This window comes from Dendrobates tinctorius, unplaced genomic scaffold (genome assembly GCF_039654945.1).
Source record: "Dendrobates tinctorius isolate UK_male_01 unplaced genomic scaffold, ASM3965494v1 ptg000013l, whole genome shotgun sequence".
NCBI lineage: Eukaryota > Metazoa > Chordata > Amphibia > Anura > Dendrobatidae > Dendrobates > Dendrobates tinctorius.
In genome coordinates, this window is record NW_027361681.1 from 414,469 (window position 1) to 486,557 (window position 72,089).

General features: G+C 44.2%; 1 protein-coding gene across 1 annotated transcript; it reads right to left on the reverse strand.

Moving 5' to 3' along the window:
- Positions 1-7,019: 7,019 nt before the first annotated feature.
- On the reverse strand, positions 7,020-30,920 carry LOC141067723 (CCN family member 1-like). Its single transcript, XM_073558148.1, has 5 exons — positions 30,687-30,920; positions 13,647-13,860; positions 11,675-12,046; positions 11,201-11,394; positions 7,020-10,022 (listed from the first exon to the last, which is right to left on the reverse strand). Exons 1-5 carry the CDS (start codon positions 30,747-30,749, stop codon positions 9,720-9,722), a joined length of 1,146 nt encoding a protein of 381 aa, XP_073414249.1. The 5' UTR covers positions 30,750-30,920; the 3' UTR covers positions 7,020-9,719.
- Between the last annotated feature and the right edge of the window lie 41,169 nt (positions 30,921-72,089).

The following is a 72,089-nucleotide window of genomic DNA, read 5'->3' on the forward strand; positions in this document are numbered from 1 at the left end:
AAAGTATTACTGTGCAGTGTATATATATACAGTACAGGAGTAGTGGTTCGTTGCAGCCTATATATACAGGACAGGAGGAGTGGTACTGTGCAGCGTATATATACAGGACAGGAGGAATGGTACTGTGCATTGTATATACAGGACAGGAGAAGTAGAACTGTGCAGTGTATATACACAGGACAGGAGGAATGGTACTGTGCAGTGTATATATACAGGACAGAAGGAGTGGTACTGTGCAGTGTATATACACATATACACAGGACAGGAGGAGTGGTACTGTGCAGTGTATATACACATATACACAGGACAGGAGGAGTGGTACTGTGCAGCGTGTATATACAGGACAGGAGGGGTGGTACTGTGCAGCGTGTATATACAGGACAGGAGGGGTGGTACTGTGCAGCGTATATATACAGGAAAGAAGGAGTGGTACTGTGCAGCATATATAATGTACAGTACAGGAGGAGTGGTACTGTGCAGTGTGTATATACAGGACAGGAGGAGTGGTACTGTGCAGTGTATATATACAGGACTGGAGGATTGGCACTGTGCAGTGTATATATACAGGACAGGAGAAGTGGTACTGTACAGTGAATATACAGGACAGAGGAGTGTTACTGTACAGTATATATATATACAGGACAGGAGGAGTGGTACTGTGCAGTGTATATATACAGGACAGGAGAAGTGGTACTTTGCAGTGTATATATACAGGACAGGAGAAGTGGTACTGTGCAGTGTATATATACAGGACAGGATGGGTGGCACTGTGCAGCGTATATATACAGGAGGAGCGGTACTGTGCAATGTATATATACAGGACAGGAGAAGTGGTACTGTGCAGTGTATATATACAGGACAGGAGGAGTGGTACTGTGCAGTGTATATATACAGGACAGGAGAAGTGGTACTGTGCAGTGTATATATACAGAGAAAACCAAAAGCAAAACACAAAACAAATATCCTGGAATAAAAAAGTAAAAAAATATATTGCAAAAATTGCATGAAGGTAGTAATAATAGTAATAATAAGGGTATTTAGTTAACATAATTTTGATCAAAATAATGTAGAAGCCATCCCGCCACGTCACGGCAACCCTTGTGGGACAGTCCTAACTCTTGTATTTAAAACCTTTCCACTTGTCAAGTGACGTAAATGTGAACAAGGACAGAGGGACTGAACCACCAGTAATAGTATAGGCCAGACAGGATGGATTTTCCAACTCAGAAACAGGGCGGTCACACCCTTATATGCACAATGAAACAAATGAGAAACTGAGTCTGAGCAGAAAAAGTAAATTAATGTGCATGTAAAATGTAATTGCATATGAACACATGACCTTTACACAGAGAAAACCAAAAGCAAAACACAAAACAAATATCCTGGAATAAAAAAGTAAAAAAATATATTGCAAAAATTGCATGAAGGTAGTAATAACAGTAATAATAAGGGTATTTAGTTAACATAATTTTGATCAAAATAATGTAGAAGCCATCCCGCCACGTCACGGCAACCCTTGTGGGACAGTCCTAACTCTTGTATTTAAAACCTTTCCACTTGTCAAGTGACGTAAATGTGAACAAGGACAGAGGGACTGAACCACCAGTAATAGTATAGGCCAGACAGGATGGATTTTCCAACTCAGAAACAGGGCGGTCACACCCTTATATGCACAATGAAACAAATGAGAAACTGGGTCTGAGCAGAAAAAGTAAATTAATGTGCATGTAAAATGTAATTGCATATGAACACATGACCTTTACACAGAGAAAACCAAAAGCAAAACACAAAACAAATATCCTGGAATAAAAAAGTGACGTAAATGTGAACAAGGACAGAGGGACTGAACCACCAGTAATAGTATAGGCCAGACAGGATGGTACTGTGCAGTGTATATATACAGGACAGGAGGAGTGGTACTGTGCAGTGCATATATACAGGACAGGAGGAGTGGTACTGTACAGTGTATATATACAGGAGGAGCGGTACTGTGCAATGTATATATACAGGACAGGAGAAGTGGTACTGTGCAGTGTATATATACAGGACAGGAGGAGTGGTACTGTGCAGTGTATATATACAGGACAGGAGGAGTGGTACTGTGCAGTTTATATATACAGGACAGGATGGGTGGCACTGTGCAGCGTATATATACAGGAGGAGCGGTACTGTGCAATGTATATATACAGGACAGGAGAAGTGGTACTGTGCAGTGTATATATACAGGACAGGAGGAGTGGTACTGTGCAGTGTATATATACAGGACAGGAGAAGTGGTACTGTGCAGTGTATATATACAGAACAGGAGAAGTGGTACTGTACAGTGTATATATACAGGAGGAGTGGTACTGTGCAGTGTATATATACAGGACCAATAAAGAATAATTATTTTTGGTGATCCCTGTGTACATGGCATGTTTCTTTTTCTTCACTTTCCTGGTCCCTGTAAGCAAAACGACTACAAGATGCACATTATTTTGCAATGCCCAGTTGTTGGTGCCAACGTTCCCAAGAGTACAGATGCCCCTTTGTCTACCCACAGACATGAGCACAACTACCCTGGCACCAGATGCCTCATATATACCACAGCAGATGTACTCATGTTAACTACATATGCCCCCAATATGCCAGACCTTTGTGTCCCTCATATCCTCTAGAGAGAATAAAATGCACACATCACAGATCCTCTAGAGTTTGCTATCCACAGATGCCCTTAACACTGCCATGCATAGGTATCCTCTATACATCGCATTTGCCCCAGTGCCACCTACAGATGTCCCAATTTTATTCACATGCCAGACCTCTGAATATCACAGAAATCTTCAATATCACGCATCACAGATGCCCCTACAGTGCCAACCACAGATCTCCTAGTCTGTCTACCACGTTGGATGTATTTTATAGTGCTCATCACATATGCCCCTATAATGCCCACCATAGATCTCCCAAAGTGCTAGCCTCAAACAGCACTATATGCCAGATCTTCAAACTGCACGTCTTCTATAGTATCCATCAAAGATACCTCTACAGTGCCAACCACAGATCTCCTAGACTGCCTACCACATTTCCTACATTTGCCAACCACAAAGTGGTTCAAGAGTGCCATACACAGTCATCTATTGTCACATGTGCCACATTTTTAACCACAAAGGCCATAATTTCAACAACAGATGTCCTTATATATTAGATCTTTGAATCATATCATAGTGCCAGTTATAACCGTTGCTCCCAAGCATGCATAGCAAATACATCCCAACTATAAGCACATTAACCTCCTTTTGCCAGCCACAGATGCTCTCAGTAGTGCCATGCAGAGACATCCGCTATGTTATCACATCTGACCCAACTCCAACCATAGATGATCTCCATAGTATATAGCAGCCATGTTTCAACACCCATTTTCTGGACATGGGTATACTGTGGGGTCTGTGGTTGGCACTATAGGGGAAATCTACCAGTAGTAAATCTTAAAGCTTGTGTGCCCTAATGCAAAATCTCTAGTAGGCCCCTGAACTATAAAGGGTCTCTAATTGTATTGGTCTCACAGCCCCGCACCCACTACAGCTACACCCATGGTGTCTACAATAGATGCCCTTACATACCAGAACTTTAAATCTCAGTTGATCTCTCTAAGAAACATGGGACACTCAGTAATGGCAGTCATATTGTTTGTCATCCAGCTTCCGCTCACTTGGATGACAACTCATGGACTTCCAAGTACTAGAGATGATCCATGAATGGCACAGAAGTGTAGGACATATTTGAATATTTTTCTGGAGATCTCCCTTTAATGACAGACTTTTCCCACATATACCTGGTTCCCAGCCCTGGCAGATGTGATTTTTTTGTGAAGTGCGGGGGAAGCTGGTATTCACCTTGACACAGCTGAGATTCAGTGTGAGAAGCAGCAAATTTGATCTGGCATTGGAATTCCCAGAATTTCAGAGAAAGGTGAGATATTTGCAATGGACACCCACTCCTGATGGTAGCAGCTGATGCTCTGACTCTGAACCAGCAGTACATGCCTACAACCCATACATGTGAGTGATATCAGCCACTCCTTTGGTCACTGCTAGAATCGTAAGCTTTTACTGAGACAGACTAAAAGTTAATTTTTACATTTTCTGTGCACTTCCGTAAAAAGCAAAAATAAAAGACCTCCTGATGCGCTGTAACAAGTCCTGCACCTGGAATTAGGATGGTTCCTGACTATGTATGCGAAGAAGTGAAATGAAAAAAAAAAAATATATATATATATATACGGTATATATATACATATATACACAAGCTGAAGAGCCTGGCGCTGCCCGTGCATAGTAACTAACTGTGGTTAGTTATAGCAAATTATAATTATCCTCCATCCCATAGTCCCGTGCCCATATACCCATCATACATATCCACGATCCTATAGGCCCGTGCCCATATATCCTCCATCCCATAGTCGAGTGCCCATATACCCATCACACAGCCTCCATCCCATAGTCCCATGTCCATATACCCATCATACATATTCTCCATCCCATAGTCCCGTGCCCATATACCCATCATACATATCCTCCATCCCATAGTCCAGTGTCCATATACCCATCACACATCCTCTATCCCATAGTCCCGTGCCCATATACCCATCATACATATCCTCCATCCCATAGTCCAGTGCCCATATACCCATCAGACATCCTCCATCCCATAGTCAACCATTATGACATCATAATGAGCGGCGGGGCTTGCAACCTATGATGACATCAGCGTCGCCATGGCAACCATTGTGACATCATAATGAGGGGCAGGGCTTGATACGCACACACTTTTTCCCCAGTATGTAGATAGGGGCAACATTGTTTGGTGAATTGGAAAGCGCAGGGTTAAAATTTCGCCTCACAACATAGCTTAGGACACTCTCGGGGTCCAGAAGTGTGACTGTGCCAAATTTTGTGGCTGTAGCTGCGACGGTGCGGATGCCTATCCCGGACATACACACATACACACACTTGAGCTTTATATATTAGATATATATACACTGCTCAAAAAAATACAGGGAGCACTTAACAACAGAATATAACTCCATGTAAATCAAACTTCTGTGAAATCAAACTGTCCACTTAGGAAGCAACACTGATTGACAATCAATTTCACATGCTGTTGTGCAAATGGAATAGACAACAGATGGAAATTATTGGCAATTATCAAGACACACTCAATAAAGGAGTGGTTCTGCAGATGGGCACCACAGACAACATCTCAATACCAATGCTTTCTGGCTGATGTTTTGGTTACTTTTGAATGTTGGTTGTGCTTTCACACTCGTGGTAGCATGAGACGGACTCTACATCCCACATAAGTGGCTCAAGTAGTGCAGCTCATCCAGGATGGCACAGCTGTGGCAAGGTTTTCTGTGTCTGCAGCGTAGTGTCCAGAGGCTGGAGGCGCTACCAGGAGACAGGCCAGTACACCAGGATCCATGGAGGGGGCCATAGGAGGGCAACAACCCAGCAGCAGGACCGCTACCTCAGCCTTTGTGCAAGGAGGAACAGGAGGAGCACTGCCAGAGCCCTGCAAAATGACCTCCAGCACGCCACAAATTTGCATGTGTCTGCACAAACGGTTAGAAACCGATTCCATGAGGATGGTCTGAGTGCTCAATGTCCACAGATGCCATTCCTTCTGTAGGTCACTTGATGTCATCCTGTGGTTGCTGAGTGACATTCAAATGATGATCATCCAGATCAGTGGAAAGTAGTTTTCGCCCTCTGCCGGTCTGTAGCTTCGTTGTCCCCAATGTCTGCTGCTTGACCTTGTTGTAATGGACTGCCGTCTTAGAACTTAAGGATGGAGGCAACATGACGCTCACTGTATCCCTCTGCTAGTAAAGCCAGAATTGAGCCCTTCTTTTCCTCACTCAAGACTTTTCTTTTCAACTCCTTTGGCATGGTTAAAAGTTATTTTTTCATTCCTGTTACTTTTGGGATATTACTAGCACTTGTTTCGCCATCCAGCTTGTCCTATTGCAAGAGGATTGTGAACACCACAACAGCAGGGTTATTTATACTTTCCTTCGTTAAATAAAATTTGGTTCAGGTGATCACCTAATCAGAAGCACATTAAGTAGAATGAAGTGTACTCTGGTTGGAATTCAACTGACACTGGAATGGAATGGCTGTCAGACATGGAGAGAAGCTGATTTTTATAAAACTGTGCAGTGGTCTCTTAATTTTTGCCAGAGCTGTATATATATATATAAAACAATAGAGTGGCAGAAAATTGCAGAAATTTTTATGCGGAGTATCATATCAACTCAACCTTTATGACCTTTGCTTCTCCCCCATGCATTTGTTTGTTTACATGCAATAAGTCGAGATTGGCCTCTCCCAACTCATGAAATATTATGACTGGTATCACATTGTCAAGTGTAAACATGTATTAAAGAGACACTACACCTAATTGCATTCAACTGCACAGGAAGTGTGTGTGAGTGTGTGTGTGTGGGAGGGGGGCAAATCTATTGTTTTCCGTTATCAGCCATCTCAAGCTGAGGAGAGCTGGAGTAGTGTTCTTCAATGGGAGGAGTATAATGTAATATTTTTCTCTTCTAGTGAAATACATTTTGATGACTAATTGATTCATATTTTCTGTGACTTATTATGTGTAAGCTCCTTAAGAATTGCCCTCACTGCTTATAATGAAAGAAATTTTCTTGAACGGAGAAATAGTTGAAAACCATTTTTTACTGTTTTTTATTAACAGAGTTGAGGAGACTCATTATTGTTGATCTCTAGCTTTGAACCACTAGGCAGAAGTTCTATAGAGAGCTCAAATCTGTTGGAAAGGCATTGGAGCCCTTCAAAACCAAAATGCAAGCCTCACCCAGTCTCAGGGAAGTCTGAAATCATCAAAATCACCCCAAGTTACACCTATATATAAATGCTATGTGTCCATGTACCTTGGGCAGAGACACCCTTTCATGATCCTCTATGGTCTGCTCTACCATTCATAAGTCACCCAAATCATTAACCAAAAAAAAACACTCAACATTTTTATTTCTTTGTATTTATTTCATTTTACATATAAAAGCTGGTAATACTGCCGAACATACAAGAAACGTATATATGAAAGTCAGTCACAAGCAACATAAAAGGGTTCAACACCTATGTACAAACCAAGCTCAATCAGGTGCACCTCACTCCGAGCCACCCCTATAAAGGGAACTGTTATTACACAGAAATAAAAGTTGTGTAAGGAGCGATGGCTTAGTAGTCCTGCTGCTCCCTGCCAAAGGGATACCAGCTCTATTCACACCAACCATACCTGTCCATAAATTGCTATTCAATGGTCGTCGATGGGGTAATACGGGCGGGCTTATGCTAATTAGCGTCCCCTAAATAGTACAAATATGTAAATTATGTTTAACCCTGCAATTGGGAACACAATGAAAACCATCAGTGTATGAATGATAAGTAATGACAGACAAAAAAAAACAACAAATTATATAGATGGGAATGCACTAGAACAAAAAAAAAAAAAAACACAAAAAGAACATACACAAAGTGTACACTGCTACCGGCAAGCAAATATTGCTTAGTGAATGATGCGTCACAAAAAGTTACAATTTATGACATAATGCAGGCAGTGATATCCACCCTCCCCAACCCTTCCTAAAGGCAAAAATCCCCTGCTACCCCACCTTATGCCGTGGTTACAAGTTGCAAAAATATGTGCAGCCCTGTGTGGAGCATTTGGCAGGCATAAATATTGCTTGACCACTCTTGAAAGTTATGACCATCATTCATATCTATGTGCTGCATCTCTATAAAAGCATGCTAATCATTTCTCTCCTCCCTTAAAGGGGGTTTTGAGGATTAATAATATTTTTAGCTAAAGATGTAACCAGGTTCCTTTAACTAATTTAATACACTTACACATAAGTTTGTCATAAAAATGTTACCCCTCAACCTCCTTCCAATGATGAGAACACTTCACCTAGTATGCAATTATTAGAGCCATCAGACACTGCAGTCACATGATGGGTAGGTCATGTGATAACTGGACATGGGGCCGGGGTTCACACTGGAGACTGTTACATCATATGTGTAATTAAAGGGTTTTATTGGTGAGGGCCAGGGGTAAACATTTAGGCAGGAGTACTCATTTAGGAGGGGGTATAGCCGCTCCTGGTAAAGCCCTTGAAGAAATTCTTTCATTCACCTCAGTCTTTAGTAAGGTCACAACCTCTAAATACTTTAATTAGCTGGGATCTCTGAAGTCACTGAATCCTTGAGCATTCATTGGTTCATTGGCTATGTTATATGTGAAGCCATGGTTTCCTATATACATAGGTAACAAAGCCCTATAGGACCGTTGTTACACATTGCAGTTGCAACGTTTTTTGTGGGAATGGGAGAAGGGAGGGATTAAAATGCTTTGGAAGGCCATGCCAACTACATAGTGTATGGGTTTTACACTATTTTTTGTAAAATTTTGTATTTTTTTTGTATTTTTGCTATCAGTAAAGCAAATACTTCTTTGGTTGCTCCTTAGCCAAGGCACGGCCATCAGTTTGTCTCAAAAGCATCACCCTACAGTGAATATCCACTACCTGGTTCAGAGGGGCAAACAAACAAATTACTTTACAAAAGTAACAAGTTGTCAAATTTTATTTTATTTTTTTTTTTAAAGTGCTGTTCTGATAAACTACTGTACAAAATGGTAGTTTAGAATTCCCTTATTTCCCGTTTGGGAAAAGACCGCCAATGAAACCATACAATAACTGGTTCCTCTCCAACAATGACCACAGAAAGGCTCATCTGGAAAGACAGTGGGTGAAATAATCTAGAACATAGATTAAGCCTCAGTAATCTATGAGTTATCCCCAACAGACCCATTCTCAAGTTAATGGTAGTCCATGAAGTTCTCAAGATCTTCATGTTTTCTCGTTTCATGCCCAAAAATTGATTTTGAGTCAAGTCCTGTTACTAGATGGTCTTTGACTATTCTAATGGTATAGAGGTCAGGTCTATGATGCTCACCTTGCCTTAGACCTAAATTCGGTCCGTCTGGGTCTTTTCATGATACATCTTAAGTCATGATCAACAAGGTTTCTGTGTTGATAATGGTCGTCAAGTCAACTAATCCTCTTATCTACACTATATTTATCTAACATTTCCCAGGAAATAATAGGAGACCACATTAACGTGAGATCTCTTCCTGGGCTGAAGTCGGAAGACCGCTTACAATGTTCTAAAGGGTCAGACGGTCAGTACCACCACAGCTCTCGACATCAAATTCTGAGAACCTGGCAAGGTCGTGAGTGTCTTGGTGGATGTCTGCAGTTTATTATGTAATAATACTGCTTTGTTGTAGTCCACACAGTCAAACTGTACAGATACCTTGAATTCCCCCATGACCGGAAGTCCTCTACAATCTATTTGTGCTGCACTTTTACAGCTAACGTATCTTTTCGCCCACAAATGGAGCAAATCTGCCTCTCTACCGTTGCTAAGCCCGCGATAAACGCCACTCTTCTGCTTGATGACATTTTCTCAAGAGAGTCAATGTTAAAGTTGTGCATCACTAGATCGCGTGATGCACCGTCCACTATATCACCACCCAGTTTTGGGTGGTCAGACCCTGTAAGTTGGAAATATTTTGAAGGATGGGGGAACCATTTTTTTTCATGGCCACCACCCTTATAAGTCTGAAAGAAAAAAGCCATTCTGGGCTGCTCAGTCTGTGAATTTGTGGATATCATTGTGTAATCGGTAATGGGGGTAAGATAGCTCGCTGTGATAGGGGCAGTTTTGATGGCACCTGCACTTTTCAATCCACATCATGCTTTTCTGGAAAGAGTCTCCATCGTCACAACGGAAGCGGACCCTCATGGTTCTGGTCTTGGATGGGGTACAGCACCGGCCGTCTGTGCAGGACCCGCAGTAATTTGGCTTGTACCTTCGCACACTGTTGCATCCAGCATAGGTGAAATGCATCGCCTGCTTGGCCTTCTTAGTTCTGGTGCATTTCTTGCCATTCTAAATGGAAAAAGCAACAAGTTACAAAAGAATGTAAACATCACCCAACATACTATTTGTCTAGACTCTAAACTTGTCTCCTAGAATGTCCAGACGACTAAGAACTTTTTGGTATATTGAATGCAGAACTCACATGAACATCAATATAATTGGAAAATTGTGGATATAATCCGCAATGCTGAATAAAATAGGAATCCAGACGTTTTACATATAAATGATGGTGGCTTATTCTCAACGCGTTTCAAAGTTCATATGACTTCTTCCTCAGGAGACAACCACATGTGTACAGAAATAATGAAGGATTACTGTTTAAGTAGGTTTAGGATTCAAATCTGGCACCAAAACGAAACACATGACAGTGTCAGAGTTCATGAAGCCGACACATGGTATGACACATGACATGTTAACAATCTGGTACAAAATCCATATATAAAATGGAAAAAATATATATTGAAATTCATATGGTTATAATAATGTTTTCTCTCTTAAATGGTTTTCTCTACCTAAACGATAATCCTTCATTATTTCTGTACACATGTGGTTGTCTCGTGAGGAAGAAGTTAAATAAACTTTGAAATACGTTGAGAATAAACCACCATCATTTATGTATAAAACGTCTTTATTCCTATTTTATTCAGCAACATGGATTTTATCCACAATTCTCCAATTTTATCATTCCTGGCTTGGTCAGTTGCTGACTCGTGGATCTGCTGCAGCTGATAATCTATCTGTATTTTCAGGCCTTAGTGAAAGAAGTACCAGGTGAGCACCATCTGAAATATATATCTCGAATATCCATTGAATAAGACCCTATTTTGCGCTTATTTCTCCTGCAGTTTTTTTGTTGATGAACATCAAAATAAAATGTTGGTGGTCAAATTCATAGTCATGGGCCCAACAGTCAGATCAATGGGTAACTTAATGACCCTGAAATCGGGTAAGAAGAAAGTTTTCCTACTCCTTTTATAGGCTGACTTTACAGGTCCATAAAGTACTCCTTCAGACATATCATTCGGTTATTGTCTTGGGTTACGAGTCAAAAAAACATTGGCAAATCAAGAAGGCTGTAATCCCAGCTTTGTGCTCTAAGCTCCCAGTTGCCCAAGCTGGTCCTAAAATTTTCCCTGCCTGTAACACAGTACTGTACCACTCCAATGAAGAAAAATGCAATGGTTTACCTTGGGTTTGAATGGTAAAATGTCTTTGCAGGGTCGGATTTGACACAAGCGTGTCTCTTTCATGAGCTTGCATTGAGGGTTATCGTTGGTTATCCTGGCAGAAAGTCCCATGCCACAAGATTTGGAGCACTGTGACCATTCAGTGGTTTGAATGGCACAACTGGAAAGATCTGGCTGAGGATGAGGACCCAGACCTGCAAACAGCAAAGTTAAAAAAAAAAAATAATGAAAGGTCATCCTGATAGAAAGTTCTTTTTACACAGATATTTTATCACTTCTCTAAAATCAAAAAAAATGGTTTCAAAACACATCAACCATGAGAAGTTGTCCAATGGGAGTCTCGAGTCTAAGCATTTTATTGCACCGTATGACCATCTAGGATATGGAAAAATAAACCCACAAAGTCCACAATAATAAATAATAGCTGACGGAATGCTGATTCCATAACTACTAAAGAGACTCCCTACCACATACCAGTCTCCACTTTGAATCCATTTCGGACCAAAGTAATGAGCTCGTTGCTGGATACGGGTTCCACGTCCTCCTGGTCTACATTTTCTTCAGACGACTTCAAAATATCATCTAAGTCTCCCATAGTGGTGTCACCAGAATCTTCTGAGATGTGGTTGCTATCACACATCCACTCCTCGCAGCACTGTCCAGGGACCTTGACAAGTCTTGGATTAATGCAGTCAACGCTAGGCAAGGCCATCTCCTGAGGACACAGAGGCATACATCCCACCACTCCATCCATGCAAGAGCACTGATGCTTGCAGTTGGGTTGAAAGTTCTCCCCGTTCTGATAGATTTGCCCGAAGAATTCACAAGGTCGACCTTCAGACTTTGCTGCAGAAGATAAAAATGTCGATATTACAACAGAAATGACTTCAAATACTTGAATGAAGACTGGATAACTCATAATATTAGTGAACAATTGTGCTTCCTTAGTCAGTATGAGCTCCACTGTGACCAATATGGCTAGACCTAATTTTAAAGATGGATACTTTGGCGCTTCCTTTGATTTCATCCTTCCAAAAAAATTAGGCATCTACTCTTCAAGTGGCTATACATATGAGTGAAAAGCCTCAAGAATTTTAGCAGAACCAGCAGACTAACTTAGGTATATTTGGGGGCCTCCCAACTTTTCTCTAACAGATGAAATCAGGAGAAGATAGATCACTGTTGATTTCTGCAGTCAATTCTCAAGCAAGATGAGCTGCTGTCCAAAGCCTCAGGCAGCGTATTACTCTTCGCTTCCTATTGAGAGCACGTGGGGGGGGGGGGGAGAGGTTAAGTTTGATAGCAGTCTGAACAGGAGTCTAGAGGTACCCCATCAATGGGCGTCAGATTTCTGGCACTTCCATGATTAGCTGACCGAAGCATCATGGCACTCATGCAAGCACCACATCTCCTTCATAGCACTGTACAGCTGATTGGTATGGGTGCCAGAAGTCAAACCTCCACCAGTCAGAAATTGAGGGTCTCCCCTAATGAAGCCCACTTTAAATTAATTTGGTCACTCTGAAGAGTGGCTTGAACCCATTGTTTAATTAGTAGTTCGGGTATGACTTCATCAAAGCAACCCTCCTAATAAAATGTCCATAAAACTGTCTGGGAATTTTTTCAAGGTGGCCATCAAATGGGTATCCCAAGTTAAAAAAACAAACAAAACAAAAACAACTTTTCAATATTTTTGGCATGTCTCTTTAAGACTACCGAAGTACCAGAATTACTTAGAAGTCACCACGGGTCACATGGTTACGATCTGCCAGCCTCGTAATGTGATCTGCAGTAAACTTCTACTCCCACAAGAATATTCGGTCAAATCAATATACACATCTCGGACACACCAAGCTCGTTAGAGGTGACATAAAATGGGTCCGTAGTACCAGCAGATCAGAATTACTCACCAAGTGTTTACAGTTCCCGGGTGGGTTATCTGCAGACAGGCAGATTATAGTTGGCGCGACGTCTTGCCAGGTGCGGTGTTGACTTAAATTATATCTGCTTTTCAAAAAAACATCCCTGCCGCCAGCAGTACAGAGGCCAAATATCAACCCATTGCCTGGCGGACATCGCGCTCATCTTCTGCTAATGAGTTCTGATAGGTAAGGGAGAGAGGTGCAAGTACAAATGCAATTACACCCCAATCTGGGTCACCAGCCAAGCTGAAATAAGGAGCCCTAATTATTCTAGTTCATTACCTCTGTAAACACAGTGTTATTGCCAATCTTTATGGGTAATACACATTGCTGGAAGTTCGCCCAAAGCAAAGGGTTCTGGGCATGACTTCTGACATCACTGTGCCTACAGAAATCAACACAGTTCGGTATGGTGCCAATTCCAGATAAAAATGTGCCCAAAGACCAGTTTAAGGACAGGTCTTTCTTCAAAACACCTAAATAAAGGCAAACTTCTGGCTACAATTGATTAGGTGACTACTTACCACGGCAGATGCCTTTGATAGAAGAGGGGTCAGCACCAAAGTCGCAGTGCAGCCCCTTTATGTGATCACAGGGGTGTCTCAAATCGCAGTCCTGGTTGTACTGACGGGCACACACTTTGCAACAGTCGCAACTGTCCACTACAAGACTAATGCCAGGGGCACACGTAGATGTTTCTTTGGGGCAGATGCAAGTTGATGGGCATGATGGTTCTCCCTAGAGAAAGCAAATAACGTCTTGAGTTACAGAACAGTTTACACTTCAGTCAAAAGTTCTCAGGTTTACTGTTCACTTTCAAAGTGCTCACAATTCCCTATAGCCCCCACTGATTCAGCATCTCTGCACAAGTGCATTATAGAAGATGTGACTGCCATGATCCAGGACGGGGCTTCGCTTTGGCCCGTCCTGATCAGACTGGGGGTTAATTGCTCCACCTCTCTCTGGCAGAGGGTGGCTATTTAATGCTCACTGGACCTAGGTCCGGTGTCAGTTATACTCCTGCCCTCAGCTGAGTTAGTTGACCTTGTGCATACGTGTGCCTTGTGCCTGATATATTGCTTGCTTGTTTGGTTTTGATCCGGTTCTGTCCCTGTTACGAGTTCTGCCTGCCCCTCTTGTACTGCGCTACCTCTCGTGTATGACTCTCTGCTTGTGACCCGACTTCTCTCTGCTCGTCCCTTTGTACCACGTGGCCCTCTTGTGTATGACCTTTGGCTTTGTCTGACCACCCGTCTGTTTGTCCCTCCTGTGCCTCGTTTGCCCGTACTGTTGTGACCTCCGTTTTGCCTGACTCTGAGTTGTTGTATGGTGTCCTGTCATATCTGAAAGCAGGACTCTAAGCCCCGCCCCCTTGCAGTCACATGACGATAGGTCCTGTGCCAGCTTGCTAACTTCTGTGTCCGCAGGTCCTGTGCATCTTTACTTTCCGGTGCTGACTGGACCCTGACACCAATAGTTTGAAGCACGCATTGTCACCTCTGCTGCCCTGCTCCACAGGTATCTTTTAGCAGTGTTTCTGTACTCAGGACACGTGCACTGGCTCTGTGAGCGAGTGTGGTGCGGTGTCTCTGACAGTGACAATACAATAGAGTACTAGAACATTAAATGGATTCATTTTACTGCCATCTATTACCATTAGTGACAGATAATTTGGCAGACATGTTCATTCACACTGTGCTACGGATCCATATAGTGTTTCTAAATCCACAGGAAAAGAGTCTTAATTGATTAAGATAATACATTACAGCAGATTACAATATAATATCAGGTCAGAGTGAAAATTTCTTACAGACAAAGCCAAATAACTCATTGCACACAGCCTCAACACTTAATGTATATCCCTATATGAGAAGTCTGTTTTATAGTAGTTATATTCTTGTACATAGGGAGCAGTATAATAGTAGTTATATTCTTGTACATAGGGAGCAGTATTATAGAAGTTATATTCTTGTACATAGGGAGCAGTATTATAGTAGTTCTATTCTTGTACATAGGAGCAGTATTATAGTAGTTATATTCTTGTACATAGGGGGCAGTATTATAGTAGTTATATTCTTTTACATAGGGGGCAGTATTATAGTAGTTATATTCTTGTACATAGGGGCAGTATTATAGTAGTTATAGTCTTGTATATAGGGGCAGTATTATAGTAGTTATATTCTTGTACATAGGGGGGCAGTATTATAGTAGTTATATTCTTGCACATAGGGTCAGTATTATAGTAGTTATATTCTTGTACATAGGGTGCAGTATTATAGTAGCTATATTCGTGTACATAGGGGCAGTATTATAGTATTTATATTCTTGTACATAGGAGGCAGTATTATAGTAGTTATATTATTGTACATAGGAGGCAGTATTATAGTTGTTATATTCTTCTATATAGGAGCAGTGTTATAGTAGTTATATTCTTGTACATAGGGGCAGTATTATAGTAGTTATATTCTTGTACATAGGGGTAGTATTATGGTTATATTTTTATACATAGGAGCAGTATTATAGTAGTTATATTCTTGTACATAGGAGCAGTATTATAGTAGTTGTATTCTTGTACATAGGAGGCAGTATTATAGTAGTCATATTCTTGTACATAGGGGGCAGTATTTGGAATCTGTGCTGGGACATGATGGAGTGAATTTCAAGATAAAATGAAAGATTTAGAAAGAACATTTCTTTTTCAGTCTTTACTAGTGATGAGCAAACGTACTAGGATAAAGTATTATCTAAGCATGCTCAGGTGCTAACCAAGTGACTTTGGCGTAGTCGAAAACTATGTTAAGAGTCCCCGCGGCTGCATGTCTCACAGCTGTTAGACAACCACAACACGTGCCTAACAAACAAACAATCCCTGCATGTGTTGCGGCTGTCTTAACAGTCGTGGGGTCTCGAACATATTTTTCGAGCATTCCAAAGACAATCGGTTAGAACACGAGCATGCTGGGATAACACCTTATACAAGCATGTTCGCTCATCACTAGTTTTTACAATTGTGGTGACAGGTGTTTCTTGCACGTTTCATATGAATATTAACCATAAACAGAGCTGAACTTAGGATTTTTTTTATTACATTATAACGGCGTCCGGAGAGATAAAACGTTATAAATGATAATCCAGACTGAAAGTTTAAAGGAAGAGAACCGCATTTTCAGAAAGCTCCGCCATAAAGATGGACTCCGCCAAGAATTTTTATTCTCAGTTTGTGGCTCTCCGCTGTAGATGTCACAGATTTAGTTAATGTGAAATCTGTAAATTCTCTCAGGTTAATCCTCAAATTACAGCTAATTCCTGGACGGGCAGGCAAAGACTGGCATAAACAAAGTGGCACGTGACCCACTGACTCACAGCAGCTCCGCCTTGGACCTGGCATCACTCACAGGATTTGGACAGGGCAGGAGCTGTGACTCCGGGATTAACAGAGCGCCACTTTACTACTCCTGTTATGATAACCAGTTTAGGACTGGAAAAAAAAAATGGTCCAAAAGGGGGAAAAGACGAGGAAAATATTTACTTCAACCGCACAGCTCTGCCATTATTAAAAATAGCATACAGCGGTTTCCAGCAATCATCGCTGAGATATATATTTAGCTGTTGTATCCAAGCTTATCATGTGTGATACGGTCTTCTGAGCTGTTGTATCTCATCATATGTGCAATACTCTGGTGAGCTGCGTATCTAAGCCTGCCATGTATGATCATGTCTGGTGAGATGGTGTATCTAAGCCAATCAGGTATCATATTTTTGTAGTTTAAGTTATATAAGCTGCTTTATCTAAGTCCATCAGATACGGCAGTTTATCAGACAGTATGATACCTGATCACACTGTGATACACCATCTCACCAGACATGATCATACATGACTGGATTAGATACAGTAGTTTATCAGACAGTATGATACTGCTTGCTGAGCCATGTATCCAAGCCTTTACTATTTCCCACTAGATATGTACTGCAGCATTATTCTACTATGTAGAGTTACAGTGGTGATGTAAGGGGGTGAAGCACCAAAGGAGCCGAGGGGGAGTTGCCTTCTTAGCTCCATGCCCGGAACCATCGAGCAGGGCGTTAGGTTTCCCAGGGGGATGCTTTAGGGGACTGGACTGAAACCAGGAACAGGTCAGGACTGGGAGCGGGAGAACTGCATGGGCTTTCAGCAGAGCAGCGCAGAAAGCAGAAGTGGGAGGACGCTGACGCAGGAGGGGAGAGGAGACGGGTGCAGCGGCTGGAGACTAAGAGACCGCGGACACAGGCGGTGGGCAGTGAGTACGTGAAGCCTGTCAACGCACTGGCAGGAAGGCTGTTGACTCCCCTCCATGAGGAGACCTTGCCCCACAGACAGACCGCGTACCTCGACAAGACGCTACTTTGCAGAGAGACCGGAACATATGCTGAGACGCTCCCCTGTGACCAAGGGGCGTTTAGTAACGAGACACTGACCTGCAAAGAGAGACTGTGTGAGGCAGAGCCCCTGACCCCGGTGGGAGAATACCCCTGTCGTAGCAGAGGCAAGGACCTTGAGCACAGGGGGATAGTGCCATCCTCATACCCCTTGGGCTCCCGCGTAAACCCCCCATACTACAGCTGGACTATATCAAGGACCCCAGAGACAGAGGACATCAAGCACCGCTGGTGCCTCGGTGCCAATGTGGGACAAGAGTGATCCCTCCAATCAAGATCCCCGAGAACTGATAAGTTTTGCCTCATAAGAGAATAACTTTTCTACTGTTTGAACCCCGTATATACAGTTGTGGCCAAAAGTATTGACACCCCTGCAATTCTGTCAGATAATACTCAGTTTCTTCCTGAAAATGATTGCAAACACAAATTCTTTGGTATTATTATCTTCATTTAATTTTTCTTAAATGAAAAAACACAAAAAGAATTGTCCTAAAGCCAAATTGGATATAATTCCACACCAAACATAAAAAAGAGGGTGGACAAAAGTATTGGCACTGTTCGAAAAATCATGTGATGCTTCTCTAATTTGTGTAATTAACAGCACCTGTAACTTACCTGTGGCACCTAACAGGTGTTGGCAATAACTAAATCACACTTGCAGCCAGTTGACATGGATTAAAGTTGACTCAACCTCTGTCCTGTGTCCTTGTGTGTACCACATTGAGAATGGAGAAAAGAAAGAAGACCAAAGAACTGTCTGAGGACTTGAGAAACCAAATTGTGAGGAAGCATGAGCAATCTCAAGGCACAAGTCCATCTCCAAAGACCTGAATGTTCCTGTGTCTACCGTGCACAGTGTCATCAAGAAGTTTAAAGCCCATGGCACTGTGGCTAACCTCCCTAGATGTAGACGGAAAAGAAAAATTGACAAGAGATTTCATCGCAAGATTGTGCGGATGTTGGATAAAGAACCTCGACTAACATCCAAGCAAGTTCAAGCTGCCCTGCAGTCCGAGGGTACAACAGTGTCAACCCGTACTATCTGTCGGCGTCTGAATGAAAAGGGACTGTATGGTAGGAGACCCAGGAAGACCCCACTTCTTACCCCGAGACATAAAAAAGCCAGGCTGGAGTTTGCCAAAACTTACCTGAAAAAGCCTAAAACGTTTTGGAAAAATGTTCTCTGGTCAGATGAGACAAAAGTAGAGCTTTTTGGGCAAAGGCATCAACATAGAGTTTACAGGAGAAAAAAAGAGGCATTCAAAGAAAAGAACACGGTCCCTACAGTCAACCATGGCGGAGGTTCCCTGATGCTTTAGGGTTGCTTTGCTGCATCTGGCACTGGACTGCTTGACCGTGTGCATGGCATTATGAAGTCAGAAGACTACCAACAAATTTTGCAGCATAATGTAGGGCCCAGTGTGAGAAAGCTGGGTCTCCCTCAAAGGTCATGGGTCTTCCAGCAGGACAATGACCCAAAACACACTTCAAAAAGCACTAGAAAATGGTTTGAGAGAAAGCACTCGAGATTTCTGAGGTGGCCAGCAATGAGTCCAGACCTGAATCCCATAGAACACCTGTAGAGAGATCTAGAAATGGCAGTTTGGAGAAGGCACCCTTCAAATATCAGGGACCTGGAGCAGTTTGCCAAAGAAGAATGGTCTAAAACTCCTGCAGAGCATTGTAAGAAACTCATTGATGGTTACCGGAAGCGGTTGGTCGCAGTTATTTTGGCTGAAGGTTGTGCATCCAAGTATTAGGCTGAGGGTGCCAATACTTTTGTCTGGCCCATTTTTGGAGTTTTGTGTGAAATGATCAATGTTTTGCTTCATTCTCTTTTGTGTTTTCTTATTTAAGACAAATTAAATGAAGATAATACCAAAGAATTTGTTTTTGCAATCATTTTCAGGAAGAAACTGAATATTATCTGACAGAATTGCAGGGGTGTCAATACTTTTGGCCACAACTGTATTTCTCCTGCTGTCGATATAATCCAATCACATTTTCTCTTTTATACTGTATATTTTACCAGTATTATCCCCTGTAAATAAACCTCCCCTTTTACTGTTGGTCTGCCTGTTCCGTGGTGACATATATATCTCCTGCACGTTATTACACTTGGCGTAGTCGGCAGGATGTCATACGAAGGTGCGGACAGAGCGGACCAAGCAGTCAGGGAAGGCCCCAAGACTAGCATCTCCCTGGGAGCCATGTTGAATAATCTTCCGAGGTTTACGGGGAACAATATGATGTTATTGAACTGGACTGAGAGAATTCAGGGGTTACTGCGAATGCACCCCTTGGCTCCAGCAGTAGAGGCAGAAATAGCATTAATGGCCTTGGAGGGGGAGGCCCGGGACTCTGTCATGCATAGGCCACCCCAAGAAAGGAATACGTTGGAAAAGGTGCTACGTATTCTAGAGGAGACATATGGGGACCCCACTGACGTAGGGGAACTACGTATTCGACTGTTCCATCGGGTGCAAAGAGAGGGGGAGACCGTGACCCAGTTTATGAATGCCCTACAAGAGCTTCACGCTGCTATTAAAAGAAAAGATGGGGTAGGTGTAGGGTCAGTAGACGTGGTGCTCAGAGACCAGATGGTGACGGGGTTACGTGACGGAATGATGAAGCAGGCTATGCGAGAGTGCCTGCGGGTGAAGCCAGGCATGACCTTTTCTGAAGTAGGTAGTGAGGTGCGCACGCGCGAGCAAGAGCAGGATGTGACAGGCTCGGTGGGAAAGGTGCGGAGCGGGGAGGCAACTACCACTGAAGACAAAGTCCCCCGATGGGTGGAAGACCTGAGGTTGGAGATCAGTCAGTTCTGAGAAGAAATGACGACTTCCAGGAGAACCCAGGCAGAGGGGCCCGGGCCATGGATGCGGGGAAGAGGAGCTGTAGCCCCAAGGAAAAGCTGCAGATACCCCGAGAAGACGTCCCCTCACATGCTATACTTGTGGACAGCCCGGTCATATCGCCCCGGTGGTGTCCCCAGTGGAGCCAACCATTCCCGTGGCTCCCGTTAAACTAGGGGGCTCCGAGCACGAGGGACACCGCCCGGAGCATGAAGAGGAGAGGAGGAGTGAAGCATTGTTTCTATGTGCCCCTTGGTCTGGGCTGAAATCAACGGGAGAGATGTGCGATGCCTGGTAGACACCGGTTCGCATGTGACCACCATGCCTCGAAAAAATTTTTCATAGACACTTCACAGAGGCGTGGCGGCCTGAGTGGGGCCCAGTCATTAAACTTACAGCGGCTAATCGCCTACCCATCCCAGTCGCAGGGGTGGTGTGGCTGAACATAGAAGTCTGTGGAAAAGATGTGGGGAGAAAAGGAGTAGTATTGGTAGATCGAGAAGCCGCTCGGCATCATACTGTAACCATAGGCATGAACGTGCTTAAAGACCTCGGAAGCCTACAGCTCAATGAGACCCCAGATCAATTCTTTTGACAGTGGAGTGACCAGACTCCACAGAAGAAGGTCTTTCAACTGATTCGGGCAGCACGGGTCCGGGAAATATGCAGCAGAGAGAGGAAAAGAACTAGGCAAAGTCATCATCCCTGCTTCCTTGAACTGAGTGTTACCCCCTGGACAGACCGTGCTTCCCCTGCCGGTGTGAGCAGGAGTCCCACTAGAAGGAGCTGAGGTACAGGTTGAGCCTAGCCCGGCTGATCAATTGCTGTCAGGGATACTAGTCGCACAGACCCTGGCCACTGTGCAAAACGGCACCGTCCTCGTGCGCTGTGTGAACTTGGGAGAGACGTGACCCTGGCTCCCAGAGCAGAATTGGCCCACATTCTAGGTGTACCGGATGAGCTGGTGCCCTCCAAAACAGTGCAGCTGACTGCCAAAGTAGAAGACCCATGGTTGGTGACTGTAAAAGCGGAGGTTGCCCCGGATCCCAGGGTGTTACAAGAAGGCCGACGGATACTTGAGCAAATGCGGGCAGAACTCTCAGAAATGCCCACTCATCAGGTTCCCCAGGTGGAGGCCTTGCTGTGGAAGTACCAGGAGGTGTTCGCAAAGGATGAAGGTGATCTTGGGTGTTCGACGGCCATCACCCATGAGATACCCACTGGGGACGCGGCACCGATACGGGAGAGATATCGCCAGATACCCCCACAAATGTATCAGGAGGTTAAGGGGATGCTGTCACAGATGCTGAAGAAGGGAGTGATCCGTGAGAGCGAGAGCCCGTAGGCTGCCCCCATAGTCTGGGTGCGAAAAAAAGATGCAACTCTACGTTTCTGAGTGGACTATCGCCGGCTCATCGCTTGCACAGTGCGAGATTCATATCCACTGCCACGGATAGAGGAGTCCCTGTCAGCACTGGGAAATGCCTGGCATTTCTCCACACTAGACCTGGCCAGCGGGTACTGGCAAGTACCCATGTCTGAACAAGACCGAGCCAAGACAGCCTTCATTCTTCCGATGGGACTATTTGAGTTCGACCGCATGCCCTTCGGGCTAGCCAACTCCCCGGGAACATTTCAGCAGCTCATGGAGCGGTGTCTGGGAGACCTGAACTTCGAAGCCACCCTGATTTACCTTGACGATATAATCATCTTTGCTCTCACCGTTGAAGAACATCTCCGAAGGCTGGAGCAAGTTCTGAGTCGGCTACAAAAATATGGCTTGAAGGTGAAACCCCAGAAGTGCCACCTCTTCCAAGCACAAATTGACTATCTGGGGCATGTGGTCTCTGCCAAGGGATTGAAGCCCTCGCAGGAGAAGATCGTTGCGGTGCAGGAGTGGCCGACCCCAAAAACCGTGAAGGATGTACGAGCATTCCTGGGACTCACGGGATACTGCTTTGTGAAGGATTTCACCCGCATTACACCCCCTCCTGGAATTGCTGAAAGGAGTACCCTCATGTGCGAACAACAGGAACATAGACTGGGGAGAGCAACAGGAGAAAGCATTCCAGGCCCTAAAGAAGGCTCTGACTGAGGCACCGGTATTGGCCTACGCTGAATTCACGCAGCCGTTCATCTTGCACAATAATGGACGTCTACAAGGACTCGGGGCAGTACTGTCACAGATGCAGAATGGGAAGGAACATGTCATCGCATACGCCAGCCGCTCCTTACATGACTCAGAAAGAAATCCGGAAAATTACAGCTCATTCAAGCTGGAATTGTTGGCGCTGGTGTGGGCAATGACTGAAAAGTTTGCAGAGTATTTGGCCAGCTCGGAAGACCACGTGCGTACGGATAACAATCCGTTGGCTCATCTTGAAACAGCAAAGCTAGGGGCCTTAGAACAACGCTGGGTAGCACGAATGGCAAAATTCCAGTACAGGATCTCATACAGGAGAGGAGTGGAGAATACTCATGCGGACGCCCTTTCCCCAGTAGATTACCGCCCGCCAGCGCCCAGTCGGGATGAAGAATTGGAGGCTATTGAGGTTCCAGAATTTGGAGGGACTGCCAGGATGGTGGCAGCGACGCAGGAAACAGTTCAAGAAAGTACACCCAAGAATTTGTTGGAATAACCCCATGATGAGTGGGTCCGGATACAGTAGGAAGATCGAGAGATAGCTCAGCTGAGGCGGTGGCTCATAGCCGAACAGGTGCCCGGCCAGAGTGAGCGGGCAGCCATGCCCCCTGAGATGTTGCAAATGTTGCGCCAGTGGGAGCGGCTACAGTTACGGGATGGAATCTTGTACAGGAAAGTGTACCTACAATCTGAACTGAGTTTCGTTTGGCAAACGATCATCCCCTCGTCCCTGGTAGAACAGGTGGCTAAGGAATCACATGAGAAGGGAGCACACTTCGGGACGGAAAAAACATTCCAGTGGCTGCAACAGTTGTTCTACCATCCCCACATGAGGACCGTCATAGAGAAAGTATGTCAGCAGTGCCGAAATTGTGAACTAGCTAAGCCGCCGGAACAGCGAGCCCCTACAGAAACGGTGAGGTCCTCTGAACCCATGGAGCTACTGGCCATAGACTACTTGACACCAGGGCTATGAACATTGCCTTGTGATGATCGACCACTATTCCAAATTTGCTGTGGTCACACCTACTCAGGACCAGACTGCCGAATCTGCGGTCTATGCTTTTTGTAAACATTTCATTCAAGTGTACGGGTGTCCCAAGCGAATTCATTTGGATCAAGGAGCCTGCTTCCTGGGAAAGGTGATGGAGGAGTTGCATCAGCTGTACAAAATCGATAAATCTTGGACCACCCCTTACCATCCACAGGGGAATGGAGCTTGTGAGAGATTCAACCGCACCCTGATCCAGATGCTGAGGAGACTTGAAGAAGATCAGAAAGCGCGCTGGACTGAGTGTCCCCGAATTGGTGTGGGATTACAATAACCGTAAACACAGTACCACAGAATTCACGCCCTATTCACTGTTCTTTGGCCGACCCGGGAAGGGACTGACTGAATTGGCGTTCGAGCCCGAGGAGGACTACCCGCGGACGGGGGTGTACTCCTGGGTTTGAGAACATCATCGCCGGCTACGGACCATTCAACGGTTGGTGCAGAACCGGCTCCGTGGGTTGGAACACCCGCAGGTCTTTCCCCAGAAGTGGACAGCCCTATGACCAGGGATCAGGGAGAAGTGCCCTAACAGCAAATTGGAGTGTCAGTGGGAGAAGAGCCCATATAGGGTGAAGCGACGGCTCGGTAGATGGGGAACCGTCTACGAAGTTCAACCTGAAACAGGTGAAGAACTCCCCACTCGTACATTACATCGGAATATGCTGCGTCCCTGTTTGTCTCAAGATCCTCCAGTGGTGCCATCTGCCTCGGCGCCCCCGGTGGCTGAACCCGTGCTTTTGCTGAGGACGAAGAAGAGGGAGACTCTCTACCCCTTCAGGGAAACCCGGAAACAGGGCTGGTGCCTGAAACGACGGAAGTAACCGAGGAGACTCCAACTTCCACTTTTCCGGTGGCTAATTCCACAACCTCCACTGATCTGAGACGTTCTGAACGATCAACGGCAGGTGTGCCCCCCAGACGCTACAACCAGAACAAATTCATCTGGCAGCAAATTGTGCGAGGTCTGGACGATTGTCAACAAGAACTCCAGAAACTCTCGCCTGCGGAATGGCGAGCTCACAGAGAGGAGGAATGTAAGGGGGTGAAGCACCGAAGGAGCCGAGAGGGAGTTGTCTTCTTAGCTCCATGCCCGGAACCATCGAGCAGGGCGTTAGATTCCCCGGGGATTCTTTAGGGGACTGGACTGAAACCAGGAACAGGAAGAGGTCATGACTGGGAGCGGGAGAACTGCACGGGCTTTCAGCAGAGCAGCGCAGAAAGCAGAAGCGGGAGGACGCTGACGCAGGAGGGGAGAGGAGACGGGTGCAGCGGCTAGAGACTGAGGGACCGCGGACACAGGCGGTGGGCAGTGAGTACGTGAAGCCTGTCAATGCACTGGCAGGAAGGCTGTTGACTCCCCTCCTTGAGGAGACCTTGCCCCACAGACAGACCACGTACCTCAACAAGATGCTCCCTTGCAGAGAGACCGGAACATATGCTGAGACGCTCCCCTGTGACCAAGGGGCGTTCAGTAACGAGACACTGACCTGCAAAGAGAGACTGTGTGAGGCAAAGCCCCTGACCCCGGTGGGAGAATACCGCTGTCGTAGCAGAGGCAAGGACCTTGAGCACAGGGGGATAGCGCCATCCTCATACCCCTTGGGCTCCCGCATAAACCCCCCATACTACAGCTGGACTATATCAAGGACCCCAGAGACAGAGGACATCAAGCACCGCTGGTGCCTCGGTGCCAACGTGGGACAAGAGTGATCCCTCCAATCAAGATCCCCGAGAACTGATAAGTTTTTCCTCATAAGAGAATAACTTTTCTACTGTTTGAACCCCGTATATATTTCTCCTGCTGTCGATATAATCCAATCACATTATTTTCTGTTATACTGTATATTGTACCAGTATTATCCCCTGTAAATAAACCTCCCCTTTTACTGTTGGTCTGCCTGTTCCGTGGTGACATATACAGGGATTGGACAAAATAATGGAAACACCTAACGTTTTGGCATCATAATCTTCGAACATGTTATAAACATGCAAACCGTGACATACTGTATGGTAATGTTCTGTAGTTGATTATTTGTGTTATGTGATATGTGTATGTAAATTAACTGTTTGTTTTGCAGAATTGTAAGAACATTGATGAAAACCTGATACCAATGGCAGACCTCTCCGATTTTCAAAGAAGCCAAATTGTTGGTACTCGTATGGCAGGCACTAATGTAACAGAAAGTGCCCGAATGCTTGGCGTGTCAAGAGGTACTGTCTCCAAAGTAATGACTGCGTTTGAAAGAGAAGGAAAAACGTCCGCAGCAAAGCACAGGTCCGGCCGAAAGTGGAAGTTGACTGAGAGAGACCGTCGGACTCTAAAGCGAATTGTGAGAGAGGATCGCAAGACCACGGCTCCAAAAATCACTGCTGAGCTCAACTTACACCTACAGAACACAGTTTCCATGAAAAATGTTCGTCGGGAGCTGCACAAATCTGGATTCCACGGAAGAGCTGCAATTCGAAAACCGCTGCTCTCAATGACAAATGTTTCGAAGCGTTTAGAGTGGTGTAGAAACCTCCAGAATAGGTCCCTCAAGCAGTGGAAACGTGATATTCTCAGACGAATCATCGTTTACCCTATTTCCGACTGACCTCCGGCCGAGTGTACGTTTGGAGACAGCCGAAAGAAGCATTCCATCCAGACTGCCTTCTCCCAACCGTAAAACATGGCAGAGGTTCTGTGATGATCTGGGGTGCTATTTCGTTAAGATCCGCCGGGCCAATGATATCCTTTCATGGAAGAATTAACAGCCGCGATTATTTAGGCATTTTGGGCGACCAAGTGCATCCTATGTTTCAAGCACTGTTCCCGGAAGGGAACGCCATCTTTCAGGATGATAATGCACTAAATCATACAGCTAGAATCGTTAAAGCATGGCACGAGGAACATTGTAATGAAGTTGAGCATCTCATCTGGCCACCACAATCCCCAGACCTCAACATTATTGAGCATTTATGGTCGATTTTAGAGATTCAAGTTAGACGTCGATTTCCGCCGCCATCGTCGCTCATAGAACTGGAGGGCGTTTTACCTGAAGAATGGGCTACAATTCCTTTGGAAACAATTCACACCTTGTATGAATCCATACCTCGGAGAATTGAGGCTGTAATCGCCGCAAAAGGTGGACCTACACCATATTAAACTAACTTTTGTTGATGTTTCCAGGTGTTTCCATTATTTTGTCCAACCCCTGTATATCTCCTGCACGTTATTACACTGACGGCTGCACTCCTGGGATCTTCTTCAAAAAGACACTAATCCTTCCTGATCTTCCTTCTCACATGAACCATGAGCCAGAGATTAGCACATAATGATACAAGATATTAGATCTTGTAAAAGGTCGTATAGCACAAGCTAATCATTTAGTACATTATTAGATTTTCTATCTGATTACATTGGAAAATCCAATGGTCTCAAAGATGTACGTACTGCCGTAATGGGTCTACACAATACTGTAATACCCAATCAGTATAACAGTGCAGGACGCTGGCTGTATATTAATGCAATATCCATAATGTGAACCGTACATGGCCTACACAATAGTGTCCCAACCAATCAGTACCAATGCACAGAGCCTGGCACATCTATACAGTTACAACTATTAATGGCATCTATCGCAGCCAGCTTTCTACAAACCCTAAAATCCTGCATTGTTTCTGTTCTGGAGTCATATGGGCAGGGCCGGCCCGAGAGATTACGGCGCCCTAGGCGAAACTATTTTGTTGCGCCCCTACTATTCTTGGCAGTAGATGAAAACTTGGGATATAAATTTAGGAGCAAAATAAACCACAACAACAATGATTAATTAACTCTCTCCTAACTCTTTAATCTTCTGAGAAGTTGTATAGAACAAATATATACAAAGTAATCAATAACACAAAACAAAAACGACCATAGGTAATTAATATTTTTATTTCCTTGCCTTTTTTTTTAAAAGGATGACACTAAGTCACCGAGATTAATTTGTTTAGCAACTTAAGATTCTATCGAAATTGTTGCCAACCCAACCAACCTCTCTTGCGTCATATTTGCCCTTAAATATGTACACTTTTCTTTCCATCCCTAAAACTTTTTACCTTTTGAAAAGATTTTTTATAATTTTTTCTATTTTTTCTCTGTCACCATATTGATGCTGAGGACAGAAGACCCCTGATCCACATAGCACAGAATGGACCAGAACTGACAAGCTCAAGTAATCCCACAGCCCAAGCTTCCCATAGTAGCTAGGATTACAGGTGTGCACCAGAGCATCAATATGGTGACTCTGAGCCAGCTGCTTGGAGACATTAAGTTGATGGAGGAGGGGGTGTCCAAAGAGGCATAACGCATGAATTTCAGTGCCTTTAGTAGTTGTAGGAGGCCAGAATTATAAAGAGGCCGCATTTAGTAGTTGTAGGAGGCCAGAATTGTAAAGAGGCCACCTTTAGTAGTTGTAGGAGGCCAGAATTGTAAAGAGGCCACCTTTAGTAGTTGTAGGAGGCCAGAATTGTAAAGAGGCCGCCTTTAGTAGTTGTAGGAGGCCAGAATTGTAAAGAGGCCGCCTTTAGTAGTTGTAGGAGGCCAGAATTGTAAAGAGGCCGCCTTTAGTAGTTGTAGGAGGCCAGAATTGTAAAGAGGCCGCCTTTAGTAGTTGTAGGAGGCCAGAATTGTAAAGAGGCCGCCTTTAGTAGTTGTAGGAGGCCAGAATTGTAAAGAGGCCGCCTTTAGTAGTTGTAGGAGGCCAGAATTGTAAAGAGGCCGCCTTTAGTAGTTGTAGGAGGCCAGAATTGTAAAGAGGCCGCCTTTAGTAGTTGTAGGAGGCCAGAATTGTAAAGAGGCCGCCTTTAGTAGTTGTAGGAGGCCAGAATTAACAGGAAAAAAAATCTTAGACTGCTCTCAAGGATTTGTAAAATCTGATAAAACGTGAAGTTATTAACAATTTTGGCTCTGAAGTCCCAGCGTGCGCTTAGTGAGTGATACACGGCATACAGGAAGCCTGGACCATGGCCAGCGGCAGCCGAGTACAGAGGGTCAGTGGGGTCACTCCTGGAGGACCCTAGAAAGGGGTCACTCTGGTGATAATGCAATGGTACTTTGGATTCATGGTCAGTCATACTGGTTGTCACCCAGCTTTCCCAGTACGATGACACCTCCCTTCCCCCACACACACACACACACACACACACACACACTATTGCCATGCAGGGTGCTGGGAAAGTTAGCGCTATAATGGTGTCCATGGTGGTTTTCACTCAGTTTGAAGCAATATGTTCAATGAGCCGATGGGACTGTGCAGTTCTTGTGGAGTCCCCAGCCTGTAGCCCCCCTCAGTCACTCAATGCAGGAATGAGGGGTCTGCGCATGGGATGTTTTCCTTCACAATCCCACATGGAGAAGATCACGCCAAGTCTCTTGAAATGTGATCTTGGCAGGGAGGTTATACATAAACATCCCGGGATGTGGAGGGCACCCACTGTTTACAAACCTGATAGTGGGCATGAATTATAAGGAGAGCCAGGAACCACCCAACTTTAAAGGGGCAGACCCTTGAATTAAGGCTAGATTATTATACCACTTGGGCTACCCAATAACAAGGGGGATGGCGCACCAAAGAAGCCTTAATGGGGTACTGGGTGGTAACCCTGTAGAGTTATACTGACCAATGAATGTGCCATCCTAGCCACCATTCAACACTATCATGCCACCCTTGCCAGCTGGCACAGTGGTAAATGTTAGTGGACATATCCTGACAAAATGCACAAACTATGTAACGGGCTTCCGGGGAACTACAAGTCCCAAAACACATTACCATTCTGTGGCTGACAGAACATGCTGGTACTTGTGGTTTCAAGCCAAATGCTAATCTGAAGGTTAACTCCTCATGCACTACTAGGGAATATACAGAATACCATACCTGCCCCACCAGGGGGCATCACTCAGCTTTCCCAGGTACAGATATTAACTAGAACCCAAACTCGCACTGAAATGACCCAGCCAAGAAGGGGTTAACGGGCACCATTCTTCATAGCCTCCCACCGCCCATATTCCAGCTGTCTGCCAGCCCTGGACCAATCAGCAGCCATAATAAGGAGACTTTGATCTCAGCATCACAACAAAGTCATTGATTATAATAAGGCTGGAGAGGAAATCACTAATGGCTGAGCAGAAAGAAGAGATTGTTCCCCATCATCTCCCAGCAGACACGTGGGAAGGGGAACTACAAAGACTGGATGCCCCCCAATGTCTCCAGACTACGATCCAAGCGCAAGCTCTGCTGCCCAGCACATCTATGGTCACAACACTGCAGCCTGTGCCACTGCTAGAACTACAACTCCCCAGCACAGGAGGAATGGAGGGATGACAGTAGTAATCCCCTGCTGGAAGTAACAAAATCAGCCTCGTCTGCCAAGGAACTAGAACTCCCAGCATGTACATGTGGCTGGTTATGGCTCATTAGAAATGATGACACCTCAGGTCCCATATATCATCATAGCATGCTGTGCTGCTGAGGAACTCCAGCCCTCAGGAGGTTAATGGAGCGGGGTACACTAATTCTGGAAATGGAACTTCTACAGAGGAGCCACAGCGCTTCCCAGGAGTGCAAATGCATGACAATGCTGGGACTTGTGGTTCCACTAGAAAGGATAACATTTCAGATCTAGTATAGCAATGCTGATGAGGAACTGCAAATCCCAGCACGTATGTAGCGGGATACAGAGTCATGCTGGGATTTGCAGTTCTACAGCCGAATGCTTTGGGATATCATATTAAAAACTACGAATCCCAGCTGCATGCATGATAATGAAAAGGGGCTTTCCATGCTGGGACATATAGTCCTACAGCACTACAGCTCTAAAATGTCAGCACAGTGGGAACTACTACTCCCAGCATGTCAATTCAGCTGTGTGTGTATATATATATATATATATATAGTTCTGCTGGGATTTGTAACTCTCTGTAGAGATGAAGAAGCTTCAGATGTAGAATGTCATTAGAATTGGGACTACAACTGCCAGGGTGCCTCTGCAGCGATGAGCAGGTTTGTCATGCACTGCAGCCCCCCAATGTCACTGTGGAGACCGTGTTAGTAGTGGGGGCCTCCCACACACTTACCATCTTCACAGAGCAGGCAGTCCCCAGGAATGCAGCAGCCAGAAGCAGAGATCCAGCAGACATGGTCCAAAGTGAGGGTAGTATGATGTGGAGCACCAGGTGGAGGGGTGACAGCTGTGTGGGGCAGTGCACAGGACCAGGGATCCTCAGTCACACTTTGGGGAGGGGGTTGCTTGCTATTTGTAGGGGTTGAGCTGGTGCCTGGCTGCTCAGAGCCACAGATCACCTGCGAGTCTCAGCTGTTCATTGACAAAACTCTGCCAGGCTTCTAGCTTATATACAGGGCATGCAATAGCCCCGCCCCCGCCGTGACCTCACCGCTCCTGGCACAAACTGAGAGAACATGGCAAAGCAGTCTTAGAGCTGCCACCTGCAGGCCATACGGGGAAGTGCAGCACATTCCCCCACTAAGAATAGCAGCAAGTCAGAACACAGTTGTCAACTCTCCTGGAATGCCTGACTGTCGCTATTTTTTTTCTTTGCCAAATGCACAGTTCTGCTAATGAGTATAGAGGGGTCAACTACCTGAGTGATTTCTAATAAAGTCTGCACATGCCCACTGGCCTGTTCTCCCCTAATTAACTTTTATTAACTGTCAGTGAGAGATAAGCAGGAATTAAGTGCAGTAAAAAGACCAATGGTAAGTGATAAAATATTGACAGCCTGCGGTCACCACTAGGGGGCCCCCACTCACTATGGAGTTCAACAGCTAGTAAGTATGTCGGTGAGCTCCCTGTGGCAGTGGCTGCAGAGAATTGCTATGGGTGCTTGAATCTGTGGAAACTGCTCAGTGCTGGGATCTCTATCAGGGCAGGGCCAGACTGGCCATCTGGCAATTCTGGCAAATACCAGAAGGGCCTGTCTGGTCATGGGCTGCTTTGTCTGCTACGTTGTTAACAGAATCGGTGCTCTCAAGACACTCATACTGTTAAGAGTTGTGACGGAGCACAAAGTCGCTGACTCCGTCACTTACCCCAGGAGGCCACGGGTATCATTAGAAATATTGGTGTTGCCGAAAATCTTCCTTTCCTCCATCAAGGGTTGTCAGAAATAGGGAGTTATATCACCTTTGGCCGCACACGGCTATCACATGTGCAGGGGGGGGCTTATCTTAGTTATCCCACCGCTGCCAACAATGTGATGAAAACAGCAAGCTAGTCGTGCCCTAACAATTTAACGCAGGGGCTTATTTGAGTTATCCCACTGCTGCCACAATGTGTTGCAATTGCTGGGATTTATGTATATCCCACTTTCCAGTTCCACTTTGGAACTTGCAGCTCTCCGGTGCCCCCTTTACGCTCAAGTCAGTCAGGGAACTGCACCTAGGATAATTAGTTGCCGGACGGGCTACTTGTTGTGCACTGGCTATTAGGCCCGCTGCAGCAAGGGAATTATAAAGGCTCTGTCACGATTTTTTGGATCTGTGTCAATTTGGGCTTCTCAGATATAAACTTTTTTCTTTCATGCCATCGGGGGGGTTAATGTCAGTTTTTTCCCCCCGGTGGCCGCTGGTGTTACTACATGTTTAGGAAGTCTGCTGATGGTGACCACTCCCACCATCCTATATAAGGTCACCTGGTGCATCTGCTGACTGTTGGTTCTGACAGGTCCTTTTTGGATACGAACCGTGGTGAACACTGGAGCTACCTGGTGCAGTGGTGGTTCAGCTTATCGGGAGCAGTGGTGGTTCTGCTGAAGAAAGGAGCTTTCTGGAGCAGTGGTGATTCTGCTGAAAGCTGAGTTCAGGAGCCTTACTCTGCTGCACGGTGCATTGGCAGCAGAGAAAGCTAAGTGTTGTTTTGTTTAACCCTGTCTGTTGTATCTCCCCTTGGTGTTTTATTAGTGCAGCGGTGGGACCAGTGTCCGCACTTACCAATTCCATAGTGAGGGATAGGTGCAGGGTAAGTGAGGGACAAGTGTTGTGAGTTCATTTTCCCCTTCATTACTGAGGCCCGAGGAACTCCCTCTTCTGGTAAAGAAAGGTAGTGAGCCTGATTATCAAACACCTGAGGCTGATGATGATGACTGGCTGAATGGAGTTACTGACTGGATATAAGGCTGCCGACGCCCTTCTGCCCTGCGGGTGATTTCTCTGTGGGATCCTTGGAGACCAGTCTGAATTCCTGCTCCTCTAAAGCTAAGTTTGCTGCTCGGCCTTTTGCATTTGTGCTTTGACTTTGTTTTGCTTTGTTTTTCTGGATTTCTGCCATTCCCTGCTGGGGTGTGCTGAATTCCTTTAGCTCTGTCTTCTGAAAATACCTGAGTGCTGATTTAGTTTTTGAAGCCTAGCTGCTTCAGGGCCTTTTTCATATCAGCTTGTTGGCTTATGTCTTTGATAGGGTTTTGGCAGATTGCAGACAGCAGCCTTCCTGTCCTTTCCTATCTAGGTAGTTTTGGGCCCCGTCTTTGCTCAGTCTATCTTTCTTTCTTTCTGTGTTAGTGTTTTCATCTTGCTTCACCGTCATTATATGTTGGGGGCTGCCTATTGCTTTGGGGTCTGCTCTGGGGCAGTTTAGATTTCCCCTTTCTTTCTTTAGGCCTAGTTAATTCTCCGGCTGTGATCGAGGGGTCTAGGGCATCGTAGGAACCCCCCACGGCTACTGCTAGTTGTGTTGATAGGTTCAGGGGTCTGCAATCTGATAGTTGCCAACTTCTCTGGTTTTCTGGACTTAGCTTGTATTTCTGCTTTTGCCTCCTACGGTGACTCATTCATAACAGACAAGGTATCCTGCTCGGCGACAGGTTGAAAGAACCTGTATAGGGATGCTAGTAAGAGCAGGGCACATCCTCAGGAGAGTGCAGGAGGTGTCCATTTCCCCGTACCCTATCACAGGGCTCACCGTTGTAATTGTTTCCCCGGAGTCCCCTTGTTTGTCCAGTTGTTTTGGTGACTGACCGATCATCGGGTCGCGTCACACAGGGCCAGTCACATATCGTGACAGGCTCTGGCCGCAGCCAGACAATCAGCATATAAAACCCCTTCCGTCACTGACAGCTAGCCCACCTAACCCAGAGCACACTTCGCTGCCACCAGCTTCCGATTTCTCTATCAATGTTTAAATTAATAAAGGGGTATGAAGCCAACCCAAATTAGTAGCATAATCAACTTTTAGGCACGTGAATTCGTCATAGATCAAGGAGATACGAGACTAATAAAGTTTATATTTACTCCAAAGAAGGTAGGCAGTGTTTACAAAAGGTATAAAAAGATTTTACAAAATGAAACAATTAAAATATGTAGACAGTAATTACATGTTACTTAGATCATTTCAGAAAAAACCTTGCTGGTGGGAGGAGCCAGACGTCCCAATGCATTGAGGGGTCTCTGAGCAACAGCGTCCAGGCAGCAACTAACGGGGGGGACTTAGTTGCAGACTTATACGTCTGGGCTTGTGGTATCACTTAAGGGGCTGGTTTGTGGCGCTCCTCCCCCTGCTCTCAGAGTTACAATCTGGCTAAGAAAACTCTAATAATCATATCTCGCAGAGGGTACCTGGTATAGAAACGCACATAGTATCATCTTATTCAGCTTGTCACTGGCGTTCATTCAAAACCAAACACGAAGCGTCGAGCTGCCCCGGCTGCGCAGGAATCCACTTCTCAGATTCCATTGAAGTTAGACCTGGGAAAAACACAGGCTAAATAGTCCTGTCGAAGAACGTCCCGGATATGTAGTTTTCATTTTTCTATCACAACCTCACATCGTTTATGACCAAAATGATTAGATTCTCATTATTGTCTAAGGGAAGTCAGAGCACATGGGAAGACAAAGAAGCTCCCTACTGTGAGGAGGGAAATCACTCACTGGTGTCTCAGGTTACACAGAGTGTGTGTGTGTGAAGAAATCTCCCCTGGAGCAGGAGGGGGGTCATAGCTGCAGCGTGTGACAAGGGAGGAGGGAGAAGGGGGGGGGTCGCTTGTTTCTGTGCAGCTATGAATTGTTCTAGGAAAGTGTAATAACAAGGAAAATCATACATGGTAGGTACATTATCGTTACAAGGGTAATATTAGTACTATATCCCATCTGGTTCATGGGGACGGGGACAACATGGACCTGTTTGATTTCAAATGCCAGGGCTTTATTTCAGCCCCAGTCCATACCTGTATCAGGGAGAGGGGGAGACTCACAGGCTCAGCATAAGTGTCTAGCGGCTGTGAAGACTGATGTATTTCTAATGTTACTTATAGACCCTTGAAGTGAAATATGGGGCAACGTACAAAATGCTACAGACAGCACCCGCTATAGGATGGCAAGGACAATGGCATAAAAACATTTCTGCATTCATCTATCTGTTCCTTCCCTTTTACTCATTCATCCTCTGCTTATTCAATTTCAATCTCTACTTTTTCTTCGTTCATCCCCTGTTCATTCAGTGGCAACCTAAAACTTCCTCTCATTCTACCGCGTTCCAAATTATTATTCAAATGCTCTTTTCCTCTGATTTTCCTAAATGGTGGATGCAAATAAGTCAGGGTAATATTCAAATCAACAACCATTAGAGGATAGATCACATTTCATTGGCCAAACCTCCCAACCATAACAGGATTTTGCACTGTTCCAAATTATTCTGTACAAGAAATTTTCCAAATATTTCATAGGTTGTAAAGAACTGAAAATGGCCATTTGCTGAATTATCAGCATTACAAGGCCACATTTATTGAAGTCAAAAGCTTTTTCAATCAAAAACATTTTAACAGGCGAAGTAACATGTTCACATAGGATCCCTATGATATCACCTTCACAATTCTGGCATCCATTCAACTTTTGAGTTTTTGGATAGTTTCTGCTTGTATTACTTTGCAGGATGTCAGAATATCCTCCCATAGCTGCTATTTTGATGTAAGCTACCTCCCACCCTCACAGATCTTTTACTTAAGGATACTCCAAAGGGTCTCAATAGGATTGAGGTCAGGAGAGGATGGTGGCCACCCCAATGACAGCCAATGACTGTATTCTTTGCAGCATGAGATGGTGCATTGTCAGGCATGAAGATAATTTTGCTATGGATGGCAGGGTTCTTCTTCTTGTATCATGTAAGAAAGTGGTCAGTTAAAAACTTGATATGTTTTCCCAAGGTCATTTTCATACCTTCAGTGACCCTAAAGGGGCCTACCTCCTCTCTTCGCATGATTTCGGCCCAAAACATGACCCCGCCACCTCCTTGCTGATGTCGCAGCTTTGTTGGGACATGGTGGCCATCCAACAAACATCTACTTCTCCATCCATCTGGACCTTCCATGGTTGCACGGCATTCATCAGTAAACAAGACTGTTTAAAATTTGTCTTCATTTCAAGCTTTTCGGCAGCAGATAGATCCTTTTTTTCCCCATATTGTTTGAAACCTGCTTAATAACGTGGAAAGTCCTTCTTATGTAGTTTTCCTTTAATTGGGCTCACCTAGCAAACTAATTATTACCGGTGCTTGAGATTGATTTCAAATATCCAAAGACCCTGAGACTCAAACCAAGCATGAGATTATGGGAAAAATAATCTTTATGACAAATAAATCCAATGTACTAGAGATAAGCGACTTTGCCTTTTTTCTGGTCGAGTCGGGTTTCATGAAACCCGACTTTCGCAAAAGTCGGGTCGAACGAAATCGGCCGATTATCGTGAAAAGTCGAAGGCCGACTGAAACACGAAACCCAATGCAAGTCAATGGGGAAGCAAAGTCGTCAGGGAGTGGAGGACAGGAAACACACCTACAGTGCCCTTTTGAATGCCAAAAACATCAATTCTGATTACTGAAGCTTTTCAACCTTAATTTACTTCATAATACTAGTTACGCACTGAAAAATGGGGGTTATTTGGCTACATTTGTGGCGGGGTAGGGCTGGCTCCAGGTTTTCATGTGCCCTGGGCCAAAGAGCGCCCCTTTAACACATACCACAACTCATGATGCTCTGATACCGCTGAGAAATAGCGGCATAGTACAATGAAAAATACTTCACTTTTTACATCTTATGACTGATATCCATTTTTAATAGCTCAAAAAACGGACAGTATATTACTCCATACAGTATTATGGCCACCGCATAGTGCACTATACAGAGTAATGAGGCCCATATATTTCTCCATACAGAATCATTGGCCCCATATAATGTTTGAAACAGTATATGATGAGCTCCACATAATGCTACAGTATATGTTGGTCCCCATGGATGAAACTCCACTGTTTTATGGGCCCAAATAATGCTCCATACATAATGGGCCCCATTTCTAATGCTCTAGTGTATAATGTGCCCTGTAAATGCTGCTCCAGTGTCTGATGTCCACCTTTGGAATGCTCCAGTGTATGGTGGGCCCCATATATCATTCTCCAGAGTATAGTGCTCCCCAAAAATTGCTGTCCCAACATTGAAAACAATTAAATAAGTCTCCTCGCTATATAATCCCTGTACTAGTCTGGACTCCACGTCGTCCCCATCGTCCATCTCACTGCACTTGGCTGTTTAGGCAGAGGGCGTACAGACGTGATGTCATTGTGCTCTCTGATCAGGCTATCACTGTCAGGAAACGTGGAAGACGTCATGGCGGTGGAGCAGGGAGAGGTAAGTATTTCAACTTTGCAAGTGCTGTGATCCTGAGCAAGCAGGGGGGCCAACTCGTTGGCGACGGCAGTGGCACAAGGCCCCTCTAATAGTACGGCGGTGTCTCCCACCGGCAGAGACACTTTTGCATACTATGAGGGGCCCTGTGCCAGTGCCGTCGCCCATGAGTATGCCCCCCCCACCAGCTCAAGGAACCTGCACTTTCATCTGCACCTTCCTCTTTGTCACCGTGTAAGGTGGTATAGTATGTGGGAAGGGGAACCTGAGTTTCCTCTGGGTCAGATTCTGGCTGTGTAGAGTGTGAGGGCAATGTAGTGGTCTGGGTCAATGTACCAGCAGAATCATCTAGCAGTGGCTGGGCATCAGTGCACTTGTGGCGTCCCCAGGAGTACGGTCGCCACAGTGGCATTACCTTCCTCCTAGGGAGTGTGATGCCATTCTTGGGAGCAACGAAGGATCTCTCTAGCAGTTAAACCAACACACAACACATTTCCCACTCCACGCCAGCAGGGAGACCTCTGAACATGACTGCTGAGGAGCTGCTCTCTGTGGTCGGGAGGAGGTAAGTTAGGCCATTCTGTGCAGGGAAGGGGAAGTGTGTGGACGTGAGAAGGGGAGCTGAAGGATGAGCAGAGTTAAGGCTCACTCCTAGCTGGAGCGCATGGTCCGGATTCCGGTCTCCGAGTTTGTAGGGACACTGACGCTCCTGCAGCAGAATCCAGACGAAGTAGCAGCTGTAAATGCTCTGTACCCAACTGAGGTTCGGAGGCCCCAGCATCGACATGTGTGAGCCAGAAGGAAAAGGCTACGGCTGCCAGCCATACGAGAAAGTTCCAAAAGTGAGTCAACAGGAGGAACTTCATTGAACTCAGTACTGCGATTACCTCAGATAAGCGCTAGAACGTAGGCCACACTACCTATCTGCAGAGAGAGAAATCCAAATTGGCTTCCAGGCTGACCAACTCCTTCTCCATCTGTACTCTGGGTCCTGGACAGCACCTACCAAGTACAGGTAAAGGAACTGCACGACTGTGTCTGTCATCTTTCTCCTGCGCCTGGCGCACGGCTCAGCTACATCCTGCACTACACACCATCTCCCAACTCTTTCATCTGCCCTGCGACTACAGCCCTACCTGTGCAGGTCTTCTACATCTTAGCTGCACCACAACATCTGTCCCACAGAAGCGACACTGCAGCGCTGGTCAATCTAATCAGAAACCAGAGGTGGCGTCACGTATCATTCACCTATAAACGTAATTCACCCCTTTGCATGGACGCCCAGGGCCATGGAGCGGGTCACCACCACCGTGACACATCCCTGTGAGACACCGGCCCGGTACCGATTAACCCCACTGCCCTGGCTGGCCACCCACACTCCATGTCAGATTCATCTTGGACTGGGGAATTCATGATTTGACTTGATAACCCAGGCATGGTATGATAGAAAGAGCTACATGGACTAATGTGAAGTGTGGCCTGCTGCTGCCTCATTCAGTTTGGGTGGGGGTGCAGGACACAAGGAAAGGGGTTCTTCCTGAGCAGGAGCCAGCACTTGACCACTCAGTGCTTGCATTTTTTGAAACTTCTGAAGAGGCGGGCATATTTGATGGAGTCTGTTTCGGCAATGTAAGCCAAAACCAGTTCCTCATGCTCCGCCTTTAAAAGCAGTTAACCTACTCCCAGACAAGGTATCATTCCAGGCGTTCCGGAGCCAGACCATGACACAGGCTCAACACCTCCTGCCTTAGCTGCTATTGTGCTTTTGCCACTACCAGCAGATGCACCACCAACATCATCACCAGCTGGCCCCCCGCGCCCACGTTCGCAGCCTCTTCAACCAAACTTCAAAATTTTGCACAAAATAGACACAAAATAACATCAGATATATGGCACTGTATCAGAAATGTACAGCTCTATTCAGTCAAAGGATAATTGTCAAACTCCATATATATTCCATCAGTCACACAGAGACGCTCACAGGCTCCGTAAGGATTAGACAAGAATATAAAAAGTAGACAAAGTGTACAGTATCATCAAATAGCAGGTATATATAGCATAGTTTAAACATTAACAATGTATGTCTATATATCAGGAGTAGTGTTGAGCCACCACGCTAGTGTTTTGGTTCGTCACACAGGAGGCAAGTTCGCCTAATGTTCGTCGAACCCCATTGAAAACAATGGCAGGCAAACACAAACACATAGGAAATAATTACAAAACACCTTAAAAGGTGTCCCAAAGCAGAGAAAATGCTCAGAAGACAAAAATTACGTATGGAAAAGGGCAACTACTTTAGAAAAGAGGTGGAGGAGTAAAAGGCGGAGGTGGAGGAGACACAGATATAGGCTTGTCATTCCCTTATGAAGTCAAGAAAGGCTGGAATAAAAATGTAAAATACCAACCAAAAAAAAAAATTCTGAGATTGAACACGATCATATACCGTCGGACTTCCCACCAATAAATTATGCTAACTGGCGATCGGGCGGCGTTATTCCCACGAACCTCCAAACAGCGTCCATGAAGGCAAAGTTTTTGGTTTCTGGGGGCAGTATGATTGCAAAGCTGAACCTTAAAGGAATGTCCAAAAGGGCACCACCAGGAGTGGAGCCTGCGGCTTAATTGGACTCCACCCGGGAAACCACAACCATGCCACCTCAAGAAAAGATGCACATATTGAAAGCTTTGTCGATTGTGTGTGTGGTGTGGTATATCCGTTTGTAGTTGTGCTAGCAATTTGTCAGCTTTATTCCATTAGCGAACGAGACTCCGGCATGCCCCCGTGGTACGTGTCAAGCTTACTAGAGGGATACGCGAGGCTCTGGCACTACCATGGTCTATCATAGCGTTACCTATCCGGGGCTGCATGCGCGCTACACTGAAAGGACCAGCTTTTGTCACTTACAGGTGCAGATAACCAACAGAACACCGTTAGTGATGGGGATCTGTGATTCCAATTATTCCCCACGAACGATGATTTCCCAGTAAGTGCAGGTCAACCGCAATTCCTGAATTAGGCCTAACCGGCATTCCTGAAAAAAATGCAAAAAATTACGTGTCCAAACCACAGTTGCTGTAGCTTGCTTAACAGCTCGGCAGTCGTTCTCAGGCCCAGTATGGATTCGACAAGATTCTAGAAAGTTGATAAAGGGTACAGTTTCACCGGGTAACACGTATATATGTAGCATAGTTTACACATTAAAAACCTATGTCTATATATCAGGAGGCAGGCTCAGACGGTCTCAGGCCCAGTATGGATTAGACGTGATTGGACAAAGGTGAGAAAGGGTAACGTATCACCGGATTACAGGTATGTATAGCATAGTTTACACATTAAAAACGTAGGTCTATATATCAGGAGGTAGGCTCAGACGGTCTCAGGCCCAGTATGGATTAGATGTGATTGGACAAAGGTGAGAAAGGGTAACGTATCACCGGATTACAGGTATGTATAGCATAGTTTACACATTAAAAACCTATTTCTATAGATCAGGAGGCAGGCTCAGACGGTCTCAGGCCCAGTATGGATTTGACCAGCTTGTACAAAGTTGAGAAAGGGTACATTATCACTGGATAGCAGGTATATATAGCATAGTTTAAATATTTAAAATCTCCATGTTCTCAGTATGGATTAGACAACAATCTAAAAAGTAGAAAAAAGGAAATGTATTTGAAGCGTACACCAGTATACACTTTTGGTGGTATTTTTAAATCTTCATATATATTTCTGTCTCAGTAAGACAGTCCAGACAATAGGAAATGAGATGCATACAATTACTGACATAAATTCTAGTGATTGCAGAAATCTAGGAATGCCTATTCACGGGATAAACTTCCGTCACAATTCTCAGAGGCGATGCAGACCCTCAATTAATTAGTGTATGGAGAAAGCGAAAACCTTTCTTTGTGAAGAAAGTGTTGCTGTATCGCAGTACCGTTGATCCCATCGCCATTACTCATATCCATATAATTTTGATCACAGGGAGAGATGTAAACATGGTGCTCACTGCCTATCATGCTCTGTCACGTAACTTTGGAGTGCAAAAGACAGAAGCCACAGGCCGTAGGCGATTCATTTGGATTGGCATGAGAGGGCACATTTAAAAATGTGCGCTGGAATGTCACACGTCTGTGGATAGGAAAACTGTGAAAGCTGATGAGAAACCACCACTGCATCTCATTGTGAGTCGACGTCCATAAGAAATGGAAGCCATTGATCATCTGAAGCTAGATCCCGGCCAGCGGGACAAGGCATAGCTACGTCTTAACCATCATCTTCTATCAGTTCACCAAATTTGTAGTGGCAGTCCCAGTGAAGGATTTGACAGCCCAGACTACACAGCGGAGGAGCAGGGAGAGGTAAACATTGCAAATGCTGGGGCCCTGCCCAAGCAAGGGGGGCCCACTCGTGGGCGTTGGTACTGGCACTGGGCCCCTCATAGTACGGCGGTGTGTCTGACGGCGGGTGTGCACCCCCACCATCAGAGACACTTGATTGCACTATGAGGGACCCTGTGCCAGTGCCCGCACCCAAGAGTCGGTCCACCCACCTGTCCAGGGCAACGGTGGTGACCCCGGCCATGGGAGGAGGAGGCAGCCCAGTTAGGGAGGTTTACAAAATGGCATATGTTGATGGGGGACATTCACCTGCTGCTAAAGGCGAAATTGTTCAAGTCCCAGGAAGAGGCGGACCAAAGAAAGCCATTTTTCTGTCAACCTATGTGTCATCAGGGTAAGGTGTGACAAAACCTTGGAAACCCATGCATGGATCATTTTAATGAAGGTTAGATCAGCCACATTTTGGATTGACAGACGGGTCCTTTTTTCTGGCAGGATTGATCCAGCAGCACTGAAGACTCTTTCCGATAGCACACTTGCAGCTGGGCAAGCGAGGTCCTGTAAGGCATATTGTGCCAATTCAGGTCAGGTGTCCAGTTTAGCTGCCCAATAGTCAAATGGGAATGACCTGTGAGGGAGAACATCGATATGGGAGGAAAAGTAGTTTGTAACCATAGTTGACAAGTGCTGTCTCCTGTCACTTTCAATTGATGCAGTATTACCAGTCGGGTAAGCGGGACTTGAAAAATCAGTCCACAACATGGTCATGAAACCCCTGTCTCAAACGCCACTTCTGATGTGTGCACCACCAACACCTCTTCCAAGTTGCCCCTGGCCCCTACGGCTCATGTGACAACCATCACCGCTGCTGTGTGCTGGGAATGCCTCAACCAACCGGTTTACCAGAGTTGCTTGTTTGTTAGCCAATATTATAATAATAAATTTAATAATAATACATTTTATTTCTATAGCGCTGACATATTCCGCAGCACTTTACATTTCAGAGGGGACTTGTACAGACAATATACATTACAGCATAACAATAATCACATAGATCATAACAGATACCAAGAGGAGTGAGGACCCTGCTCGCAAGCTTATAATCTATGAGGAAAAAAGGGGAGACACGAAAGGTGGGTGGTAACAGTTGCCCTGATTGTATGGACCAGCCATAATGTTAAGTGTGTAACAGTAGGGATGCAGAGGGCTAATGGATGCATAAAGCATGTGGGAACATGATGCGGGGAACCTGGTTATTGTAAAAAACTTTTGGCTGTGCCACATAGGGATAGATTAGGTTAATGTGTAGAAGTGGTAGGCCAGTCTGAATAAATGCGTTTTCAGGGCACGCTTAAAATTGTGGGGATTGGGGACTAATCGTATTGACCTGGGAAGTGCATTCCAAAGAATTGGCGCAGCACGTGTATAGTCTTGAAGACGGGAGTGGGAGGTTCTGATTATTGAGGATGCTAACCTCAGGTCATCAGCAGAACGGAGGGCATGGGTAGGATGCTATACTGAAACAAGGGAGGAGATGTAGGGTGGTGCTGAGCAATGAAGAGCTTTGTGGGTGAGGGTAATAAGTTTGTACTGGATTCTGGAGTGGATGGGTAGCCAGTGTAATGACTGGCACAAGGTAGAGGCATCGGTGTAACGGTTGGCGAGGAATATGATCCTGGCAGCTGCATTCAAGATAGATTGGAGTTGGGAGAGTTTGGTAAGAGGGAGACCGATTAGAAGGGAGTTACAATAGTCGAGATGAGAATGAATAAGAGAAACAGTCAGAGTTTTTGCAGAGTCAAAAGTAAGAAAAGGTCAAATTCTAGAAATGTTTTTGAGGTGCAGATAACAAGAGCGAGCCAGTGATCGGATGTGGGGGACAAAGGAAAGCTCAGAGTCAAGTATGACCCCAAGACAGCGGGCATGTTGCTGGGGAGTAATAGTAGAACCACACACGGAAATGGCAATGTCGGATATAGGTACATTAGTAGCGGGAAGAAACACAAGGAGTTCAGTCTTTGACAGGTTCAGTTTCAGATATAGTGAGGACATGATGATAGACACAGCGTTTAGACAATTGCCGGTGTTTTCTAGAAAGGCTGGCGTGATGTCAGGAGAAGAAGCCTATAATTGGGTGTCGTCAGCATAGAGATGGTACTGGAAACCAAATCCACTGATTGTCTGACCAATAGGGGCAGTATACAAAGAGAAGAGGAGGGGGCCTAGGACTGATCCTTGAGGAACCCCAACAGTAAGGGGAAGATGAGAGGAGGAGGAGCCAGCAAAAGATACAGTAAAGGAGCGGTCAGAGAGATAGGAGGAGAACCAGGACAGAACGGTGTCCTTGAGGCCAATGGAACGGAGCATAGTGAGGAGGAGCTGATGATCCACAGTGTCGAATGCTGCAGAGAGATCCAAGAGAATTAGCATGGAGTAATGACCATTTGATTTAGCTGATAGTAGATCATTAGAGACTTTAGTGAGGGCAGTTTAAGTAGAATGTAAAGAGTGGAAACCGGATTGGAGAGGGTCGAGAAGAGAGTTTTCTGAGAGATAGCGGATAAGACGGGAGTGGACCAGGCGTTCCAGGAGTTTAGAGATGAAGGGAAGATTAGAAACAGGTCTATAGTTAGCGGCACAGTTTGGTGGGCACTGATCTGATTAAGGAAAGTGCCACTGACTGGGTGAGCCTTTCCTACCCTCCCCTTACCCCTGATTGGTTCGGGCATGACAGCTGCCCTTCCATGATTTAATGAGGTGGGATTTAAGGAGTATATAAAGATACCATGTTTTGTGGGGTGAGTGCGCTTGGGTCGCACATCGACGAGGAAACTAAAACAAAAATTTGGAATAATGGTTGTATAGATATTTGGTCGCTAATTTCTGTGGATCAACATACGGTGGATAAAGAGAGGAGAACGTTTGAGAGATTTACGGATAAAGGGCGCCAGAAGGTGGTGAAAACGATGAACAATTGGTTGCAGGCTTTTGCAGTGCTGGGTTGCATTATGGGTCAGAAGCATCCGGGTCGTTGTTCAGAGCTTTTTATTTACCAAAATTTGATTTACAACTCTTATAAGGCTCATGGTGGATCGGCATGGTGGCGGTATGACGAAGAATTCCGGAGGAGATTGGCTCTCCATCCAGATATTGGTTGGGGGGTGAAAGCGACCGAGGTTTGGTTAAGGTTGATGATGACACAAAGGCCATCTCCCTTTCCATCAGCGGCTGCTGGACAAAGCGCAACAGGTTCCAGTTCAGTGGTCGTGCGAAGACCCAGTGCCTGTTGGTTGTTCAATGAAGGGCACTGCAGATTCTACGGCCTTTGTAAGTTTAAGCACGAATGTTCGGCATGTGGCGGTTCCCATCCAGCATGTAAATGTTCGCGGCCAGCAGGAAAGTTGCCCATTAAGCCGCAGCAAACTGATAGGAAGGACGCCGGTGAGCGTAGTCGAGATGGGACCGTGGTTAGACCGTTATCCTAATAAAGAAGCGACTGGTCAGCTGCGTTTTGGTTTTTCTGAGGGTTTTTTCATCCCGTTCCGACTGCAAAAATGCAGTGGTTTCCCGGCGAATTTGAAATCAGCCCGGGAACATCCAGAGGTTCTTGTTGAGAAGATACAAAAGGAGGTTCGTCTTGGTAGGATGGCTGGCCCCTTTTCAATACCGCCGTTTTCGGAGTTTAGAGTGTCGCCGTTAGGGGTCATTCCGAAGAAGGAGCCGGGTTCGTTTCGATTGATACATCACTTATCGCATCCGAAAGGGTTTTCCGTCAATGATGGGATTTCGCCCGAAGATGCATCGGTGTCTTATGCATCGTTTGATCGGGCGGCAACGTTGATCAGAACGGCGGGAGAAGGTGCTTGGTTGGCGAAATCGGATATTGACTCGGCGTTTCATTTGCTGCCAGTGCACCCGGATTGTTTTCATTTGCTAGGTTGCCAAGTGGACGGCGAATTTTACTATGACATGTGTCTCCCCATGGGATGTTCTATCTCTTGTTATTATTTTGAGCTTTTTAGTTCATTTTTGGAATGGGTAGTGAGATGGGAATCGGGGAGCAGGTCCGTTACCCACTACCTGGATGATTTTCTTTTTGTTGGCCCAAAGGGCTCGGATTTGTGTAACAGGTTGCTTATGGCTTTCACGACCATGGCAGACAGATTTGGTGTGCCATTGTCCCAAGAGAAGACCATCGGCCCGGAGCAAGTTTTATCGTTTTTGGGCATCGAAATTGATACGGTCGCAATGGTGTACCGTCTTCCCAGTGAGAAAGTTCAAAAATTGATGTCGCTGATTGATGGATTCATGTCTGTTAACAAGGTGACCCCTTTTACAGATGCAATCGCTGTTAGGTCTCTTGGTTTTTGCCAGCAGAATCATGCCAGTGGGCAGGGTTTTTTCGCGGAGGCTATCCTTAGCTACGAAAGGTGCGTCTAGCCCCCATCACAGGGTGCGGGTTACAAAGACTATGAAGGCGGATTTGGAAGTGTGGCGTTTGTTTTTGGAAAAGTTCAATGGTCATACCTGTTTCATGTTGCCCCGCCGCATGGCTCGTGATATGGGATTACGTTTCACAGGAGATACAGAGGCTGGTTTTTTGGCGGTTTTCGAGAACAGGACGTGTAGGGAGCCGTGGCCGGAGGTTTGGCGGAGTTCGGGGTTATGTCGGGACGGGACGCTATGTGAAATTTTTGCGATTGTCGTTTCAATTGAACTTTGGGGTGAGTTACTCAGTAACCAAGAGATTCATATGCAGACTGCTGATTTGCGCGTTGCTAGATGTATCAATCATATGACGTCCAAGTCGCAGCCGGTATTGAGCCTGCTGCGCCGGTTGGCTTTATTGAGTCTGAGATTTAATATCTGGCTTCGAGCTCAATTGGTACAAGAAAGTGATCTTTGCATGTCTAACTCTTCCATTCACCCTGATTTACAGGTGCTATCAGGTTCTTGCCCCAATGCTCTCCAGGAGGTTTTTCGATGTCCGCCGCACCTGTGGGAGTTGGTCGCGAACAGCTGATGTCGCTGGTTCGCTCGACGGTGACTGCGTCTACGTGGCAAGCTTACGGTAAGGCGTGGAAGGAATGGTGTTTAGTGGCGGGTTCCAGGCCGGTGCAAGACTGCGGGGAGGCGAGATTGCAAGTGGTAATAGAGTACCTCTGCCATTTGAGGGATAGGGGTTTGTCGGGGACATCAGTACAGCAGCGTTTGTCGGGTATTGCCTTTCATTTTCAATTGTTAGGTTGGGGGGATGTGACGAAATCCTTTATTATTCGGCAGGCCATTAAAGGGTGGAAGAGGATTCATCCTACTAGTGGTGTCGATTTCAAGAGGAACCAGGGGTCCGGCAATTTTGGTTTTGCATGCAGGGGGAAATGATTTATGTTCCTACAAAATGGCGGAGCTCCTTACAATGATGCGAGCCGACATGGAGCGATTTCATGGTTTTTTTCAAGAATTGGTTTTCGTATGGTCAGAAATTGTTCCGAGGGCAGTGTGGCAAGGAGCGAGGGATGGTATAGCCGTGGAGCGTACCAGGAGGAACATAAATGCTCGGATTTCTAAGTTCGTTCGCGATCGTTTTGGGGTAGTGGTTAGGCATAGACAGTTGGAAGGGGACAATGCTGCATTGGTGAGACCCGATGGTGTACATTTGAATGATATCGGGCTCGATATTTTTCTCTCTGGTCTCCAAGATGGCATTGAGCAGGCATTGCTGTTGATGGGTGGGGGTCGGAGTCCTGTCTGAGGTCAGGATCCTCCGTGGCGTTGGAGAAGTTATTGCACGAAGCTACGGCTTGCCGGCTGACTTGCCTGCGTATATGGAGCGGGGCATTGAGCGGCTAGCGCGTTTTAAGAAAGCTAAGTGCCTGTTTACAAAAGGTTGTTAAATTTTATAAAAGAAGTTTAATAAAGCTGTGACCGACTTTCACCCATCATTTGTTTTCAGTGTCTAATTAATAGTGGTTAAGAGGGGCTGAGGAAATGCGTTAAGGGGTTACCTTCCCCTCCTTTTAGGTCAACACAGTCTGGTGGGCACTGATCTGATTAAGGAAAGTGCCACTGACTGGGTGTGCCGTTCCTACCCTCCCCTTACCCCTGATTGGTTCGGGCATGACAGCTGCCCTTCCATGATTTAATGAGGTGGGATTTAAGTATGGGGAGCCAATTGGGATAAAGAAGGGATTAGCACAGCCCCTTCCTATGTATATAAAATCCTGGGATTTTAGCAGCCCTTCCTCTTCCTCCATTCACTGCGGTCCTGGAAGTGCTTTTCCCACCCTCCCTCCCCTTTTTTTGTTACAAATTTGCTGATGTTATGTTATTTCGTTCTTTTATTCGTAGTTATTACAAGTCACGGCGTTGGAGAAGTTATTGCACGAAGCTACGGCTTGCCGGCTGACTTGCCTGCGTCTATGGAGCGGGGCATTGAGCGGCTAGCGCGTTTTAAGAAAGCTAAGTGCCTGTTTACAAAAGGTTGTTAAATTTTATAAAAGAAGTTTAATAAAGCTGTGACCGACTTTCACCCATCATTTGTTTTCAGTGTCTAATTAATAGTGGTTAAGAGGGGCTGAGGAAATGCGTTAAGGGGTTACCTTCCCCTCCTTTTAGGTCAACACAGTCTTGGTTGAGGGATGGTTTTTTAAGTAGTGGATGTATGATGGCATGCTTAAATGAGGCGGGAAATGGGACTAGCTGCCATGGATTAACTGCTTTTTCTAGATGTTTAGCTTCTGGGATGCTTTGCTTAGGGGATGTGTGCACCCCACTCTCTTATTACCAATCAATCCAACTTTCTATTCACCTTTTGTTCATTCCTTCTCAGATCATTTAATAACAGTCCCTACATTTCCCTCATTCATCTTCTATTCATTCTATACAGGGCAAACCTTCTTTTAATTCATCCTCTTTATTATTTCACAATCTCAACTTTATTTGATATGCTATCTTGCTACCTACACTATTTTCATTCAATCTCCATTCCATCACAATTCTCACCCCTTTTCTGTCTACTCTTCATAAATACCCAGTTTATTCCCCCCCTTTCTTAATTTATCTTCTCTTCATTATCATAATCCCTATTTTAATTAATTCTCTCAACATTCTATCTCAATCCCTACCATTTTCTCGTTCTCTCTGTTCATTCTCTAGACCTATTTCTTTCTCTTGATATATTCTTTATAGCATTCCTAACTTTCTGTATTTAATTTCTAACATTTTCTCGTTAATTTATTTAATTCTCCCAATCCCTGCATATTCCTTTTTCATTCACTCAGATAATTCTCTTCACAATCACTACCCTTTCTCCAGGTATTCATTCCCTCACAAATCTCTACATTTTATTCATTAATTTAGTAATTATTTTCACAATTTCTACCTTTTCCTCATTCATTCACTTATTCCCCTCAGAATTCCTCCCTCTTTTTCATTCATTAAGTTGTCTTTGCAATCTCTACCTACTCCTTGCTCATCCGCTCAGATAATTCCCATCACAATCCCTATCTTTCTTCATTCAGTTGATTCCTTTCAACCTCCTTTCTTTCTCTTCTGAACCCTGTTTTCCATAAGTTATTTTGGACCTCAGTCGTTTACCCCGTTACCACAACACTGTCCATACCCCCACCCCCCGCTTCTTCACCTGCAGCCCACCCCTGAATGGCCATTAAATATAGTCCTTGTTCTAAGTGTATTTTTGTCCTGTTTCCTATTTGAACAAAATGAATCCATCTACCGGCCGTCATGGGATGTCGCTTTATAACTAAATATGACCGTGATGAATGTGGGTGGGACAGGGGGTTGATATAGGAGAGGGGGTCAGGCCGTTGCCACAACTTGATGGCATCGTCAGTAAATATGCAGTTGGCAGCACCTGGCTCAGCGATGACACGAGGCTCATTCTAAAACATCCGCCTCGTCCTGACAATGGCCAGTGTCACCAGTGAGTGGAGAAGCTGTGGCCCCAGTAAGCCCTAGAGTTGTTTAACCGCCTTATTGGTTATATCTGTGTCATGGACAGTTGGGTGACAACCGATAGGATCATAACTGTGACTCCTACATGGGTTGTCACAAAGCTATCCTGGAGTCCTGACTCTACGTATTAACTAGCAATAAAGAAACATATATATATTGTAATTATGTAATTATGTAATAATGCAGATTCCCATAAATTCAGCAAAGCAAAGATCTCTGGTATGTCTTGTACAAAGAAAGAAGGTTCGTGGTCCGGCCAGTTCCATAACGTGCATAGTGATGATGGTGCAGATGCGTTAAATAAACAGCAACTGTGCAAGATCAAACTGTTTCTGGTTACACTACATTATAGAACGCAATATTACTGCTGATACCATAAACACAATAATGGGGGCAGTATTATAGTAGTTATTTTCATATATGTAGGGGATAGTATTATTGTAGTTATATTCTTGTACCTAGGGGGCAGTATTATAGTAGTTATATTCTTGTACATAGGGGCAGTATTATAGTAGTTATATTCTTGTACATAGGAGCAGTATTATAATAGTTATATTCTTGTACATAGGGGGCAGTATTATAGTAGTTATATTCTTGTGCATAGGGGCAGTATTATAGTAGTTATATTCTTGTACATAGTGGCAGTATTATAGTAGTTATATTCTTGTACATAGGAGGCAGTATTATAGTAGTTATATTCTTGCACATAGGGACAGTATTATAGTAGTTATATTCTTGGGACAGTATTATCGTAGTTACATTCTTGTACATAAGGAGCAGTATTATAGTAATTATATTCTTTTACACAGTATCATGGTAGTTATATTCTTGTACATAGGGGACAGTATTATAGTAATATTATTCTTGTACTTAGGGACTGTATTATGGTAGTTAGATTCCTGTATATACTGTAGGAGCAGTATTATAGTAGTTATATTCTTGTACATAGGGGCCTTTTAGTAGCTATCTTCTTGTACATAGGAGGCAGTGTTATAGTAGTTATATTCTTGTACATAGGAGGCAGTGTTATAGTAGTTATATTCTTGCACATATGAGCAGTATTATAGTAGTTATATTCTTGTACATAGCAGCAGTATTATAGTAGTTATATTCTTGTACATAGAGGGCAGTATTATAGCAGTTATATTCTTGCACATATGAGCAGTATTATAGTAGTTATATTCTTGTACATAGGGGACAGTATTATAGTAGTTATATTCTTGTACATAAAGGGCAGTATTATAGTAGTTATATTCTTATACATAGGAGCAGTATAACAGTAATTATATTCTTGTGCATAGGGGCATTACTATAATACTTACAGTATATTCTTGTACATAGGGGACAGAATTATAGTAGTTATATTCTTGTCCATAGAGGGCATTATTATAGTAGTTGTATTCCTGTACATGGGGCAGTATTATAGTAGTTATATTCTTTTATATAGGGGACAGTATTATAGTAGTTATATTCTTGTACATAGGAGACAGTATTATAGTAGTTATATTCTTGTACATAGGAGACAGTATTATAGTAGTTATATTCTTGTACACAGGAGAAAGTATTATAGTAGTTATATTCTTGTACATAGGGGGCATTATTATAGTAGTTATTTTCTTGTACATAGAGGGCAGTATTATAGTAGTTATATTCTTGTACATAGAGGGCAGTATTATAGTAGTTCTATTCTTGTACATAGGGGACAGTATTATAGTAGTTATATTCTTGTACATATGGGGCAGTATTATAGTAGTTATATTCTTGTGCTTAGGGGCAGTATTATTGTAGTTATATTCTTGTACATAGGGGCAGATTATAGTAGTTATATACTTGTACATAGGGGCAGTATTATAGTAGTTATATTCTTGTACATATGAGGCAGTATAATAGTAGTTATATTCTTGTACATAGGGGCAGAATATACTAGTTATATAATTATACATAGGGGCAGTATTATAGTAGTTATATACTTGTAGATAGGGGCAGTGTTATAATAGGATAAGTAATACCAGTCACTTCTGTTATCAGGCATATTATGGAGTTGCTTTTTGTGCTATTTCTTTATTTATATATTCATCTGGATCCGAGTTTTCAGGGAACATGTGAGGTCATTGCCGTGTTATTGGGTAATGTTGTTATTGCCCTCAGTCCTGCACTGCAGCTGTACATTTGATAGTAATCTTTTTTCTCCTTAGATATTGGCACCAATCATCTGCCACATTCAGTAAACAGTCAGGCAAATGTTTCTGAGCTGAAAGATTTACGTCAGACTATTAATAAGGTACAGTAGCTGTCTGTTTAATATCCAATTACTGAGCTGCATTCCTGCATCGAGCTGGAAAATCAGGCTGTTGATGCTTTGAGATGAGGATAGCGCTGAGAGGAGGAGTAGGGGAGATCTCAGCGAGACCCTACAACAGAGGCCACCAGCTCCTGGCATATCCACTGGCGCCAAAGTTTATGCATCACAACTGTCAAATAACAGCCTTCCAGAATCAGGAGCTTTAGGCAGAAAATAAGGAAACTGGAGGTTCAGGATGAGCAGATCATACTGTACAATTGTAGCCCCTGTTCATGCACGAGGAGGCTCTGCATGAGTATATACAGTGTATAGACGAGTGGCAGACTTGAGTAACAGTTAGGAGGACCCTACTTAGCCGTAAAAGGCTGGTTTGTGATCTGAGTCACCAGTTTCGCTCTCACCGGTTCCACCTTAGTCGTGACTCCTGGCTCCTAAATCTCCTTCTTCTGAAATATGATTCATACCGTGTCTTCTAGTGAATAACATCAAAGAGCCGCATCTGGGCCTCGATCCTGGAACAGATCTCCGGCACGAGTCTTCAAGGCTCATACATCCCAGTACTTATCCTTTTACATCTCCTGGGCGATGTCTTGGAGGAAAGTCAAACTATTGGTGTAACTCCTTATTTATTGCAATCATAGACCTGTTCCTCAAGCTATCTCCTCTATACCATGAATACACTGAAATTTAAAGAGAACCCATTTCCACCGATATTACAATTTATTCTCCATTCGCATCCAAAGCTGCATTCAACAGGTTTTTTTTCCTGGTAATTGCCAGACTTTTGGGGACTAAGGCTATGTGCCCACGTAGTTTTTAGGTTGTGCGGATTTTGTTGGAAAATCCGCAGGTAAATCCGCAGGACAAAAGTCCTGCAGTTTATCTGTGGATTAGCCTGCAGTTTTGCTCTGCGGTTTCACACCTCATAATGATAAGGTGTGAAACCGCAGCGGAAACCGCACAAAGAATTGACATGCTGCGGATTGTAACCTGCAGCAAATCCGCGCGGGAAAATCCGCAGCATGTGCACTGCGTTTTTTTTTCCATAGGAAATAAAGGTACTGTACAACTCAGCAGAATCTGCTGCGGACCCGCAGAGCCAAAACTGCTGCGGATCTGCAGCAGAATCCGCAGCGTGTGCACATACCCTTACAATTCTCTACTGACCCCTGTAGGTGGGGTGGTGTTTGCACAGAGCATAGATATTTTTGGTTCTTTGCAAAAAATGTCTTCGAATGCACTCCAGTATTTGCATTCTTCACAGATTTTATATGTAGGGGGTAACCTAGATATACAGTGCCAGGCTCCTGGAGGGAAATGTGAAAATATCATCCTCATTCATCCTTATAGTAATTTTTCCCCACAGCCAAGTGTAACTTCTAGCTCAAGATAGCTGCACCCTAAAGTTAAGATGGAGAAGGTTCATGCAGCCGAAGTATGCTGATTCTATCTGCAGGAAGCAGTGCACATTCCAGTCACTACGGGTCACTCCGGGCAGCATTCTGTTTGCCATGTATTGTCCATAGCTGGGCTTCTATCCATCTGTGGACTGATACATTAGTCCAGGCTTTAGCGTAAAAAGTGAGATTGCACAAAGTACATCGGTAATTTCAGGTCATGCTGGTTAAAACTGAGAGTCGAGAGTGACCCTGGGCCAAGGCCGCTTACAACTTACCAAGTTAGACTAGTTTCATACTAGCGTTTTTTTGTGCTGCGCCTCGTGCGCATACCAAACGCATGCAAAAAACGCATCACGTCTTTTGCATGCGTTTGCTGTTTTTTTGCGCATGCGATTTAACCAGTTTGTCACCATGTTAACTGAAAAAACGCATGCGATTTTAAACGCATGCGTGTGTGGCGCCCCTGGGGGTTCAGTCTCCACAGAGCTACTGCAAATCCTCCTGAGGTGTGGTACCCCACTATCCAGGTAAGGTATAGACACCTGACCACACTCCAACACTTACATCCCACACGCACACCAGTAGTGTAGCAGAGCAACCTTGGTGGCTCCCTGCTTGGAACATGAAGATTGCTGGGAGGTGGGTGGAGCTTAGACTGCACAATAGAGGGGAGAATATTAGGAAAAGGTCAGTCTGTGAGAGAAGATCCCCTGAGAGGGATGGAGAGAAGGAAGTGCTGCAGCAGACTCCTGTGACCTGGAGCTGCTGGCACAGGAAAGAGCCATAGAAAGCCTGATTCTTCAGAAGGAAGATAGTTTAGTACGGAACGTAAGGAGAAGAGAACTAAGGACTAGGGTCAGAGCAGAGCCCTTCCTCAAGTTTGAAGCGCATGGCCGGGGTCTGGTCCCCAAGGTTGTATGGATACTGATGTTCCTGCAGCAGAAACCGGAGGAATAGGAAGCTGTAAATGCACTACTCCCACATAAGACTCGGAGGCACAACAGCAACGTGTGAGCCAGAAGAAGGAGGCTACAGCTGTCTGCCATAGGAGGGGGTTCTAAAAGAGAGCAAGCAAGAGGAACTTCAGTGTAACTCAGTACTGTATGTACCTCAGATAAGCGCTAGAAAGGAGACTACACAACCCATCTGCATAGAGAGATTCCTGGGTTGCTTCCAGGCTAGCCAGCTCCTGTTCCATCTGTAATCTGGATCCTGGACTGCACTTGCAAAGTAAAGGTAAAGGAAACTGCACCCTGTTGTGTCATTGCCTTCTTCCTGCAACCCCTTCAGCACTGCTCCATCTCTGTGCCTAACACAGCACCCTCTTCCTCAACACCTATTACTACTGCCCTGGGACTACAGCTCTACCTGTGGGGAGCTCTTACATCTTGCTGCCTTATGCCATCTGTCCCAGAGGATCTGCCTGCAGCGTCGGCTTAACCCCTTCATTGCCGAGCACCACAGGTGGCGTCACGTATCATCCACTTATAAACTTTAACCATCCACGCTTAACCCCTTTTACATGGACGAACAGGGCCACGGACCGGGTCACGGCTACTGTGACACTTCCCTCTGAGATACCGGGCCGGTACCGAGTACCCCACTGCCCTGGCGGGCGATCCACGTGCGCATGTCCTAGCGCACGCGTGCGTTCCCATAGACTGTAATGCTGTGTTTTTGCGCATTCCGTGCACATGCGTTTTTTTGAGACAGGTCGGATGGACCAAAAATGCAACAGGTTGCGTCCGGGGCGCTTAGGCACACACTACAAAAAACGCATGCGCACGAAAACGCATACGAATGGTGTGCAGGCGCTAGACCATGCGCCCCCATGTTAAATATAGGGGAGCAATGTGCATGCGCATGATAGCGCACAAGGCGCAGCGCTAAAAAACGCAAGTGTGAAACCAGCCTTAGGCTGGAGTCACACACATCGAATAAAAAATCGGTCCCATTTTAAAGTTACGAAATCGCACAAAGAATTCTTGTCCAGGGATCCGTCTGTCATCCCGTTTTCCGGCGATGAACCGATTTTATTCACATCTAAGCATCAAATTGACATCCAATGCCAATGCCTGATGCTCTTTCCTGTTGACCTGGAGAAGTCTTGCGATTTAATCGCAAGTCACACGTTTGGTGCGTTTTCAATGCGATTTTTAATCACATCCATAGACTTGTATTGGCGAATCCGATCCGAAAATCGGTGCCAATCGCAGCATGCTGCGATTGTCTCGGTCCGAGGAACGGATCCGATAAAAAAACACAAGATGGGAGCAGCACCATAGAATAACATTGGCACGAATGCAATGCGATTTTTTATTGCATTGCATTCGTCTGATTTAATCGCTAGTGTGACTCCGGCCTTAGAGCTTCATCATAACAGTGCCAACAAAGATGCAACAATATAACAGTCACAGAGCCTCCATAACAGCCAAAGCAACCATGGCTGAGGCTCCTTTATAGTAGTAATAGTCACAGAACCAATAAAGGCCACATTCACACATTCAGTATTTGGTCAGTATTTTACCTCAGTATTTGGTTAGTATTTTACCTCAGTATTTGGTCAATATTTTACCTCAGTATTTGGTCAGTATTTTACCTCAGTATTGGGTCAGTATTTTACCTCAGTATTTGGTCAGTATTTTACTTCAGTATTTGGTCAATATTTTACCTCAGTATTTGGTCAATATTTTACCTCAGTATTTGGTCAGTATTTTACCTCAGTATTTGGTCAATATTTTACCTCAGTATTTGGTCAATATTTTACCTCAGTATTTGGTCAATATTTTACCTCAGTATTTGGTCAGTATTTTACCTTAGTATTTGGTCAATATTTTACCTCAGTATTTGGTCAATATTTTACCTCAGTATTTGGTCAATATTTTACCTCAGTATTTGGTCAGTATTTTACCTCAGTATTTGGTCAGTATTTTACCTCAGTATTTGGTCAGTATTTTACCTCAATATTTGTAAGCCAAAACCAGGAGTGGAACAATCAGAGGAGAAGTGTAATAGAAACACATCACCACTTCTGGATTTATCACCCACTCCTGGTTTTGGCTACAAATACTGAGGTAAAATGCTGACCAAATACTGAACATGTGAACGTGGCCTAAGAGTCATAGTAATGTTGCCCCCATATCAATTACAGCTAGTGTCTCCATCACAGTGATCGCTAAAGAAACCCCATAATAGTGACAGTCACAAAGACCCCATAATACTGATAGCCGCACTGCCCCCACATACAAGTAACACCATCAGTGCCCCATAACTGTGACAACTATAGAACCTCCAACACAGTGCTCCATAACAGTGGGTGGGGCGATGCAAAAGTTCCAGTTTGTTTTAGACCTTGGAACTACATGGCTTTCTAAAAGTTCCTCTAACACCTAAGAAGCAGTAGTATAAAGGTCATTTGGTACCTGGAGGGCCTAAGAAATGTTTTGCATTGCAGATTAAGGCCACATGCACACATCCAGTATTTTGTGAATTTTTTCCCCAGTATTTGTAAGCCAAAACCAGGAGTGGGTGTAAAATGGAGACTACCTCCACTGTACACGACTCATTGGACATAAGAGGGAGAGAGGACAGTTTGCTCATCGCTAGTCTTTTGTCTACACTTCCTGACAGTGCCAGTAGAAATGATGAGGATGCTGATATACCATTGTAGTGTAGTGAGATCACAGATACTTCTACCCCATACATTGCTGTCCTGGGACTACTTATGACCTAGTCCACCAGCATCACCACATCATAATGTGGCTTCCAGGATCTGCCGTTACTGCCCATGATATGCGATCATTAGGATTCCTCATACGATATTTCACAGCAGCTTTGATCTGTCTCCTCTCCTGAAGCTGAAATGTTTGTCTGATTTCAGTATTATAGCAGATATATTCTTGTACTTCGGAGCAGTATATAGCAATTATATTCTTGTACATAGTGGGCAGTATTATAGTAGTTATATTCTTGTACATAGGAGCAGTATTATAGCAGTTTTATTCTTCTACATAAGGGCAGTATTATAGTAGTTATCTTCTTGTTCTTAGGGGGCAGTATTATAGTAGTTTTGCTGGTTCGCTTTGGGAATATTAAAGCAATTTTATTCTTCTACATAGTATTATAGAAGCTATCATCTTGTTCTTAGGGGGCAGTATTACAGTAGTTTTGCTGGTTCGCTTTGGGGATGTTATAGCAGTTTTATTCTTCTACATAGGGGGCAGCATTATAGTAGTTAGAGAGTATAGACACATAAACAATTGTCCATTTGGCAGACACCTGCGTTTTTTGGGAGAGAATAAAAGCAATTAGTCACCACTATCGTTGCTATTGTCTTCTCAGGGTGATTAGTTAATCACAATTAACAGCTGACTGTTTATCTTTGCTATGCCAAGTATTTGGTGTGGGTGACGTGATCTGTGCGCTCTCCGCAGGTACTCTCATGTAATCGGTACATGCCTGGCTCTGTATCATAACCCTGGCTGCTTCCTCTATTGTTCTCGGCCAGGAAGTCTGAATCAGATAGTGAGCGGATAACTGTCCCTGATCTGCTGCCACCTCGATATTCACATATTTTCCTTTTATGGGGGGGAAGTATGGTGATGTATCAAACATTCTTCAGTGCAGCATGAATGCATGGAATTCGGTGGGATATAGAAGGGGAACTTGTCACCAAGAATTTGTTTATTATTAATTTGACTCACTGTACTTAGAAAAAAACACGAGTTACATATGAAATTATCTAAATTCTTGTAAACAGGATCTGTAATAAATTAGTTATGTGGAGTTGGTCATCCCCTTGGAGATATCATAGTTCCTGCTATTCTGGGAAGATATTCTACAAGAGTTTCGAGATGTCTGTGCAAAATTTTGTGAGGTCAAAAAATTGATGTTGAGGAGAGGCTCACAATCTCCATTCTTGGATGGGATTGGTGTCTCAGATCTGTGTGACCGGTCATCTTCTTCCACACCAAACTCTCCCAACCATGACTTTATGGATTTGGTGCACGGGGCACAGTCATGGGGAACAGAAAAGGGCCTTCCCTAAACTGCTCCACAAATCTGGAAGTGTGGAGCTGTACTGAAGCAGTAAAGGGGTTGTCTACTACTAGGACAACCTCTTCTTGATCTAATTGTTTGGCCCCATTAAAATAAAAAAGCTTACATTCATCTCCTGTGCCGGCTCAGTTCCGAATTGACCTTGAAGAGGAAGTCTGATCAGCTGCAGCCCGGACTTTATCTTCATGTTTAATTTATGCGAAGGCAGGGACAGTGACACCAGTGCTGATTGGGCGCCAGGCACCACGTGTCATGCAACCTCATGAGAGACCGCGAGTGCAGACACCACTGGAAAGGCGCCAGCACAGGAAGAGAGTATAAGCTTTTTTATTTTATCAGAGCCAAAGATTAAGATCAAGAAGGGGTTGTCCTAGCAGTGGACAACCTCTTTAAGATTTTATTTCACTGAATCTAAGGGGCCAAGGACGACCCCTGATAACAAGCCCATAGCATTATCCCTCCTCCACCAAACTGCACAGAGGGCACAATGCAGTTAGACGGGTCACGTTCTCTTGACATTCACCAAACCTAGACTTGTCCTGCAGACGCCAAATAGAGAAGTGCAATCCATCACTGCACAGAACACGTTTCCTCCAGAATCCAGTGGTGCCGGCTTTACACCACTTCATCCCACGTTCGGCATTTTGTATGGTTATGTAAGCCTGAATGCAGCTGTTTGGCCAAGGAAACCCATGTCATGACAATGTTAATACCAGGAGGGAAGAAATGTCATCAACTATCTTATTACACCGGTGGCTCCTATTACAGGACCACGCCTGGCTGGCCATGCCTGGCTCTTTATCACCAGACATTCTGCCACATGTTAGTAAAAGGCAAACAGCATGGTGGGGGAGCTGGATGTTATATATCGGGGACAGTGGAGGTAAATGAGAAACTGGAATCCACTAATTAAGATATGTGACCCAATACTTTTCTTCATATAGGGTATATTCTTCTTTATAATGGGCAGGATTACAGCATTTCATTTCTGGTTTATGTTTATAGAAATCAGTTATACATTATATATTTTTATTTATTTAAACACTGAAATTTTGCATTAATATATTACGGTATTTTCCATTGGGGCTGTATCAATATAATTTATTTAATAAAATGTTATTTTCATCAGTAAGCTGTGATATTTTGCCAGGGTCTCCAGGAATAGTTCTTGTCTTGATAAAACTACATCAATAGGGAAAATTATGCACTTACAGTAGCTTAATTTAGAAGTTCTTAGACCGCACAATGATCTACGGCTGCTGATTCACACATATTCCTCGAGTGAGGCCACAGACATCATATGTTGAGTAGAAAGTCAATTGTCACCCCTGAGTGATGTGATATTTCGATTCAAGGTAACTCACTGAGAAGGACTGAAATAAACTGGAGGGGTCAATAAGACCTGGGTAATGGTCTGTGGGACCAAAGCAGAAATTGCCCAAGTGGCAATTTTGTGGTGCTTAGGCTACTTTCACACATCAGTTTTTTGCCGTCAGGCAGGATCCGGCTATTTTTAGAAAAACCGGATCCGGCATAAATTTTGGAGAACTGTAGAAACGGATCAGTTTTTCTGCCGGATCCGTCTAGCAGGTTATATCTGTTTCCTGGGGGCTGGCCAATTGGATCTGAGCATGCGCAGACTTAAAAAAACGGATCCGGTGGCTGGATCCGTCTTTTTCTGGATCCGGTGCATTCCGGCGCCCATAGACTTTCATTGTGGCAAAAAGCCGAAAGCGTCGGATCTGGCGCTTCCGGCTTTTTTGCCGGAGACAAAAAACGTTACAGTAGCCGTTTTTTCCAGACGCCGGAATGAGACAAGTAGCCGGATCCGGCAAAAAACGGATGAAACGCAATGCCATCCGGCGCGATCCGGCGCTAATGCAAGTCAATGGGGAAAAACTGGATCCGGCATTGCATTTCGCCGGATCCGGTTTTACAAAAAAATGCTGGATCGCGCCTGACGGCGAAAAACTGATGTGTGAAAGAGGCCTTAGTTGAACTCCTCTATTTTTTTGAAAAACAGCAGATGCTACTGAAGAAAGTAGAAAAGGTTTTCATATTCCCACTACTAAGATCTAATCTCATGTGTGGTAACCCCAAAATAAGTTTTTATTGTATTTGTCATTGTAATATTTTCTAATTCTTCCCATCTCATAGAAGTCAACTATCACTCATCACCCTGATTTCACAGTAAAAAGTGTTTGGATACAGTGGGGGAAATAAGTATTTGATCCCTTGCTGATTTTGTAAGTTTGCCCACTGACAAAGACATGAACAGTCTATAATTTTAAGGGTAGGTTAATTTTAACATTTAGAGATAGAATATCAAAAATAAAATCCAGAAAATCACAATGTATAAATTATACAAATGTATTTAATTTTGATATTCTATCTCTCAATGTTAAAATTAACCTACCCTTAAAATTATAGACTGTTCATGCCTTTGTCAGTGGGCAAACTTACAAAATCAGCAAGGGATCAAATACTTATTTCCCCCACTGTAAATATTACAACATTTTATACAAACAGTTACAATTCTGGAAAAAAGATGGTTACACCTTATCAGCAAGTCCTCAATTCTGATGAATTTTTCAGTAATTGTCAACATCTTTACCAAGATGGCATCTTAGAAACTGTTACAATCTTACCTTACTTTAGCTTTCCCATAATTGGTTAAACATAGAGAAGAGCATGCTAATCAACTATGGAGAAAAACTTGCTTATGTGTTTCCGAAATTAATCAATCATGGAGAAAAACTTGCTTATTCCTTCCAGAAACTAACCAATCATGGAGACAAATGTATACCATTACACTGCTAAGCAACAATGGAGAAGTATTAGCTTAGGTCTTTCCATCCACCAGTGCTTTTTGGAGGCAATCATACATATCAAATCATTAGTCAAATTCATGTAAGAAGATATGAGGTCATTAATGGAGATCCATCAGTCAAGAAGACCCTTGTTGGTCACTACAATAAATGGATTGCGGTCCTCATGGCACCACTGACTATTTCAGTGGTTTGAATTGAAAAGTATTCTTTCAAGCTATTGAAGGTCTTGGCTTATTATTCTCCACTGATGACTTCTAATATGCCTGAAAACATTATAAGAGCTGTGGCTGAATGATGATCAACATCACCACCGTTCTCACATTTTCCAAAAAGGTCTTTCCCTCAACTTTTATACGTTGGCCTCATCTACCATGACATCATCCATGGTTATAAAAGAGTAATAGATATTAGGAACATACTGTTTTTATTGACATGTAGCAAACTTTTTGTAGTTGCTTTAATCATATTTTTGCAATCCCAGATAAATTGTCCAATTCTGAAGGACAAGTACATTACCGTAAATTACAGAGTTTATTAGTTTTCTCAGAGTAGAAGTCACTGCAGGAGGCAATGAGAAGAATCTCCTCTCAAATATCTCTTCAAGCCATAACCTAAGTCTTTAAACACACCGTATATATAACTCATGATATATCTAGATATGTATTCATGCTGGAGATCTTTCTCAAATGTTTGATGTTGATGGACTGTCTGTCGTAATTTATGATAGGTCCTGCCACCCACGGTCGGCTCGAGTTATGAGCTATCAGATTGCCAAAAATCTGTAACATTCGTGGGGAAAATGTGTGTCTATAAAACAGATTAGATGTAATCGCAAACAGATGAGCTTGTTAAATTTTCACGAGTTACTAATATGAGGCCCTGTGTGGATATGTGAAGGGCGCTGGTGGTCTACCACTTTCCTTTGGGGATAGAGCTACGAGGCATCAAGCAACCACAGTTCCACCCAAGATGCCTGGCATATTTGTGGTTTACCACGAGGACATGGCAGCACGACACCTGTGTTCCAGGTATAGATGAAAGAGAGTAAAGGAGCAAATCGGCCTCATGTGATAATGGAGATTGCGTCTTTTTATGTAAATGTAAAAACGTAATAGAGTGAATTTATTGGATGGATCTGTGATTATCCCATTGGAAAACATTGGATTATTTGTGGTCCAAACTTATGCCCAGCTAGCTAGTACAGGGCATATGGGGGGGGCTAATCTCAAGTATTGGTTTACCAAGGCCGTAACAATAAGTCACTTTGCCTTGGTCAAAGAACACAAGGGTAGTGAACTGAACCTTTGTTAATAGTTAAGGATAGTCTTAGCCATGGCTTTGACTTCATGTGTCATAGATCTATTCATGTGGATGGTAGCATCATAGCCTGAAATAGCGTTAGGTACTTTGAGATGAGGGCAAATTATGCCACATTGGTTTTTAGATGTAAGGGGAATAGTGAGTCCTCCTTGGTTGGTAGAAGTGTAACTTGAAGGTTCTGAACACCAATGAAAAATCTGTAACAGTACTTCCACTTATGGTGGGCCATTTATTATACTGGTGTCTTCTTTTGAGGGGTGCTACTGCTAACTTTGCACTCTCTATAGATACTTCCTGTAGCTGGCACTCTTTGTAACATCACCCAGCAATCATTGTCCAAAAGTGGAACATCATGTTCTGTGAACGCTGCTATTTAACCAGCTTCAGGTGGAGGTCCATTGCTGGGTGAGCATCCTCAGCCCAACTGTTAGGATACATTCAGGAAGTAGTAGCGCTCTGTGTATTTTTGCTGCATCCAAAACGCTGCGTTCTAATCACGCAGGTAAATCTACATATGTTCACTGAGCCATGAGGACTTAACCACATCCAACTACATTGTATTGTTGAAATTGCTGTTGAGGAGACTAGAGTCTCCGCAAGAGAAATTGACATGCTGCGGCTCGTAAACCTGTGCTCCATGTCAGTTTTTGTGCACATACACACATAGTGGACATGGGAATTCTAGAAATCCCATCCACTATGCTATAACATGTAGCCGCTGCGCTTTTGACGCTGCATACATATGCAGCGTCAAAGCCAAAGCAATTCCTGATCGTGGGCACATAGCCTTAAACACTTCCTTGGATTTTCCATTCTTTATTGACAACAGCAGAAGGAACATTCACAATGGTGAGAAGGTTGTATACGGATCGTGGGATGGTTTAGGCCAGAAAGTAACTATCTATTAATAATTTTTTTAGTTTGCCCAATTAATGAATGGTTTCCTTATTTTTTTCATTCTGGCTGAATGGAACACTTCATCACTGTTCGTCATGATGTCAGATCATTGCATAGCCCCAAATTACCTGCTGTTTGCCTGATTGAGAAACTCCAGATTGCAGAGCCACGTTGCTTCCATTTTTCTTTTTCCTGCTCAACAGGATCCTCCAGATCCTTCCTGGCATTAGGAGACTCAAAATGTGAGCAATATTTATGCGTCTGGACAATGTTTTCCTACTTCCTCACTGCCTTGTGGTTTTCTTGAAATGAATGTTATGCCTACCCTTTACTGGAATCTCTCACACAGGCATTTTTGAGGAAGGGTAGAAGGTTTTTGGATCGTGCACTTGGGATTTTAACCACTTCCTTGCTAAATGTCTATGGAGGATCCTTTACTGCGGCATTCTTTTTAGTAGAACTTGTAAATGTTTGGGTTATGCCGACATAGGATATTTTTGTTAACTTTTCCCTCCAGCAAGCTTTCTAGTCATGGTGCTGCCAACGTGTCCAATGACTCCAGTAGAGGGCAGAGTGGTACAAAGGCTGCAAATGCCTATTCAAGATTAGGAAATCAGGTTTGCAAGATTTTTTTTTTATATAAGGAGAGGTGGTTGCCCTGAAAATATCTCAGCATCGCTCAGGATATGAGGGACTAGACTACATTCAGACCTGAATTTTCGAGTCTTCAGTTGTGTCACTTACTATAAATATGTATTTTTATTTTTTACCTGCTGTAAATACCGCACTGTCCTCTTGAATCCGGTGTTTCTCATTAGTTCCTCACTCTATCCATTCCTGAGATATGACCCTATTTTCCCTCTATATAAATCTAGGGGAGGGGGTATTAAGTCAAGTAGGTGTGATCAAATCTTCTCTGGTCGTGATTTTTTAGGACAACGCTCAGTTGACTTATAAGGCTAGCATTATATGCAGGATAGAGGGGTCATTTCTCAGGACTGAAGGTTCACAGGAACAAAAGAAATACAATGTTGAAATGAGGAAATCAGCAGCATTTACACGGCAATTGACAGGTTCCCTTTAAGTCAGCAGTTTTTGACATTACCACTAGACCCAAGGCTGAAGGTAAGTATATGACTCCCATCGGGCCAGCAGCTCATTGGAGGATGGCACTCAAACCGTTAATAGTCATTTCCTAAATTCTAGAGTACAGTCCGTCCTGCGCTAAATTTAATCTAAGCACACAGAAAACCCTTTTTTACGGAAAATTGTAACAAAAATAATCCTCCAAAAATATCAGAGAATTGCTGGGATAGTTGACTTTTTATCACTCATCGCTTTGTATACTTAGAGAATGAATCTGCCGAGGAAGAACAGTTCATTCCGTGTTAAGTGACCTGTGCTGTAGCTTCTTAAAGGGACAACTTGGGAGAAAAATGTTCCCATTGCCCCTTTTGGTTTCTGATGGCATTTAACCCCTTCATTCCGAAGCCTGTTTTCATCTTCCTGACCAGGCAAATTTTTCCAATTCTGCCCAGTGTCACTTTATGAGGTAATAAGTAATAACACTAGAACGCTTCAACGGATCTCACTGATTCTGATACTGTTTTCATGTGGCATATTGTCCTTCATGATAGCGGTAAAACTTGTTCAATACAGTTTGCGTTTATTTGTGAAAATATCGAAAATTTGGCAAAAATTTTGCAATTATTCAAACTCTTATTTTTTACAGCCTTAATAAATCAGAGAGTTATGTCACACAAGATAATTACTAAATAACATTTCCCACATGTCTACTTTACATCAGCACAATTTTTAAAACTATTTTTTGTTAGAAACTTATCGTATATACTCGCGTATAAGCCGAGATTCTAAGCCCATTTTTTTGGGCTGAAAGTCCCCCTCTTGGCTTATATGCGAGTCATATACGCCAGGGGGTCGGCGGGGGAGGGGAAGGGGGGTGTCAGATCATACTGACCCCCCGGCGCGTCTCTGCAGCCCCCCTGCTTGTCCCACGGTCTCAGGGGCCTGCGTACAGTGGTTATGTGGTACCGCTCATTAGCCCCTTAAGGACCGGGATTATTTTCGTTTTTGCGTTTTTGTTTTTCGCTCCCTTTCTTCCCAGAGCCATAACTATTTTATTTTTCCGTCAATATGGCCATGTGAGGGCTTATTTTTTGCGGGACGAGTTGTACTTTTGAACAACACCATTGATTTTACCATGTCATGTACTATAAAATGGGAAAAAAATTCCAAGTGCGGTGAAATTGCAAAAAAAAAAGTGCAATCCCACACTAGTTTTTTGCTTGGCTTTTTAGCTAGGTTCACTAAATGCTAAAACTGACCCACCATTATGATTCGCCAGGTCATTACGAGTTCATAGACACCAAACATGTCTAGGTTCTTTTTTATCTAAGTGGTGAAAAAAAAATCCAAAGTTTGCTAAAAAAAAATAACAAAAAACAACACCATTTTCCGAGACCCGTAGCGTCTCCATTTTTCGTGATCTGGGGTCGTGTGAGGGCTTATTTTTTGCGTGCCGAGCTTACATTTTTAATGATACCACGTTTATGCAGACACATTCTTTTGATTGCCCGTTATTGCATTTTAATGTATTGTCACAGAGATCAAAAAAAGTAATTCTGGATTTTGACTTTTTTCTCGCTACGCTGTTTAGCGATCGGGTTAATACTTTTTTTATTGATAGATCGGGCGATTCTGAACGCGGCGATACTTAATATGTGTATGTGGTATATTTTTTTACTGTTTTATTTTGATTGGGGCGAAAAGGGGGTGAATTGAACTTTTAGTTTTTTTTTATTTTTAAACATTTTTTTTTACTTTTGGCATGCTTCAATAGCCTCCATAGGAGGCTTGAAGCATGCACAACTTGATCGCATCTGAAAGCCATCAGCCTGGAACAACCATAGAGGTCTCTATGAGACCTCTGGTTGTCCAGGCAACATGACGCCGACCCCCGATCACGTGACGGGGGGGGTCAGCGATGAGCTCACTTCCGGCCCGGCGGCCGGAAGTGCTTTTTAAATGTCCGCTGTCAGCTTCGACAGCGTGATTTAACTAGTTAATAGGTGCGGGCGGACGGTGATTCCGCTCGCGCCTATTGCGGGCACATGTCAGCTGTTCAAAACAGCTGATATGTCCTGGCTTTGATGCGGGCTCAGCGCTGGAGCCCTCATCAAAGCAGGGGAGATGTCTAATGACGGACTGTGTCCGTCATTGGACATTAAGGGGTTAGAGACATGAATGCGCATATTCATGTCTTTAATGAGCGGTATCACGTGACCGCTGAAGGCAGGCGCTGGAGACCGTGGGCGAACGGGGCTGCAGAGACGCGCCATGGGGGTGTGAGTATATGCGATATTCACCTGTCCCCGTTCCCACGCTGCTCGCCGCTGCCTGCCGCGTCCTCTGTCAGTGATGTTCAGGTCAGAGGGCGCGGTGACATTGTTAGTGCACGCCGCGCCCTCTGCTGCCTGAACGTCGCTGACAGATGATGTGGCAGACAGCGGCAAGCTGCGTGGTAATGGGGACAGGTGAATATTGCAGGTGCTGAGTCCTGAGCCAGCAGCAACACCGGCACCTGGCCCCCAGTGACGGAGAGGTGAGTATGTCATTTTTTTATTTGCAGCAGCATATGGGGATTATTCTATGGAGCACCTTATGGGGGTATTCTATGGAGCATCTTACGGGGGCATATTCTATGGAGCATCTTATGGGGGCATAATGTATGGAGCGTCTTATTGGGTCATATTCTATGGAGCATCTTATGGGGGCATAATCTATGGAGCATCTTAAGGGGGCATAATCTATGGAGCATCTTATGGGGGCCTATTCTATGGAGCCATATTCTATGGAGCATCTTATGGGGGCCTATTCTATGGAGCATCTTATGGGGGCATAATGTATGGAGCATCTTATGGGGGTATTCTATGGAGCATCTTATGGGGGCATATTCTAAGGAGCATCTTATGGGGGCATAATCTATGGAACATCTTATGGGGGCATAATCTATGGAGCATCTTATGGGGGCATATTCTATGGAGCATCTTATGGGGCCATATTCTATGGAACATCTTATGGAGGCATAATCTATTGAGCATCGTATGGGAGCATAATCTATGAAGCATCTTATGGGGGCATATTGTATGGAGCATCTTATGGGGGCATATTCTATGGAGCATTTTATAGGGCAGCATATGGGGCCTATTCTATGGAGCATCTTATGGGGCATATTCTATGGAGCATCTTATGGGGCAGCATAATCTATGGAACATCTTTTGGGGCCATAACCTTTATGGAGCAGCATATGGGGCATATTATTCTATGGAGCATCTTATGGGGCCATGACCTTTATGAAGCAGCATATGGGGCATATTATTCTATGGAACATCTTATAGGGTCATAACCTTTATGGAGCAGCATATGAGGCATATTATTCTATGAAGCATCTTATGGGGCCATTATTAACCTTTATGGAGCATTATATGGGGTGTAATTTGTATGGAGCATCTTATGGGGCCATCCTGAACTGTATGGAGCATTATATGGAGCTCCTAATTCAATATGGATATTCAAAAACATTTAACCTACTGATGTCTCAATTAATTTTACTTTTACTGGTATCTATTTTTATTTTTGAAATTTACCAGTAGCTGCTGCATTTTACACCCCAGGCTTATACGCGAGTCAATAAGTTTTCCCAGTTTTTTGTGGAAAAATTAGGGGGGTCGGCTTATACACGGGTCGGCTTATACACACGCATATATGGTATAAGGGATAAAAGTTGACCAGTGATTTCTGATTCTTCCAATAAAATTTTGCCAAACATTTTTTTTTAGGGACAGCACATTTGACGTGACTTTAAGTGGTCTATAGGACAGCAAATACCCAAAAGTGACATCATTCTAAAAACTACCCCCCTCAAGGTGCTCAAAACCACATTCAAGAAGTTTCTTAACCCTTCAGGTGCTTCACAGGAACTGAAGAAATGTAGAAGGAAAAAGTTAACATTTAACTTTTTTTCACAAATATTTTACTTTACAACAATTTTTTTTTATTTTTGCAAGGGTAACAGCAGGGGCGGGCTGGGCCGCATGGCAGAGAGGAAAATGACCCCTGGGCCACTCTCCCAGCTGCTGTACAGGGCCAGCCGCACTGCAAATTATGCACGGCCATGCCCGCTGTACTGTGACATGGCCGGCAGCAGTCACAACAGTCCTATCACACATCCGCATCACAGTCCTATGACACCGGGAGTTGTGCACTGCCGTCTAACCTTGACGGCTGCGCAGCTCCCGCTCCCTCCATGTTCTCTCCTCTGTACTTCCGGGTCAGGTGTCAGGCGTGTGCGATGACATCATTGCACGCGCTCGACATGTACCGGATGCTGGAAGCAGAGAGGTGCTGCTGGGGAGCGACTGTGAGGTAAGTATGAAAAACTTTTTCCTTATAAAATGAATTCAGTGCGTGAGGAGGGTAACTGCAAGTGATGAAGTGGGAGTGTAAGGGGGACTGCACATGATGGAGTTTGGGGGATAAAGGAGACTGCACATGATGGAGTGGGGGGAGTGGTGCTGCACATGATGGAGTGGGGAGTGGGACTGCACATGATGTAGTGGGAGGAGTGGGGCTGCACATGATGAAGTGGGGGGAGTGGGGCTGTACATGATGGAGTGGGGCTGCACATGATGAAGTGGGGGTAAGAGTGACGCCACTGGGGGTAAGGGGGACTGCACATGATCAAGTGGGGGGAGTAAGGGGGATTGTACATGATGAAGTGGGGGTAAGGGCGACTGCACATGATGAAGTGGGGGGTAAGGGGGACTGCAAATTATGAAGTGTGTGGGTAAAGGGGACTGTACATGATAATGTGGGGCGGGAAGGGGACTGCATATGATGAAGTGTTTGAGGGGGGACTGAACATGATGAAAGGGAAGGGGGATAGGGGGCTGCAAATGATCAAGGGGCACTGCAGATGAGGTGATAGGGGATTGCAATGGATGAAGTAAGGGGACTTCAAATTAAAGTGGGGGGACTGCAAATGATGAAGTGGAGGAGAGGACGGGGGACTGCAAATTATGAATTCAGTGTGAGTGACGGGGCACAGCTATTTAATTGAAGGTGGGGGTGAGGAGAACAAATGATGAATTGAAGGTGGAGGCTGGGGAGAGCAAATGATCTATGAGGAGAACAAATAATGAATTTTGATGGTGGGGGAGTAAATGATGTATTGAATGTGGGGTAGAACAGTTGATAATGAATAGAGAGTGGGAGAGAAAAACATGACAATGCATTAGGGCAAGAGGGTCATGTAAATATAATGAATTGGGGGTTAGGATTAGAGCGGGAGGTACATAGTGGGGGGCATTGAGGATGAAGTGACTGGTAATGAATTGGGGGAAAGAGTACAGCTAATTAATTTATATATTAAATAGGGAAAGTGGCAAATTATAGTTAGTGGGTGCACAGTGGCGGATTATAATTTATATTTGGGGTTGCATAATAACCAATTATATATTGATTGTGGGTTCACCTCTGTATTCAGATGTGTAGTGTAGAAGAAAGGGAAAGAGTGGGGAATATGTTCTGGAAGTGGTGCTCTAGGTAACTGTGTTATTTTATGCAGAGACGAGTCCTGGCTGGAAGAAGTGATGGCGGTCTGTGCTGGATGAAAAAGAAAAGCAAAGATGAAGGACTTCAGCTAGAGACATCACTGGTGAGTCAATGTGTTACCTGTACACTGACACTATACACTGTATACTATATAAAGAGCTCCTGTGTATCATGTCACTGGCAGTGGTGATCACTGTATTACCTGTACACTGACACTTTATACAGAGCTCCTGTGTATAAGGTCACTGGTGATAACTGTATTACCTGTACACTGACACTATACACTGTATACTATATACAGAAGTCCTGTGCATAATGTCACTGGTGATCGCTGTATTACCTGTACACTGACACTATATACAGAGCTCCTGTGTATAATGTCACTGGTGATCCCTGTATTACCTGTACACTGACACACAAAAGGTTGATACATAAAATGAGAACAATGGGGATAGGGGAAAATATATGTAAGTGGGTTAAGAGCTGGCTCAGGGATAGGAAACAAAGGGTGGTTATTAATGGAGCACACTCGGACTGGGTCACGGTTAGCAGTGGGGTACCACAGGGGTCAGTATTGGGCCCGCTTCTTTTTAACATATTTATTAATGACCTTGTAGGGGGCATAGAGAGTAGAATTTCAATATTTGCAGATGACACTAAACTCTGCAGGGTAAACAATACAGAGGAGGACAATTTTATATTACAGGAGGATTTATGTAAGCTAGAAACTTGGGCTGATAAATGGCAAATGAGCTTTAATGGGGATATTTGTAAGATCATGCACTTGGGTAGAACAAACAAGATGTTTAGTTATGTGCTTAATTGTAAAATACTGGGCCAAACTGTCACTGAAAAAGACCTGGGTGTATGGGTGGACGACAAACTCACATTTAGTGGCCAGTGTCAGGCAGCTTCTGCAAAGGCAAATAAAATAATGGGATGCATTAAAAGAGGCATAGATGCTCATGAGGAGAACATAATTTTACCTCTATATAAGTCACTAGTGCGACCACACTTAGAATATTGTGTACAGTTCTGGTCTCAGGTGTATAAGAAAGACATAGCTGAACTGGAGCGGGTGCAGAGCAGAGCGACCAAGGCTATTAAGGAACTGTTGGGTCTGCAATACCAAGACAGGTTATTACACTTGGGGTTATTTAGTTTGGAAAATCGAAGGCTTAGGGGTGATCTTATTATAATGTATTAATATATGAGGGGACACTACAAAGACCTTTCTAATGATCTTTTTACTCTTAGACCTGTGACGGGGACAAGGGGGCATCCTCTACGTCTGGAGGAAAGAAGGTTTAAGCATAATGACAGACGCGGATTCTTTACTGTAAGAGCAGTGAGACTATGGAACTCTCTGCCATATGATGTTGTAATGAGTGATTCCCTACTAAAATTTAAGAAGGGACTGGATGCCTTTCTTGAAAAGTATAATATTACAGTATATACACTAGATTTCTTAATATTGCGTTGATCCAGGGAGCTAGTCTGATTGCCGTATGTGGAGTCGGGAAGGAATTTTTTTCCCCAATGTGAAGCTTACTGTTTGCTACATGTTTTTTTTGCCTTCCTCTGGATCAACATGTTAGAGCAAGTTAGGATAGGATATGGGTTGAACTAGATGGTCTTAAAGTCTTCCTTCAACCTTAATAACTATGTTACCATATACAGAGCTCTTGTGTATAATGTCACCAGTGATCACTGTATTACCTATACACTAACAGTAAATACAGAGTTCCTGTATACAATGGCACTTAGTATTGTTTTTTTTTAAATTAATGATCGGTATTGTAGTATTCAGAAACTATGTGGTGGTAATATGTGGTCTGGTCATGGTGTGATGATATTTGTCCTTTGTATGTGGTATTAATGGTTGTTTTAAAAAAAGTAAATGTATGTGACTCATTCCTTTTTAAAGAAAAATATATAAATATATATTTATTTTTAATAGTTTAGAGTAAAGTAGGGCCCGGCCGAGAGAGTCTACCATGTCGTGGTATCAGCTTAAAAATTATTTTGGCCAGAACAAAAGCTGCTGGTTATGAATGTTATCTGGTGTTTGATGAGAACTGTTAATAGCTGATCGGTGAGG

What these genes read in the sequence shown, in the direction of transcription:
- LOC141067723 (XM_073558148.1), bottom strand. Translation starts at nt 30,749, where the DNA reads ATGTCTGCTGGATCTCTGCTTCTGGCTGCTGCATTCCTGGGGACTGCC. An exon ending in CTGCCTGCTCTGTGAAGATG is followed by an intron (nt 13,861 to 30,686) that starts GTAAGTGTGTGG and finishes TGCTTTCTCTAG; the next exon opens with GGAGAACCATCATGCCCATC. An exon ending in TTTTACCATTCAAACCCAAG is followed by an intron (nt 10,023 to 11,200) that starts GTAAACCATTGC and finishes TTTTCCATTTAG; the next exon opens with AATGGCAAGAAATGCACCAG.